Source organism: Papio anubis, chromosome Y, assembly GCF_008728515.1.
Source record: "Papio anubis isolate 15944 chromosome Y, Panubis1.0, whole genome shotgun sequence".
NCBI classification, from domain to species: domain Eukaryota; kingdom Metazoa; phylum Chordata; class Mammalia; order Primates; family Cercopithecidae; genus Papio; species Papio anubis.
This window is the reverse complement of record NC_044997.1, coordinates 951,114-1,005,601: the sequence shown is the minus strand read 5'-3', so window position 1 is coordinate 1,005,601 and position 54,488 is coordinate 951,114. Positions and strand designations below refer to the sequence as shown.

Sequence of the window (54,488 nt, the reverse complement as noted above, 5' to 3'; positions counted from 1 at the left end):
CGATTTTATGTCATTATATTTAATTCACCAGATTAATAGGTCAAAGTAGAAAACCATGCAGTCATCATGTTGCATCCCAAAAAAGCACTTGACTGAATTTCATACCCATTCCTGACAAATGTTCTTAAGAAAGGAATAGATACATTTTTTCATTATTTTATAGATGAAAACCTGTTGTAACCTTCACAAAAGTGTTAGAAGAATTTTTTTTTTCATGATTTTTTTTTTTTTTTAAGATGGACTCTTGCTCTGTCGCCAGGCTGGGGTGCAGTGGCGCGATCTCGGCTCACTGCAACCTCCGCCTCCCGAGTTCAAGCGATTCTCCTGCCTCAGCCTCCCGAGTAGCTGGGATTACAGGTGCATGCCACCATGCCCAGCTAATTTTTGTATTTTTAGTAGAGACGGGGTTTCATCATGTTGGCCAGGATGGTCTCAATCTCCTGACCTCTTCATCCACCCACCTCGGCCTCCCAAAGTGCTGGGATTACAAGTATGAGCCACTGCACCCGGCCTTTTTCATGATTTTATATATGAAAGCCTTTTGTATCCCCACAAAATTGTTAGAAGAATTTTTTTCATAATTTTATATATGAAAACCTGTTGTATCCCCACAAAGCGTTAGAAGAATAAATACATTTTTTCATTACTTTATGTATGAAAACTCGTTGTACCTCCACAAAGTGTTAGTAGATGCATTTTTTTCATGATTTATATATGAAAATCTGTTGTATCCCCACAAAATGTTAAGAGAATAGACACATTTTTTCATAATTTTATAGATGAAAGCCTGTTGTATCCATGACTGTATGTATGCCCGTATGAATCATGAATGAAGGAAGTTAGCATGGCACAGAATTAACATAAGTAGGTAGTTTAAATATATAAAATATGAAAGGTACAAATCAATATAAAAATGTGAAAACGCTGTGAAGAGATACAAAAGAAGTCAACTAAAAAAAGAGCTGTATCGGGCCGGGCACAGTGGCTCATGCCTGTAATCCCAGCACTTTGGGAGGTTGAGGCAGGGAGATCATGAGGTCAACGGATTGAGACCATCCTGGCCAACATGGTGAAACCCCGTTTCTACTAAAAATACACCAATTTGCTGGGCATGGTGGTGCACCTGTAGTCCAGCTACTTGGGAGGCTGAGGCAGGAGAATCGCTTGAACCCGGGAGGTGGAGGTTGCAGTGAGCCGAGATCACACCACTACACTCCAGCCTGGCGACTGAGTGAGACTCCATTTCAAAAAAAAAAAAAGAAAAAGAGAGAGAAAGATGTATTTTATTCTTAAACTCTAGACTACAAACATTCCTAAATTAATCTAAATTTAATGTAATTCTTATAAAAATATTAACAGGGTTTTTCTTAGAAAATGGGCAAGCTGATCCTAAAATACAAATGAAAAATTAAACAGCAAAAGACGGCCAAGAACATCCTGAAAAGATGAATGGGAAAGGCAGTGAGCCTTGTCATACATGAAAAACTATCATTCTCCAGCTACCGTCATTAACATCATGTGGCATTACCTCATTTGCAGAGTGATCAGTGAGAGACAGGAGAGGACAGAAAGTCTCCCCACCAACCCGTGGGACATACAGGGAGTTAGCGCGTGATGTAAACTGCATTTCAAATCAGTGGGGAAAACATGGATTATTCAGTAAACGGTTTGAGAATAATGAGATTACCCCATGGTGGGGGAAATACTAGATAGAGATGAATCTCTTCCTCTTTCCTATACAAAAAGTGCATCCCTGGGAGCCCAGATATTTTAATGTAACAGAGAAAAAAATTCCCACAGAAGTTTTAGAAGAATATGAGTGTTCTTTTTTTTTTTTTTTTTTTCAGTAATGTTGAGTATGGGCAAAGCTGTTCTAAATATTACAGGAAGACCAGAAACCATTCATTTAACCACATAAAAATAGTAAATACTAGAATGAAAAATAAAATGCCACTTAAAGATTCAAAAGGCTAAGGATAAAGTGAAAAGGCATACTTGCTGTCTACTTCACTAAGGGCACTATCTTTCATATGTAAAGAGTTCCTATAGATCAATAAGAAATGGACTGATAACACATAAAAATGAACAAAGTGCAGTTCAAGTTGTTTCTGGAAATGGCTTCTCAACACACAGACCCTCAACCTCAGTCAAGGTAAGAGAAATGCAATGTTAACAGAGTTGATTTGATATCATTTTTCAACTGAGAGATTGGCAGTGACCAGAAAGTTTGCAGGGCTCCTAGGAAACAGATCTGAAGCATCCTTCGAGTCCTGTGAATTTGCACAATGTCTGGGGGACTGATTTGACAGTGTCCATAAACAATTAAACATGCATTTTTTTTTAACCTAAGAAAGCTACCTTTGAGATTACAACAAATTCACTTACATGAGTTCACAATCATGTACTTCCTAAGATGTACAAGATGGACCACATTTTCCCAACACTGAAGACTTGACCACAGCTTTTAAGTGGTTTGGTTGAATACATTATGGCCCAGGTTGCAATGGATCTTCTGCCTTGTTAAAAAGAATGAATGTGGGCCGGGCGCGGTGGCTCAAGCCTGTAATCCCAGCACTTTGGGAGGCCGAGACGGGCAGATCACAAGGTCAGGAGATCGAGACCATCCTGGTTAACACGGTGAAACCCCGTCTCTACTAAAAAATACAAAAAACTAGCCGGGCGAGGTGGCAGGCGCCTGTAGTCCCAGCTACTCGGGAGGCTGAGCCAGGAGAATGGCGTAAACCCGGGAGGCGGAGCTTGCAGTGAGCTGAGATCCGGCCACTGCACTCCAGCCTGGGCGACAGAGCTAGACTCCGTCTCAAAAAAAAACAAAAAAAAAAAAAAAACAAAAAAAAAAAAAAAAAAGAATGAATGTGTCAAGGGTCTTTTTGTTTACGGACACTGCCCAGCATGTACTGAAGCTCAGTAAACAGTTGCACAATAAATCACAGAAAAGCCTCTCTCCTTAAGAAGTTAGAGATTGGCTCTCATACCAACAACTACCATACTATTCCAAACACTATTATTTCAAAAATTTATAAAGTATTTTATTCTATGTTCTATTAGTCCTTAAATATCATTTTTTTTTTCTTTTTTTTTTTTTTTCTTGAGACAAGAGTCTTGCTCTTTCACCCAGGCTGGAGTACAGTGGGGCGATCTTGGCTCACTGCAACCTCCGCCTCCTGGGTTCAAGTGATTCTCCTGCCTCAGCCTCCCAAGTAGCTGGGACTAAAGGTGTGCATCACCACACCTGGCTAATTTTTCTATTTTTAGTAGAGTCGGGATTTCACCATGTTGGCCAGGCTGGTCTCAAACTCCTGACCTCAAGTGATCTGCCTGCCAAGGCCTCCAAAAGTGCTGGGATTACAGATGTGAGCTGCCATGTCCAGCCCTTAAATAACTTTTTAATCATCATTCCCAAAATCATTGGACTTTCTTTACATAGAAGTTCCAAAATAATGAAACAAAGAGTTGTTTTACCCAGGTATTTAATGATCCAACAAGCCATATAATTTAAACTTTAGTTTTCAAATAACCCACTCTCAATAAAATCATGTTTATTTTTATGTCCATGAGAAATTAAAATGAATCATCTACAAAGATGGACATCCACCCTCCACAAAAAAATAAGTCTTGTTGACACATTTCTTGGAAGTATAGATTTATTTGTAAATAAGCCCTAATTTGACATATCCTAAAAAAAAAAAAACCCTTTTTTTTTTTTACTATTCTTATTATTCTGCTTCTTGTTTAATGAGCCATTTCTGTGGATAGTATGATTATAATACTTACAAAAATGTCAATGTTATTCATAGAATGACAACAGATTTAATGTATTTTTTCTTTTTATTATTCTAAAGTTAGTTGGTGTGAAGAATCTGACTTCGAAGACAATTCTTGATGATTCATTGGGGAAGACTAGAAACACCACCCTCTAACTTTATAACAAGTGATGGTCACTCCGCAAAGCGGCCAGGCATGCTTGTTAATCCAGCTTTCGGCCCTTGAAGATTCACCAGACTAAGGATTAAGTGAAAAATAATATGTACCACCTACTTCACTAAGGGCACTACCTTTCATATGTAAACAGTCCCCTATAGATCAATAAGAAAAGGACCCAACACCTGTATAAAAACAAAGGGCAATTTAAACGTTTTCCAGAAATGGAACGCAGATGATTTTATGAAGATAGTCCATTTGATATCATTTTTCAACTAAGAGATTGGCAATAATCAGAGAGTTTGTAGGGCTCTCAGGAAACAGATCTGAGACATCATTCAAGTCCCAGGCACTTGCGAAACTTCTATGGGGAATGGACTGACAGTATCCTTAAAAAATTAAACATTCACATCCGTGGTCGGCCCCCTCAAGGGTGGACAGGATGAGGCATTTGTGATGTGTCAATACATCCTGGAGAATCTAGAAGGTCATCTCCACACACCTGCACCACAGGTGGCATCCTATAGGTATTTGCTCAAGGAAGCAATGAAAGGGTAAGATAAATAACCAAGGGGTTCCTGCCACTGTATTCACCCGATTTCACACACTCCAAGTTACCACTAGTATCAAAATCAGAAGAAATAACTCCAATGCCAGAAAAAGCCAGCTGGCTGTGCCCATCAGTATCCTGAGAATGATGGGAGGTGAAAAGGTGCTGAATCCTCAACAGCAGGGAGACTGCTTGGATGACCCCCAACCAGAACTGAAATTGAAGGCAGAGTTTCTGAGCTTAGAAATGGGAAAGACCCAGCATTTATGACTGACTCCTTCATCCAACCTCTTCCCCCAAATCAGACGATTTTTGACACAGGTATGGTAACACCATACCTTTGCGTAGACAGATTCATGGGAAACCTAGCTTTTGTGACGTGCAGCAGTTTTTAACACCATCATCAGTGGCAAAATGAACATTCCCTTGCAATTGCATTTCTCTGCATGACTATTTTAACAACTTCACGTTAGCCTGCCTGTGCGACAGAGGACATACTGATGATATCCTCATTCTCCGGTGGAGGAAAGTTTATGAAGTCAATCCCATTCCGAATATCAGGACTTTAGATCTCTATGAGATTAGCACAAAATGCAAGTGGAGCCCTCTCCAAGCTTTCATAGAGACATGTATTTTGAAAGCCTTAATGGGGAAACAATTCTCAATGTGGAAAAGTTGTCATGTATTGTAGAGAAGAGAACAGGCTTTCGGTTAATCCCAACTTGTTAGAAAGGGTACGAGGGTTTTCTCAGCCACAAGGCTATGTTACCCCCACATTAAACCCAGCTTTCACATCGAAGTAGTTCCACACTGTGTAAACACTGGACAGACTGTTCGTAAATTTGTGATATTCAACCCATATGAAACTCAAGAGAACACGGGGAAGTATCTAGGTGCAGGTGAGTATCAGGATGCAGGAAGTACCTGGATGCAGGGAAGTATCTGGAAGCAGGGAGTATCTGGACTCAGAGGGTACCTGGATACAGGGGGTAGCTGGATACAGAGAATATCTGGATGCATGGAACATCTGGATGCAGGGAGTTCCTGGATACAAGGGAGTATCTGGATGGAGGAGAGTAACTGGATGGGAGGGAGTATCTGGATAGAAGGGAGTATCCAGATGGAGGAAAATATCTGGAAGGGGGTGTGTGGAAGGAAAAGCATACATGAATAGAAGAGAGTAACTGGATGGAAGAAAGTAGATGAAAGGGAGTATCTGGATGGAGGAGAGTATCTAGAAGGAAGGGAGTATGTGGGTACAGGAGAGTAACTGAATGGAAGGGAGTACCTGGATGGAGTATCTGGATGCAGGGGGCATCTGGATGCAGGGAGTACCTGGATACAAGGGAGTATCTGGATGAAGGAGAGTATCTGGAAGGGAGTATGTGGATAGACAAGAGTGGATGTGAGTATTTGGATGAAGGAGAGTATCTAGATGGAAGGGAGTAATTGGATGAAAGGGAGTATCTGGATGGAAGACAGTATTTGGATGAAAGGGAACATCTGGATGCAGGGAGTATCCAGATATAGGGAGTATCTCAATGGAGGAGAGTACCTGGATGTGAGGAGTATCTGGATGCAGTAAGTACCTAGATTCATAGAGTATCTGGATTCAGGGGAACAACTGGACGCAGGGAGTATGTGAACTCAGTGGGGGTACCAAAATGCAGGGAGTATCTGGATGCAGGAAGCACCTGGCTATGAACCAAAATCTGGAAGGAGGAGAGTATCTGGATGTAGGGAGTAGCTGGATTCAGCCGAGTATCTGAATATACAGGAGTATCTGGAAGCAGGGAGTATCTGGACTCGGGGCAGGGTACCTAGCTGCGGGAAGAGTGTCTGGAAACAAAGTATCTGGATGGAGAAGAGTATCTGGCTGGGAGTATCTGGGTGCAGAAGAGCACCCGTCCCAATGTGGCAGGACACGGGAAAGGAAAAGAGCCCAACAAGGACATTTTGGAAATAAAGAGCTAACACTTAGGCTGAAAATTTGCCTTAAAGCCCCAGAAAAAGAACTTGGAACCCATCCTGTAAATTACCACAGCCTTCTTTAACATGCACCCATGGCAAAACACTTAAGTTAAAAAAAAAAAAAAAAAAAAAGTACTTGGTTTCTAATTTCTTTTTATTAGTCTGACATGAAAAAGAAATATCCCTACAAATGAAAGAAATATTGAAGAAACAAATTGAAGGGCTTACCTTATTTTAATTAAAAAAAAAAAGTCAGGGCTACCAGGGAAGTTTCAGACGTGCTCAATGGACACGTGATTTGTAAACAGCCGAGATTCTGGGGGACAGGGGGTGCCTCGGTGGGGTTGACATTTGAGTTACGGGGACTTAATAATGGCCAGCCTTTCACATCCCATGGGAAACCCCTCTCCCCCGGGCCTTGGAGAATGGGGGTCCAAGTGCCTATCCCCCTTTGGATGTTTCATCATTAGTAAACATCATCCGCCCAGCAACAACAAGCAAAGCACATCGCAAGATTAAAACAAAGAATCCGCCGTGAACAGAAGGCCTCCGTCTCTGCTCTCACGCAAGTGTCCTTCGGGGAGGAGCCTCAGGCAGCTGTTCTAACCCTGCCGCCAAGCCTGGGCTGTTTCTGCCGACAATCTTCTATTTCTCTAAAAGAGTACGCTGAACTGTGAGAGAAAGAGAGAAGAGAAAGTCATTCCCAGTTCCCTGAGCACTCACGTGGACACAGTTCCTAAAACTTTCAGGAGCCGGTGGTTTTATTTCTGCATAAGAAAAATGGGCCCAAAACTCATCACGAAAAAGCAAAACCCTAACTCTCAATCAACTCAATCAATTTCATTGAATGATGCCATTCATATAAAAAAAAAAAAAAGGGTACTGCAGAAAAAGCAGAAGGAAAACGGCAGAAGGCAATTTCCACTAACGATGTCACAGAGACAGTAACAAATGCCTATAACTTACCAAATGGAAGAACAAATCTTCTAAATGAGAGTGTGCAGTTTTTATTGATTTGCAATTATGCCAGGCTGAGATTTTCTGGTCCATTCATTTAAGTTTTGGAAACTTTATTCTGCATGTCAGTCTTAAAATTATTTTGGAGGGAGAAGCCGGGATTTGGAAGAAGGAATTAAGAACAATGGTATTTTTCTTCCAAACAGGCTGGCAGAAAACACTGGAATGCCAAGCCCTTCAGGTAATGAGGGCCCCACACATATATACCAATGTACTGGCTACTGAAGCCAGACAACTTCATTAGTGGGCAGAAGAAATCTTCCTTTTCTCTTCAAGATATAGCTTGTTCTAAACATCTTTCCCTGACTCGAAAGAGCACTCAACAAGACACTAACTTTCTTTTATTATTATTATTATTTTTGAGACAGAGTTGTGCTCTTGTTGCCCAGGCTGGAGTGCAATGGCACGATCTTGGCTCACCACAACCTCCGCCTCCCGGGTTCAAGCGATTCTCCTGCCTCAGGCTTCCAAGTAGCTGGAATTACAGGCATGTGCCACCACGCGTGGCTAATTTTGTTTTTTTTTTTTTTTTTTTAAAGTAGAGACGGGGTTTCTCCATATTGGTCAGGCTGGTCTCGAACTCCCAACCTCAGGTGATCCGCCCGCCTCAGCCTCCCAAAGTGTTGGGATTACAGGCATGAGCCACCGCATCTGGGGAGACACTAACTTTCTAGAAGTCTCTATCTTTAAAACTGAATGCCAGGCACGGTGGCCCATGCCTGTAATCCCAGCACTTTGGGAGGCCAAGGTGGGCAGATCACTTGAGGTCAGGAGTTCGACACCAGTCTGGAAAACATGGTGAAAGCCCGGTCTCTATTGAAAATAGAAAGAAAATTAGTGGGGCACGACGGTAGGTGCCTGTGGTTCCAGCTACTCAGGAGGCTGAGGAAGGAGACTCACTTCAACCCGGGAGGCGGGGGCTGCAGTGAACAGAGGTCGCACCCCTGCACTCTGGCGACAGAGAGAGACTCCATCTCAAAAAGAAAAAAAATTAAAATACTTTAAATCATTTCACTAAAAATACATCTCAATTTGACAGCTCCTATTAAAAATAAACGTGGCATCTCTCAGGCAAATGAGAAGGTTCCAATGATGTACAAATGAAAGACAAAACACACGCACATATATACACACAGAAATGTCTTTCTTGCCATTTTCAAAAGTGCTTCTTTTTTTTTTTTTTTTGGAGACGGAATCTCGCTCTGTCGCCCAGACTGGAGTGCAGTGGCCCGATCTCAGCTCACTGCAAGCTCCGCCTCCCGGGTTCATGCCATTCTCCCGCCTCAGCCTCCCAAGTAGCTGAGACTACAGGCGCCCACCACCACGCACGGCTAGTTTTTTGTATTTTTAGTAGAGACGGGGTTTCACCATGTTAGCCAGGATAGTCTCGATCTCCTGACCTCGTGATCCACCCGCCTCGGCCTCCCAAAGTGCTGGGATTACAGGCTTGAGCCACCGTGCCCGGCCTTCAGGAGGACTTTTAATTCCCAGTGCACGCCAGCCAGCTGTGGACTTCCCGATGATGCAACAATCGTGTGCCACCTGGAACTTTTTTTTTTGAAACAGTCACACTGTGTCATCCAGGCTGGAGTGCAGTGGCACGATCTCGGTTCACTGCAACCTCTACCTCTGGGGTTCAAGTGATTCTTCTGCCTTAGTCTCCCAAGTAGGTGGGATTACAGGCGCCCACCACCACACCCAGCTAATTTTGTATTTTTAGTAGAGACGGGGTTTCACCATGTTGACCAGGCTGGTCTCGAACTCCTGGGAAATCTTCCTTAATATTTTGTTAAACAGAGATTTAGGCACATATAGGTCTTCTCTGAAGGCCCAGGCCCTAGGAAGTTTATACATTCATTGTCTCTTGAAAGTATCCCTCAAAAGCAACGAGACATAAAGGAAGACCTTCAAAGCCATGCAACCAAATTTGAGAATGTGAGCAGGATAGCAAGATGGGAGAGCATGGAGAAGATAAAATGGGAACACTGGCCACATGTGCGGACCGCTGTTCCCCGTCCTTCTTACCAGCTGGCTCTGCGTTGGCGTTCCGGTGGCTCTCCATGTCCACCTCCCCTTGTTCTGCTGAAAACAAGAAGAAAACACACAGAGAGGCTCAGTGCGACAGAGAACCCTCTCCTCAAAATACACACAAAATACTTGGGCTTTCCTGAGGTTGACGCTCCTATTGCTTGGATGAGAGCACTCAGTTCTGAACCCCAAGACCCACTGGGAATATGGAGTCTAACACTCCACTAAGTGAAGACTTTGCCAGTATTTTTTCCTTTTTCTTTTTGTATGAGACGGAGTCTTGCTCTGTCACCCAGGTTGGAGCGCAGTGGTGCGATCTCCGCTCACTGCAAGCTCCACCTCCCGGGTTCACGCTATTCTCCTGCCTCAGCCTCCCCAATAGCTGGGACTACAGGCACCCGCCACCACACCCAGCTAATTTTTTGTATTTTTAGTAGAGATGGGGTTTCACCATGTTAGCCAGGATGGTCTCAATCTCCTGACCTTGTGATCCATCCGCCTCGGCCTCCCAAAGTGCTGGGATTACAGGTATGAGCCATCGCGCCTGGCCGCGAGTATTTTTTCATGCATGGCACAGGCAGAGATAAACTTCAACAGGGTAATCCAAGCAGCTTTATTTTCCTCTATTTTAAGGGTTGCTTTCTTCTCCCTAAACACTGAGGAACACGCACATGGAAGCCCTTTCTATACATATATAAAAAAAAGTACATGCATCTATGAAAATAAGATTCTTAATAACTGCCCCCAAACTCATCAAACAAATGCAGATGGCTGGGCACGGTGGCTCACGCCTGTAATCCCAGCACTTTGGGAAGCTGAGGCAGGTGGATCACTTGAGGTCAGGAGTTCGAGACCAGCCTGGCCAACATGGTGAAACCCCGTCTCTACTAAAAAATACAAAATTTAGCTGGGTGTGGTGGCGTGCACCTGTACGCCCAGCTACTCGGGAGGTTTAGGCAGGAGGATCGTTTGAACCCAGGAGGTGGAGGTTGCAGTGAGCTGAGATCGCACTACTGCACTCCAGCCTGGGTGACAGGGCGAGACTGTCTTAAAATAAAAATAAATAAAAACAAATGCAGAGGCTGGGCACAGTGGCTCACACCTGTAATCCCAGCACTTTGGGAGGCCCAGGTGGGCAGATCACAAGGTCAAGAGATCAAAACCATCCTGGCCAACATGGTGAAACCCTGTCTCTATTAAAAATACAAAAATTAGCTGGGCGTGGTGGCGTGCACCTGTAGTCCCAGCTATTTGGGAGGCTGAGGCAGGAGAATCACTTGAACCCAAGAGGCGGAGGTTGCAGTGAGCCAAGATCATGGCACTGCACTCCAGCGTGGGTGACAGAGCGAGACTGTCCCAAAATAAAAATTAAAATAAATAAAAATAAATGCAGAGAATCTCAGCAGATTAGCATCTTTTCAGTACCTGGGGAAAGGGGACTTTCTTCCTTTATCTACCCCCCACTGATCATCCTTCTCAGGTTGAATCGGCTCTCCTACCCCGCCTTCTACCTCCCCCAGAATGCAGAGTGAGATAAGTGAGGACTCAGACCACTAAGAGCCGCCCCAGCCATCAAAGGACAAGAGAGCCAAGGGGTCTTGTGTACCCAGTTGTCTTCCTCCTCCAGCATTTTTCCCAGTCTTGTTTCTATTCCCAAATTTCCTTTTTTTAAAATTATTATTAGTATTTTTTTGAGACAGAGTTTCGCTCTGTCGCCCAGGCTGGAGTGCTGTGGCGCGATCTCAGCTCATTGCAACCTCCGCCTCCCGGGTTCAAGCGATTCTCCTGCCTCAGCCTCCAGAGTAGCTGGGATTACAGGCACGCACCACCATGCCCAGCTAATTTTTTGTATTTTTAATAGAGATGGGGTTTCACCGTTTTAGCCAGGATGGTCTCAATCTCCTGAACTCGTGATCCGCCCGCCTCAGCCTCCCAAAGTGCTGGGACTACAGGCCTAAGCCATGGCGCCCGGCCCTCTATTCCCAAATTTCTATTAAAAAATGTTTCAAACATGCCACAATGCAAACAGGGTCATCTCCCCAAATGTTGTCGGTGTCGCCTCTTTTCCGACGCACAGCATAAGCCAACAGAATTGGAAACGCGTAAGAGATGCACAGATCTATATATATTTATTTCTTTCCAGTGTTGGTGTGAAGAAACACCTACGTTTTCAACACAAAGAGAAGCGGCAGAAGCAGCTCATTGAATCTGTGGCCATGCGTTTCCCACTCACAAAGACTGTACTATTTGTAAAAGCGGCTATGTTGGGGTACTTCGTAAAGGGGAACGCGTTTGTATGGTGCAGCAATGTACTTTTTTTGGGGCGAGTGCAAATGCCGCGCTCGACGGAATGCGGTGGTGATGTAAACAACACGGCCTCGCCTCCGGTTTCTGGCGCCATTCTCCTGCCTCAGCCTCCATTAGCTAATTCTGGCAGCACCACTGCGTAATAATTCCCCTAATATTTTTAGTAAGTGAGGTTCTACGTCGTCCTCAGGATAGTCTCAATCTCTGTTCTCTCGTCTACTTTCCGCCTCAGCCTCCCAAAGTGCTGGGATTACAGGTGTGAACCACCGTGCCGAGCTAGCAGCAGAGGCAGCCTCGCCAGTTTATACTACACGAACTCATGGTTTCATCCATTCTTCCCTAACCACTAAATGACTCCCACATAAAGAGGCCAAAGTTCTATGATTTAAGAAAAAGAAAGAGAGGAAAAACCCCCAAAGAGGAGAACATTCGAAACGATCTGAAAATGTTCAGCACAAATGTGATTTGTTCTCTGCTGGTGGCAAGTTGTCAACACGGGCGCATTTTGCAGCCAACTGTCCTGGCTAGAAACTGAAAACGTGCATTCATTTCAGAGGACAAATAATTTCTCCTTCCCCCCTCATTGGTTAAAAAGCATAAAAGATATTCTTTTTATTCCTGTAATTTTATAAAACACTACATAAAAAGCTGGCAAGTTTTAAAGAGGGAAAAAGTCAATTGAAAAGAATAAAGTCTCACAAGGGCAAAGTCCATCTGGGGCAACAGTTCCAGTATCACGGACCTCTCAGGAGAACTGGTCTCATGAGATGCTCCGTACACCCCCACCCACATACCCTTCCTGTCAAAACTTAGACCAAGCACGCCACATCTGACAAGTCAACTTCAAACAATTCGTGGTGCTTTTCTTTCAGGTTAGAAATCATTTTTAGCTATTAGAACCATTAAGCAAAGTAATATGCCTTTAATGGGTCCCTATGCTTTGTGAATATATATTTATACACACACACACCATGCACTTGGGGCCAATCCTGAAACCATATACCTGCGGATCACTGTCTAGCAGTGGCTAATCTTTAAATGGTGTTAGGACAGACATTTTGGGAAACACACAGGACATTCTGGACTCAGTCCTGTGGTCACTGGGGGGCAGCTTTCATTGCGTCAGACTTGAGACACCTTGGGACACATCCTTCAAAGAGTGGGGGGCTGTAAAGGTGACCTCTGTGAGGTGACCAGACCCATGTGGGTCAGGGTTTTGTGCCCTCACACCATACAGTGCCCCAACACAGGAGGATCAAACCATCCGTGCTCAGCTAGAACTACCGCTAAACCATAAGGGAGGCTGTGCCTCATTTCCACAAGAGGGCAAATAAGAAAAGTAAAATAAGAAAAAAGCAAAAGGAATATGAAAAAAGAGGAAAATATGAAAAAAAAATCAGAAAAGTCAAAGAAATAAGAGGAAAAGAATGAAGAAAAATGGAGAATAAAAGTAAAAGAAAAATAAGTAAAATAAGTAAGATAAAAAAAGAAAAAGCAAAAAGGGAAACAAATAAGAAAAAAGAAATAAGAGAAAAAGAAAAAGAAATAAGAAACAAGAAACAAGAAAAGTAAAAGGAATAAGAAAAAAGAAAAAGGGCCAGGCACAGTGGCTCATGCCTGTAATCCCAGCACTTTGGGAGGCTGAGGCAGGCAGATCACCTGAGGTCAGAAGTTTCTGAGACCAGCCTGGCCAACATGGAGAAACCCTGTCTCTACTAAAAATACAAAAATTAGCTGGGTGTGGTGGTGTGTGCCTATAGTCCCAGCTACTCAGGAGGCTGAGGCAGGAGAATCGCTTGAACCCAGGAGGTGGAGGTTGCAGTGAGCCAAGACTGTACCACTGCACTGCAGCCTGGGCAACAGAGTGAGACTTCATCTCAAAAAATAAATAAAAGAAAAATGAAAAAAGAAGAAAAGTAAAAAAAGAAAAAGAAATAACATATAACAAAGAAGAAAAGTAAAATAAATAGAAGGAAAAGAAGTAAGAAAAAATGGAAAGAAAGAAAAAAAGAAATAAGTAAAAGAAAGAAAAAGTTAGAATCAATTACGCTGAAGAACAAGTTGGTGGACTTCGGAAACGGAAGGAAAATCCAGGTACAATCTGTGTGTTTCAGGCATATGGGAGAATCTGAAGAAGACGCCCGGGGAGGCTCTGTGCTCAGACATGTGAATAGGGACCTGACCACCCACCAATTCCCAACAGGCCTTAGAATGTGAAGATCAGGAGATGTTTGGGTGATTCCTCAACATATGAATTTTGTTTTTCTAGGAACCAAGATGTGCACCTGTTTGGAACACTCATCACAGAAAGAGTTAAGAACCGCCTCATAGGAAGTGCAGTGAGAAATGCAAGTCAAGGGCTGAAAAGGTTGAAGATTTAAAAATCCATGCATGACCTGGAAAGTCAAATCCTTAGGACGTGAGTGAGCTTAACCTAGGATACTGCAGGGAAGCGGGTGGCCACCCCGGGTCCCAGTTTGTTCCCTTGGCAGGGATAGACCTGGGGACAAAACTCATTAAAACATGGAAGTCACTGCCCTGTTACATTTACGTTTAAAAGAACATATCTGTACTTCATTTTCTGAAGCTCTTGTGCAGAAATATGATTTGCTATAATGAGCTTCTGTGCATCAAGAAAGGCAAAAGCATATGGAATTGAAGGCAGAGAATCTGTCACGTGAGTGAGAATCCCATTGTGGTGGGAATTTGCCAGCGGGGCGAGGGGAGTGGCAGATGGAAGGGTTTGCTTTAAGGCTGCCTCTTAGCAGATAAAACGATTACGGTCAGGATGCTCCGCAGGCCTGGGCTGGGTTCTCTGCTCACCCCTAGGTCTTCAGCTCATCTGAAATGGAAGGTTGAAAGAGACAAAAAAAAATAAAAATAAAAAAAGTAAACTGGTGCTAGGTCTGCTTTTGCTGTGCGCTGGGCCCCCAGCGGCAGGGAGGTGTTAGAAAGAGCTGCTCTGAGCAAGGAGGTAACGGGGTAAGAAGCTGAAAGTGTGAGAGTGGGAAGCGGAAACCAAAATTAAGGAGTGGAGGAAGGGAGAGACAGAGGAAGGCAGGGAGGGAGGCAGGGAACAGGGAGGGCAGGAGGGAGGAAGGAAGGAGGGATGGGGGAAAGGAAGGGAGGAAGGCAGAAAGAGAGGGAGGGAACAAGGAGGGAAGGAGGTTGGAAAAAAGGAAAGGGGGAGGTATGGAGAGAGGGAGGAAAGGAGGGAGGAAGAAGTGAAGCAGGGAGGAGGGAAATGAGGGAGGGAGGAAGGGAAGGAAGGAAGAAAAGGAGGGGGGAAGGAAGGAAAGGAAGGAGAGAGGAGGAAAGAGGCATGTAAGAAAAGGAGAGATGGATGAAGAGAGGAAGAATAGAGAGAAGAAGAAAGGAAGGAAGGAAAGGAGGAAGGCATGGAGGGAGAAAAAAGGAAGGATGGAGGGAGAAAAAGGAAAGGAGGGAGGGATGGAAGGAAAGAAAGAAAGGAAAGAGAAAAAAAGAAAGAGGTACATAAGAAGAAAAGTGAAGGAAGAAAGGAAGAGATAGAGAAAAGGAAGAGAGAAAAAGGAAAAAAGGAGGAAAAGAAGGAGGGATGGAAGGGAAGGAGGGATGGAAGGGAGGGAGGGGGGAAGAAAGAGGGAGAGTTCAAGAAAGAATGAAAAGAAGAATTGAGGGCAAAGGAAGAAAGAGAAAAGCAAGGAAGGAAGAGAGGAAAGAAGGAGGGAGGGGGAAAGAAAGGAGGAGGGAAGGAAGAAAGGCAGAGAAGAAGAGAAAGGACGAGGCAGGGAGAGCCAATAGCCCATCTTGCCAAAGCCTCAAGAAACCCACTGTGAGCCCAGGACCCTGGTAAACACAGCGTTAGGACCAGCCACCACACCCAAAGGACAGCGTCCTTAACACCCCGTGCCAACCACGGAAGCTGGGCTCTGTGAGAAGCGGTCAGGCTCCGTGCGGTTAGTGGTCTGAGCCAGGTCCTCCATGAAGCCAACACACCCAGATGCAAAGTCACAGACCCGAGCGCATGAGAGAAGCAGCTTAAACAGGCCCCTTCATATCATGTGGACAAAAACCAGGAGAAGCCCAAGCACCACAAACTCAAATCTGTAGGAAGGGAAGAAGGGAGGCTGGTGCAAAAGTAATTGTGGTTTTTGCCATTAAAAGTAATGGCAACATAGCAAGACTGTGTCTCTACAAAAAAAAAAAAGGTAAAAGATTAGCTGAGAGCCACCACACTCAGCTAATTTTTTTTTGTACATTTTTTGTAGACACGAGGTCTTGCTATGTTGCTATTACTTTTAATGGCATAAACCGCAGTTAGTTTTGCACCAACATACGACAGAGCTGTCTGATCCCACAAGGAGTTTCTAATCCGTGAGCCCCAAAACATAACACTGCAAAGCTTCTCGATAAATCTATATCAAGCTACAGGATTTGATGACGGCATCTCCTTGTTGAAAAGATGCGGAAGACTCACCTATGTCTACCCACTTGCCTGGGACTAATTTTAATGCAAATTTAACAAACACCGAAAATTTCAATGCCATGACACAGTCCTGGAAAATGAGTCTGTAACGGTATCCCCAAAACTGGGCATGGTTTCTTTTCTTTTCTTTTTCGGAGATAAAGTCTCGCTCTTGTCCCCAGGCTAGAGTGCAGTGGCTTGATCTTGGCTCACTGCAACCTCTGCCTCCCGGGTTCAAGCGATTCTCCTGCCTCAGTCTCCCAAGTACCTGGGATTACATGTGTGCGCCACCATGCCTGGCTAATTTTTGTATTTTTAGTAAAGCCAGGGTTTCACCATGTTGGTCAGGATGGCCTCGAACTCCTGACCTCAGGTGATCCGCCTGCCTCAGCCTCCCAAAGTGCTGGGATTACAGGCATGAGCCACTGCGACTGGCCCATGGTTTCTTGAAGGACCGGGGCATGCTATACTCACATCCTTCTTATGAAATCTCCAAGCTCCCCATAAACCTATGGGATTGCAAGATCTCAAAATCACCATCCCAGAAATCAAACCCATAAAGCAAAATCCTGCCACAGAGGCTGAGGGCTCTGACATCTTTTGTCTTCCGGATACCTCGATCCAACATCACAATTCCATGTCTACTAATAAAACTGTGTCACTGAGATAAACATTAAACTCATTTTATAATTCAGGTATAAAAACCAAGATGTGAGTGGATGCAGTTGGAAAAGTCCTCTTTTGAGGCAGTGTCTTGGCATTTATAGAATAGTGCCTTGTTTTCGTTTTCTCTTTTTTTTTTTTTTTTTTTGAGACAGAGTCTCGCTCTGTTGTCCAGGCTGGAGTACAGTGGTACAATCTTGGTTCACGGCAACCTTCGCCTCCCAGGTTCAAGCAATTCACTGCCTCAGCCTCCCAAGTAGCTGGGATTACAGGCACCCACAACCAGGCACAGCTAATTTTTGTATTTTTAGTAAAGATGGGGTTTCACCATCTCTTGCTTCTCTTACTATGCTTTATTTATTTTCTTTTTGGTCCTTTGATTTGTGCATTTACAAAAGGCCAAGAAAATCAATCCCTGGACAACTAGAAAGCAAACCAGGAATTGAAAGTTGGACCTTCTGTTAATTTGGCATCAGAATTAAAGACTTACGGAAAATATTAGAAGAAAATTACCCTAGCATCTCAGTAGTATAAAGTGAATCTTGGACTCCCCTGAGCCAATTCTTCAGAAAGGATGCTTTTTTAAAAAAAATTATTTTGGGGGCCGGGCGCAGTGGCTCACGCCTATAATCCCAGCACTTTGGGAGGCCAAGGCGGGCAGATCATGAGGTCAGGAGATCAAGACCATCCTGGCTAACACGGTGAAACCCTGTCTCTACTAAAAATATGAAAAATTAGCTGGGCGTGGTGGCACACGCCTGTAGTCCCAGGTGCTCGGGAGGCTGAGGCAGGAGAGTCGCTTGAACCCGGGAGGCAGAGGCTGCAGTGAGCCGAGATCGCGCCATTGCACTCCAGGCTGGGTGACACAGAGAGACTCCGTCTCAAAAAAAAAAAAAAAAAAAAAGTTATTTTTATTTTCATATCTAGAGACAGGGTCTCTGCCTGTCGTCCAGGCTAGAGTGCAGTGGTGCAATCATGGCTTACTGCAGCCTCCAATTCCTGGGCTCAAGCAATCCTCATGCCTCAGCCTCCAGAGTAGTTGGGACCACAGGCATATGCAAGCACGCCCAGCTAATTTTTTACATTTTTTGCAGAGATGAGGTTTTGCTATGCTGCCCAAGCTGATCTTGAACTCCTGGGCTCACGCGATCCTCTTTCCTCGGACTCCCAAAGTGCTGGGATTACAGGTGTGGGCCACCAGGCCGGGACACATTTGCTTTTGTTCTTGAAAAATCTAGGAAAATTGTTTCTACTCAGTGAGAGCTTTCATTGTTCATGCCTGCCCCAACTCCTGCAATAAATGAAGATAATGCTCCCACCCAAGACCAAGACCCAGGGGTGGGGGCGCGGATAAGGCAGAGGAAATATTGTTTTTCCTTTTCCCAACTCTATTTCCAAATTTTTGACAAAATCAAGCCTATTAAGCCTCCTGGGTGCCTTCCCAAGTTTGTGTGTCTTGGGATGTGGTATGGTGAGGCTCTGTGTCTCCACCCAAATCTCATCTTGATTGTAATTCCCATAATCCCCAGGTGTCAAGAGAGAGAGCAGGTGGGGGTCACTGAATCATGGCGGAGGTTCCCCCATGCTGTTCTCATGATAATGGGATGGTGCATTGCGTCCCCTTCTGCCATGATTGTAAGTTTCCTGAGGCCTCCCCGCCCACGCTGAACTGTGAATCAATTAAACCTCTTTCCTTCATGAATTACCCAGTCTCAGGCAGTTCTTCAGAGCAGTGTGAAAACAGACTAATACAGGATGTGAATACGAAATAGCATTACAAGATCCCAAAAGTTCCTAAGACCACATGCACAAGGTAATAAACATCCTTTGCAACTCATGAATCCAATTTGGGTTGACCCAAAGATTTTCAGAGAATCATCAATCAGAGATTTTGTAGTTTAATGCGAAAGTGTTCAACAATTATCTGGGATTCTAAAAAAGAGCTAGAGGCCGGGTGCTTTGACTCACGCCTATAATCCCAGCACTTTGGGAGGCCAAGGTGGGGGGATCACCTGAGGTCAGGAGTTCGAGACCAGTGCGTTCAACATGGTGAAACCCTGTCTCTACTAAAAACACAAAAATTAGCCGGGTGTGGTGATGCACACCTGTAATTCCAGCTACTTGGGAGGCTGAGGCAGGAGAATTGCTTGAACCCAGGAGGCAGAGGTTGCAGTGAGCCGAGATTGCGCCACTGCACTCCAACCTGGGTGACAGAGCGACACTCCGTCTCAAAAAAACAAAAAAAAACAACAACGAGAGTTTGAAATAAAACATCTAGAATATTACACATCCTGTCCTGGCAAACAAGCCTTCCATACCTCCTGGTTGAATATTACGCTGTGAGTTGAACAGTTTCAGAAAAGAAAAAGAAATGTCATTGAAAAGCAAACACAAATTCCCTTTCATTGTGTCCCTACTGTTTTAACCTCTCTGCTACTTCTAGAAGCAGCAAGAGGGGAGAAGAATGTTTTGCTGTTTGCTTTTTTCCAACGTGGTTCTAATTGTAGGTCTCTTATAGGCATCTCCTTGAAGGTGGTAATCTGTCCATTTGGGCCTCGCTCAACACTGCCATTCAATCAGCCAAACGCCAGCTGGGCACGGTGGCTTATGCCTGCAATCCCAGCACTTTGGGAGGTCATGGCGGGCGGATCACCCAAGGTCAGGAGTTCGAGACCAGCCTGACCAACATAATGAAACTCCACCTCTACTAAAAAAACAAAAATTAGCCGTGCGTGGTGGTGTGCACCTGTAATCCCAGCTACTTGGGAGGCTAAGGTGGGAGAACCCGGGAGGTGGAGGTTGCAGTGAGCTGAGATGGAGCCATTGCATTCCAGCCTGGGTGACAGACTGAGACTTCATCTCAATAAACAAACAAACAAACAACCAAACACCATTCCCACTAGTCCACCCAGCAGGTAGGAGGCAACTGTCTTCCACACACTGCCCAAAACCCCACAGCAAGAATGGCAATATAAACACCCGCAGCTCATTTAAAGTCTTGAGACCTGAAAGCTGTTTAGGACTCTCCATTTTACACTCTAAATAACGTCTGTGGATGTCAAATGCTGGAATGATGGGAGATTACGGGGAAACTCCACCCCTACGGTCTAACTTTGTCCATACCAGCATCTATTCAAATGTTCTAGGAATCTCCCTAAAATCTTCAGGAAGCAGCGCTTTGGGTGGATGACATCAGTGACCAAGAATGAGTCAGGACTTAAGATCTAAGTAGGGTGAGATGTTCAGACACCCAGAGGCGTGAAGGACCCCAGGGGCTCCTCCATAAAACAGTGGTTGTTGGCCGGGTGTGGTGCCTCACACCTGTAATCCCAGCACTTTGGAAGGCTGAGGCGGGTGGATCACTTGAGGTCCGGAGTTGGAGACCAGCCCGGCCAACATGGTGAGACCCGGTCTCTACTAAAAATACAAAAATTAGCCGGGCGTGGTGGCGGGCGCCTATAATCCCAGCTACTCAGGAGGCTGAGGCAGGAGAATTGCTTGAACCCGGGGGGCTGGAGGACGCAGTGAGCCGAGATTGCGCCACTGCACTCCGGCCTGTGCAACAAAGCAAAACTCTGCCTCAAGAAAAAAAATGAAAAATAAGAGTAGCTGTTCCCGGTCAATGAGATCCCTGCAAACCACACTGCTTGGTCATGCAAGAGGGAGGCCAGAGCTAAACATAACTGCCCAGTGATGCATGCACGTTAGCTGTGTTCCAAATAGCAGGGTTTACTTCCCAACTTCATGGCGGATCCTAAATGATTTAGGGACTTTTGAATACAAGATCCCAAAGAGCCTGCTGACTGGCCTAGGAGGACTGCAATGGTGAGTACGTGCTCCTCCTAATTCCCCTGTAAATTTTAGTCCCGACCCAAGAAACTTCCCAGGTCCTGGGTGCGTGTGGGTTTTCAGTACTAACAGAAAGGGAATCCGCAGTGCTGGTTTTTGTTTTGTTTTGTTTTTTGAGATGGAGTCTCGCTCTGTCGCCCAGTCTGGAGCGCAGTGGTGCAATCTCGGCTCACTGCAAGCTCTGCCTCCTGGGTTCATGCCATTCTCCTGTCTCAGCCTCCTGAGTAGCTGGGACTACAGGCGCCCGCCACCACGCCCGGCTACTTTTTTGTATTTTTAATAGAGATGGGGTTTCACCATGTTAGCCAGGATGGTCTTGATCTCCTGACTTCATGATCCACCTGTCTTGGCTTCCCAAAGTGCTGGGATTACAGCTGTGAGCCACTGTGTCCGGCCTTGTGCTGGGTTTTAACTCTCCTGGGTGAAGAAAGGACCGTGACAGCCCCCTCATCACGGCTCTCCTCCTAATGATGACATTGATTGTAAATAACAAGGCAGGAATCATCAGAGCTAAGTGTCTTCCACCTTTGCTCTCTGCAGGGAAACTTGTGGAGGCTTTCCTGCAGGACTGTCTCTAGCCTCCGCAACAATTCCTCGGCGTATGTACCAACCATTTCCCACTTTGTAGACGTAAAAAACCCAAGCACTGCAGCAGTGAGGAACTTGTAAACTTTCACACAACGAAACACAAGGCAGAACAGCCCTGGAATCAAAGCCAGAAGGTCTGATTCCAAAGTTTTAGTGGTTTCACAAACCACCAGTCATCGTGCACCTGTTTCGTGCCAGCCCGAGTTTGGTCTCTGCCTTTTAAAGAAAGCTCAGTTTTCCAATCAGCAAGGCATGAAGGGGCGGCACTGGCACAGCGAGCCTTACCGTTTTCTTTGAAGCACAGCTTCTTTTTCTGGTAAGCAATGAAGCTAGAGATGGCTCCGGCCACGGCGACCACGATGGCCCCCACAATCCCGGGGATCACACCTGGGGCGTCCGCTGCAGGAGGAAGCACACAGCATCATGACTGAGACACGCACGGTGCCGAGAAGATCCCAGGGCGCAGTGGCTGGCAGAGACAGTCAGTCTCAGAGCACCAAGATCCTCAGAATATCTCAGTCACCCGAGCTGACCGATTTGCAAAGGGAGCACGCCGAGAATGGTACACAGGAAGACAAAGCAAGGCACAGTCTCCCATCGCCAGCCATGCTGGGCAGACCTGGTCAGACCGTGGAGGGAGTGGAGCAGGGAGAAAAGAGACATGAAGAGAGGCCAGCGAGGTACAGGAAGAAGCTCAGCAGAACCAAGGCAGAGACAAAGACAGACAAAGACCTATGGAAAGAGAGAGCTGGGTCTGGGCACAATGGCTCACACCTGTAATCCCAGCACTTTGGGAGGCCAAGGCGGGTGGATCGCCTGAGGTCAGGAGTTCGAGACCAGCCTAGTCAACATGGTAAAACCTGTCTCTATGAAAAATATAAAACTTAGCTGGGAGTAGGGGCGGGCGCCTTTAACCCCAGCTACTCGGGAGGCTGAGTCTGGAGAATCGCTTGAACCCGGGAGGCGGAGGTTGCAGTGAGCCGAGATCGTGCCACTGCACTCCAGCCTGGGTGACAGAGCAATTCACCATCTCAAAACAAAACAAAACAAAAAAGAAAGAGAGAGCTGGACATAAAACCTGGAGAAAAGAGCCCAGATAGGGGCAGAAGATGAAGCAGCAGAGCCCTGCAATGCTTGCTGCTTTGCCACAGCATTCTGTATCGTTAGAATGTTCCTTTTTCACCCCCTGAAAACAGCTTTGGGTTTCAATGCAAATATTTTAAATCCATAGCTATTTAATTAATTATTATTATTGTTTATTATTTTGAGATGGGTTCTTACTCTGTCAAACAGGCTGCAGTGCAATGATGCAATCATAGCTCACCGCAATCTTCCTGGGCTCATGAGATCCTCCCACTTCAGCCTTCCGAGTAGCTGGGACTACAGGTGTGCACCACCATGTCTGGTTAGTTATTGTGGTTTTATAGAATTGGGGTCTTGCTATGTTGCCCAGTCTGATCTCGAACTCCCAGCCTAAAGCAACCTGCCTGCCTAGGCCTCCCAAAATGCTGGGATTACATGCATGAGCCACCACACCCAGCCTATTTTTTTTTAAAATGTCATTCCAGCAATAATTCTTTTTTGTTTTTGGGAGACAAGAGTCTTGCTGTATTGCCCAGGCTGGAGTGCAATGGTGCAGTCTCGGCTCACTGCAACCTCTGCGTCCCGGGTTCCAGCTAGTCTCCTGCCTCAGCCTCCCAAGTAGCTGGGATTACAGATATGTGCCACCACCACTGGCTAATTTTTTTTTTGAGGTGGAGTCTTGCTCTGTCGCGCCCAGGCTGGAGTGCAGTGGCGGATCTGGCTCACTGCAGCTCCACTGCCTCGGAGTTCCATGTTCTGTTTCCTCTCAGCCTCGGAGTAGCTGGGACTACAGGCGCCGCCACCCGCGCCCGGCTAGTTTTTGTATCTTTAGTAGAGGCGAGGGTTTCATCATGGTAGCCAGGATGGTCTCGATCTCTCTCCTGACCACCGTGATCCGCCCGTCGGCCTCCCAAAGTGCTGGGATTACAGGCAGGCCTTGTGGCCTTTTTTTTTTGAAATGCAGTCTTACTTTGTCACCCAGGCTGGAGTGCAGTGGCACGATTTCAGTTCACTGCAGCCTCTGCCTCCCGGGTTCAAGCAATTCTTGTGCCTCTCGAGTAGCTGGGACTATAGGTGCATGCTACACGCCCTACGAATTTTTGTATTTTTTGTAGAGATGGGGTTTCATCATGTTAACCAGGCTGGTCTCAAAACTCCTGACCTCAAGTGATCCACCCACCTTGGCCTCCCGAAGTGCTGGGATTACAGGCGTGAGCCACCACACCTGGCCTAATTTTTGTATTTTTTTGTAGAGAAGGGGTTTCACCATGTTGGCCAGGCTGATTTCGAACTCTTGGTCTCAAGCAATCCTCCTGCCTTAGCCTCCCAAAGTGCTGGGATGACAGGTGTGAGCCATGAAAGTGCTGGGAGGACAGGTGTGAGCCATGGCGCCCGGCCGATGAAGAGATTCTTAATTCCAAATGCCAGATGTGAGCTTTAGAGGACCCTTCTCCAGATAGAGTCTTCTCTGCCCTCCGTGACGGGGAAGGAGAACTGTCTGACTTTCAGCAAAAACACTGGCTCCAAACATGGCCTGTGGGTGGTGTGTTCACTCGGCCAGTCTTTAATATGTGCAAGACACAGTCATGTCATGAAAGTGGCATAGTAAACATGAACTCTCCGGAAGGCCAAGAGCGACGGCCTGCCATAAACATGCCAGACATGGCTTTTCTTAGCGATTTTTTTTTAAATGACCGTGTAGTCCCAGGTGAGGGCTACAGACAGATTACTACCTCTTCAAAGAAAGCCTAGAATTCAAGAACTGTATCCATAAAAATAATAACTACCTAAAACAAGGGTAGACTACCCACTTTTCTTTTTCCACAAACATTCGTTGCGTATTTTAAGAATTCACATTTTATCAGCGATTAAAATGGCAAACAGGTATTAAAATCTTTGGCCAAGTTAGTACCTCTTCTGCCAAAGAAGTTGCTTAAAACCAGGCATTTTGCTAGAAGCAAAGTCCCTGAGAATTTTAGAGATGTGAGATACTAAAATACGAAGCTATTGTCCTCGCCCCTCCCTCTCTTCTGTCTCTCCTCTCTCCTTCCCTCTTTCCTTCTTTTCCTTCTTTTCTTCTGTTTCCCTCTCTCCTTCCTTCCTTTCCTCCCTTCTTCTTCATTCCTTTCCTCCCTTCTCCTTCATTCCTTCCTTCCTTTCCTCCTCCCTTCTCCTGCTTTCCTTCCTTCTTTCCCTCCCTCCCTCCCTCCCCTCTTTCCCTTCCCTCCCTCCCTCCCTTCCTTCTTCCTCCTCCCTTCCTCTTTTCCCTCCCTCCGTCTTTCTTGTCCTTCCTTCCTCCCTCCCTCCCTCCCTCTTTTCCTTCCTTCCTTCCTCCCACCCTCCCTTCCTCCTCCCTTCCTTCCTCCCTTCCCTCTCTTCCTTCCTTCTTCCCTTCTTTCCTCCTTCCTTCCTTCTCTCTCTCCATCCCTCCTTCCTTCTTTCCTTCCCTTCTTCCTTCCTCCCTACTTTCTCTTTCTCTTACCTCATTTTTTTTTTCTTTACAGTTTTAAAAGGAATTCTTTCTGTTGTTATTTTCTTGTCCCATCTAAGGGAAAAGGTTATGAAAAAGGAGACAGGAGATACATCACCGGCACTTTCATGGAGAACACAATGCCTGTTACAGCCAGGGTGGGAGCAATCCACATTCCCACCTCCCACCTGGTCACTGACGTTCTCAAGGGCCAAGCGCAACCGAGGATGCTGCGTCACAAGCTTCTGATCGTTAGGGTGAGTGTGGGAGCTTTAGTAAACACAAGGACAAGGCTAAGCATGATGTAGGGATCAGATCGCCAGCCAGAACATCATGGGCAGGTGACCAAATGTAAAATCTGGGTCACGTGGGCACCTGGAGCAGGGCTGGTTTGCTGGGGGGACCTCTGTGGCTATACCGCTTGGGAGCACTGGGCACAGAACACCCGTGTCTCCTGCCAGTAGCTTCAGGAGGCCGATGCCAGTGTAGTCCGCCAGCTCTCAGACATTCTGCTTCCCCTTCTCAACACCACATGGGAGAGACAAGAAGAAAAATGGCAGAAGCCAGGTGCACCTACCCTCCTCCCCTTCTTTCCTGTGGCTTCCTCCACCATCACTGCCTCCTTTTCCTGCAACACAAAAGCAACATCTGCTGACAATCTGCATCTGGAAGATTCGGGATCAAGGAAAAATTCACAGCCAGGACCGTGAAGAGGCTGGGGTCCTGTTTCTTACACTCTACGGGGATACATGTTACCCAGCTACAGAGCTGGAGTCCTGCCTCTGCCTATTACACTGTGGGGGTGCATGTTACACAGCTACAGAGCTGGGGTGCTGCCTGTTACACTCTGTGGGGGTGCATGTTACCCAGCTACAGAGCTGGGGTGCTGCCTGTTACACTCCAGGGGTACTCTGAGAACCTGTACTCCTAGGCATTCTCTCTTTATTCTTAGGGCTTTAATATTCATGTTCCTTAAATTACAGAAAACAGCCCAATAAAACGAAGCTGAAACAACACTAGCTATTCGAAAGAATACACAGGTGAACGGATGGGTGAGGAGGTGGTGAGAAGGGCCCATTCAACAAGCCCTGTCCCTCAGAAAAGTGGGACAGCTGCCTGGGCCCTGAACTCTTCTCCCAGGACCGATCCTCTATGGGGCAGCCTTTACTTCCCACAACCTTGAAGCCTCAGCAAACGGGCAGTTCCCACAGAAATGACTGAACATTTCACTGTGAGTTCACAGAGGGCTGAGAGTTTAGACCCTGTAGTGATTCTGCAGAGCAGGTGGGCATCATGGGATGGAGAGAGAAAAGAGACAGAAAACAAGGTAACTGTACCTTCTCCACCTGAAACGCCATCCGCAAGGTCAGCATCTGAGAAGCTACCTAGGAAAGAAAATACAGCATCATCTGTCAACCTGGAACTCCTCCAAGGGTCTTCATGTCTTAGAATAAAGGAAAAACTCAGGAAAACCAGCCTGTTCATCAACATAGTGAAACCCCATCTCTACTAAGAATATAAAAATTAGCTGGGTGTGGTGACAGGCACATGTAATCCCAGCTACTTGGGAGGATGAGGCAGGAGAATCACTTGAACCCTGGAGGTGGAGGTTGCAGTGAGCCAAGATGGCACCACTGCACTCCAGCCTGGGCAACAAGAGCTAAACTCAGTCTCAAAACAAAACAAAACAAAAAATCATAAATAAAGTGGAAAACCGTGAGCATAATATTGCATGCTGGCAATATTTAATGTCTGTAAATAAATGAAGAAGGTTTATAAATCAATAATGTCATATCAGAATATAAGAATAAAAGGCAAAGCATACAATACACAAAATAAGAAGTACCCACGGCCAAGGGATGCAGGTTTTTTTTTTTTTTAATTTTAGAAGTAAAGTCATGAAACCAGGAGAAAGTTGACAGAATATTTCACACTATTTGCAAAGGTTTCCTAGGTGATAATATTGGAGACGGTGTGAAGACAGGGACATTTGCACACACCCCTGGCATCAAAATAAATTGCGAAAATTCTGCAGCAAATTAAAAACCAGGTCAAAAGCTATACAAGTACTCATACACATTGATCTAAACAACTTGAATGCTAGAAATTTCTTCGAAGGAATAAAAATAGTGCATGGAGTTGACTCAGATTTGCTTTGTTAATTCATAATTCTAAAATGCCAGAAGAAACACAACATTTTCAGAATTAAAGGAAGTATATAATTATATATGTAGTATGTAATAGTACATGATTATCGGTAAAAGTCATACGATAGAAATGATTATGTGACATGGAAAAATGTTCATGGAGTATCAGTAAGCAAAAAGTAATGTTACAATGCAGTATAAACAAAAGACTTGGAACTTTGCTTAAAATTTATTTCATTTAGATTAATATATAGGCTGGGTGAGGTGGCTCGTGCCTATAATCTCAAGAGATTTGGGACGCTGAGGCAAGAGGATTGCTTGAGGCCAGGAGTTTCAGACCAGCCTGGGCAACATACTGAGACCCCATCTCTACAAAAAATGACAAAACTAACTGATCACGGTGCTGTGTGCCTGTAGCCCCAGCTTCTTGAAAGACTGAGGCAGGGGGATCTCTCCAGCCCAGGAGTTGGAGGCTGTGGTATGCTCCTATGTTTAATATGATCACACCACTGTACTCTAGCCTGGACAACACAGTGAGACCCTGTCTCAAAAAAAAAAAAAAGATACATAAAATACTAGCACTAATCGCCATCAAAATGTCAACAAGATGTGGACATCATTAATATATTTCTGTGTTAAAAATTAAATATGTAAACAAAAAAACCCTAAGCATATAAACTTTCAACAATCATTCAGCTAAAAAAAAAAACTGGTGCTATTCAAATTACACTGAAAATGCTGTAATATGTCAGAAAATATTTTTTTCTTAAATATTTAAGGGCAAAAAGATTTAAAACACACTAGCTTCTCCATAAGGAATGTGTATGCCAATACTTTTCTCTTTATTAAGTCTATATTTAAATTCTTGTATTCAATTTTTTAGAAGTTCCATAAGATGGAACTTGGAAGTAAAAGCAGCAAACTAGGCCAGGCACAGTGGCTCATATCTGTAATCCCAGCACTTTCGGGAAGCCAAGGTGGGCGGATCACTTGAGGTCAGGAGTTCGAGACCAGCCTGGCCAACACAGCAAAACCCTGACTCTACTAAACATACAAAAATTAGCTGGGCATGGCAGTGTGTGCCTGTAATTCCAGCTACTCAGGAGGCTGATGCAGGAGAATCACTTGAACCCAGTAGGTGGAGGTTGCAGTGAGCCAAGATGGCACCACTGCACTCCAGCCTGGGTGACAGAGCGAGACTCCGTCTCAAAAAAAAAAAAAAAAAAAAAAGCAAACTAAAACTAAAATCCAAGCTGAATATCTATTTTTGAAAGGTACATTTTCCACTACATGAACACGGGCATTACACTGCACAGGCAGTCAACAGTAAGCACACACTCATCTGAAATCACCTCGTCTCGGCTGACATAAATATCACTGAATTCTGAACGACATGGAGACGGCTCACAGGGTCAAAGACTCTTACCAGAGGAACCAGCCTGGTTGGGGTTTGGATTTGGCTTCGGCTTGGGTGGGTTCGGTGGTGGTGGGTCATCTGTTTGTGAAAGATGAGAGTTGCAATGATAAGTGCCTTGCAGTAAAGAAAATGAAACATCAGTTTACATACAGAGGGTTCCCTCAGCAGAAACTGGACCTTGGCCTTTGTCCTGGTGGGGATACCCATACACACAGTCTCCTGCCAATTTCCTCCCATCAACTTTGAGCCACAGTTCTTAATTTCAAGTATGTTCAATAAAAATTAAAGCGGGTATCCACACCAGCTGCAGAATTTCTGGGGCCAAAATAAAAAGGTGGGACCCATTTTTCAAATTCTGTTAAGTATTCCAAGATGGCGGCACCAGAACAGTAAACCAGTATGGTGCCCATGTCAAACCAACATGCCATGGGGTCCCGTGCCACTGCACAGGTCACATGCTCGTGAGGCCAGCCCTGGCCAGGGTAGGCACATGTGTCTCATGTCCTTCCAAAGGCTGTAACAGTTTTAAAATAAAAGCACATGTACTGGTTGTAAAGAAAAACCCAACGACAACAGCAAGAACAAACCAACATACCTATTCCCTAGGTTTCCACTGTGAAAGCTGGCTCCCTTTATAATTTAAATGGGAGAATTCTCTCTGAAATGATCATAATTGGGTGATAATAAGCAGGCCAGGAGCAGAAGAGATTAAAGGATAATACTCACCATTTCCTCCATCAACAACAGCATCTCCTAAGTCAAAGTCATCCCCTAAAAGAGGGAAAAAAGCAGTTAATACCAAATTTCAGAGCGAAACAAGGAAGAATGATCATGAACAGATCGAAAAAACACCACAGCCCCACATTCCTGAATACTTTTCTGAATATCAGCTTGACCAGGATCTCATTAGAAAAAGTGAATTCCTGACCATTTTTACATCACTATTCTCTCAGACTAAAAGAGTAAAAAACAAAAAGAGACACAGAGAGACAAAGAGCTAGGAGAGAAGCTCTCAGAGGAGGGGCAGGGGAGAGAGAGACAGAAATAAAGTAATTTATAAATGAATTGTGTTGCCTGGACCAAGGTGAAATTCCAATTCCGCCTGCACATGATTTTCTCCTGTTGACTCCCCATCCCATCACCCTCTCCTCCCAGGTCCCTAACAACTTTTGAAAGGCAGACCCTAAGAGAAGAGGACAGATGACTGCGATCAGATTTAGGCTAGAGGGTGTCTAAAATGCGGCTCTGGCAACCCACATGTGCTCTGCAATGGACGTGACAATTCACCATGGCCTCAGAGCTTGTCTTCTAGTAGGAAGAATGATTTTGAATACCCAACTAAGATGGAGGAATGGTTGCTGGCATCCACCCAACAGCACGTACTGAGCCATCCTGAGTCACGTATGGGAATTTCCAGTCCCTTCCTCAAGGAGACTGTAATAGTACAAATCCAGACGTTCAACAGCTACTCATTGGGTGCTGTCTGCACAACTGCATCGTTCAAGGATCTGGGGACACGGGGTCCCTCTGCTCATGAGCTGACACTCTAGACAGCAAGTCCAGTAATGAAGTGGAGCTATTCGTGTTTTATATTAGAAAACTCAGAAGTGCTAAGACAAGACAGTGATGCCATAAGTTTGGGCATCATTTTTACTCTGTTTATCAACCAGTGGGGTTGACCCTTGGGCAATTCCATCATGTGGCCCTTGTTTCTGACTTTTGTTTCTGACTTTTGTATTTTGTAAAAATACAAAAAATTAGCCGGAAAAAAAAAGGGAGAAGAAAATCTAAAGACAGAGTAACTCAGATCCTTAGAATAAAAGCACCCGGAGATATTGTCCCAATGACCCCAAAACATTTCACATCAGCAACCATTCTCTCCTGGGATCACCAGATGCAATGTCCACATCCTAACACAATTCCAGCATGAACCAGACTCCGCCCAGAGCACTCCAATCACTTCTCTCTTCTTTCTAGTTGCCTAAGTCCCGTCCTGCTGTGACAGAAAATGATTTGTTCTTTTTCTTTGCATACTAGGAACAAGTCCTTCTCACCAGCACTGGGCTTCTTGGGGGTTGCAGTGGGTTTCTTGCCTTCTTTGTCTAAAGAGAGAAGACATTTTAGTCAGTCAAAGTTGCGGCTGGGAAAACAAGTGTCAACTCTTTTGTGGTGAAGGCTGTTTCATTTTCTTGGAAACAGCTGGAGAATGTTTTTAGCATTGTTTTTCCTCTCCAGCCCAAGTGGGCTGAGCTTCACAGGATGACTCTTGAGCCCAGAAGACAGGCACAGAGGCTGCTACCAGCCATGGTTTCCACAGAGACCAGGGGCCCCTTCTCCACTTTTTTTTTTTTTTTTTTTTTTTTTTTTTTGAGACCAAGTCTTGCTCTGTCACCCAGGCTGGAGTGCAATGGTGTGGTCTCCACTCACCACAACCTCTGCCTCCTGGGTTCAAGCAATTCTCCTGCCTCAGCCTCCCGAGTAGCTGGGTTTACAGGCGCATGCCATCACTTCCGGCTAATTTTTTGTATTTTTACTAGAGATGGGGTTTCACCATGTTGGCCAGGCTGGTCTCGAACTCCTGACCTCAGGTGATCCACCCACCTCAGCCTCCCAAAGTGCTGGGATGACAGGCGTGAGCCACCGCACGCCCAGCCCTTTTCCACTTCTTGACATTAAATGGGACTGTGACCGAGATGTAAGCCAGGAAGGCAGGAGAATGGCAAAGTTAGGAGAAAAACTGCCCTTTCAGAGCCCAAGATCTATGCATGAGAAGGAGACACTGGATTGATGGTTGAAAGGCTGTTCACATTTCTCATATGAAACACACTTTTGGCTCCGTCAGGCCTCTGCCTAGGCTGCCGCCTCTGGGAATGGAAGTCAATCAGGCAAATCAGGTGGAGGTTTTAAGACTAAGGGCACCTCCCACTGCAGTGAACACCTGTTCCCAAGGGCTAAGAAGGGGTAGGTGATCAGGAAAGAGATGATCCCCATTAGCACTGTTTCTCTCAAACCATCGGCATTGCACCATAGCACATAAAATTAAAAGCTGGCCACGTGCAGCGGCTCGCGTCTGCAATCCTCTCACACCTCAGCACTTTGGGAGGCTGAGGTGGGAGGACTGCTTGAGCTCACATGGTCAAGGTTGCAGTGAGCCAAGATCCCACCACGGCACTCCAACCTGAGCAATGTAGTGAGACCCCGTATTGCTTACTGTACCAGGTGAGGTGGCACATGCCTGTAGTCCCAGCTACTCAGGAGGCTGAGGTGGGAGAACTGCTTGAGCCCAGACGGTCAAGGCTGCCGTGAGCCAAGATCCCAACACTGTACTCCAACCTGAGCAACACAGTGAGACAGTGTCTCAAAAAAAAAAAAAAAGTAAAACACAAAAAAGTGAAGAGGGTGGCCAGGCTCAGTGGCTCATGCCTGTAATCCCAGCACTTTGGGAGGCAAAGGTGGGCAGATTACGAGGTCAGGAGTTCGAGACCAGCCTGACCAACGTGGTGAATCCCCATCTCTACTGAAAATACAAAAACTAGCCAGGCATGGTGGTGCATGCCTGTAATCCTAGCTACTTAGGAGGTGGAGGTAGGAGAATCACTTGAACCTGGGAGGTGGAGGTTGCAGTGAGCCAAGATCGCGCCACTGCGCTCTAGCCTGGGCGAGAGAGAGAGACTCCATCTCAAAAACAAACAAACAAAAAAGTGAAGAGGGCTGTCCTGGGTTGAAGAGCATTCCTCCAAAATCCACATCCACCCCAAACCTCAATAGGTGCTCTTATTTGGAAACAGGGTCTTTGCAGTTGTAATTACTTAAGATGAAGTTAGAACAGATTAGGATAGATCCTAATGACTGGTGCCCTTATAAGAAGGAAATTTGGATACATGGAGACACAGGGAAGAGACCAGTGTAGACAAAGGCAGAGCCTAGAGTGATGCGGCCACAAGCACAGGGACACCTGGAGCCCTCAAAAGCTGGGAGAGGCAGGAAGGATCCTCCCCTAGAGCCATCAAAAAGAACTGGATATAACTGCAGTGGATTGAGCAGTGGTTCCCCTAAAAGACACATCTACATCCTAAGCCTAGAACCTGGTATTGAGACTTTATTTGGAAATAGGGTCTTTGCAGATGTGCTTGAGAAGGATCTTGAGATGAGGTTATCCTGGAGTATGGTGGCCCTAAACCCAATCACAAGTGTCCTTGTAAAAGAAAGAAAAGGAGACAGAGACACAGAGGAGGAGGCCCCATGGAGAAGGAGGCAGAGACTGGAGTGATGCGGCCACAAGCCCAGGGACACCTGGAGTCCCCAGGAGCTGGGAGAGGCAGGAAGGATCCTCCCCTAGAGCTCCCTAGAGGGAGCATGGGTCTGTCTACACCTTGATCTCAGACTTCCGTTGTCCAGGTCTGGAAGATGGGAAATCCCTGTGGTTTAAGCCCCCAGTTGGTGGTACCTTTTTATGGCAGCCCCAGGAAACAAATACAAAGGGATGACAAGACCCAGAAGCAAATAGAGTGATAAGACGGATTCCTTCAATTCCTTTTCCCATGCCCTTCACCGAGGGCTCTGGGTGAGGAGCGGGGGACAGGAAGAGCTGCAGAAAAAGGAAGGAGTGGCCCCATGGAGAGAGTGGGTGCCGATTTTGAGAGGGAGGACGCCAGGACTGGATGCCCCTCTCTCCAGGGGGACCTCCATTTGCTCACCTCCTCTAGCCCCTTCCCCAAGCACCTGGCAAGTTTTCGCTCGGCCTTCGACCATCACAGGAATGTGAATTATTCCACCAGGGTGGTTCGTTTATCTTAACGAGGGCATCTTGCTTTTCCTTGTCATCTATGAATCTAGTTTTTATAATAAGGCAGGTGGACACATACAGGCAGACCTCCTTCACTGCACTTTGTCTTAAGGTGCTTTGCAAATACTATGTGTTTTACAAACAGAAGGTCTGCAGCACCTCTGCGCCAAGCCAGACTCTCGGCATCATTCTTTCCAACAGCATATGCCCCACTTCCTGTCTCTGTATCTGCATTTTTTAGCAGTAAGTTATTTTCAATTAGAGTATACTGTTTTTAGAAGTAATGCTATTGCATACTTAACAGACTACAGTCAAGAGTAAATATAACATTTATATGTACCGGGAAGCCAAAAATTGCTATGACTCCCGGTACTGCGGTGTTCTAGAACCGAGCCGGAAATGTCTGGGATATGCCTGTATTTACTATGTTAACATAAAATATTGACAGGATTTTAAAAATTGATGTTGTTACTCACCAGGAAGGGCATCAGATAAATCGAAACCATCATCTAAGAGGGAAAAAAAGAGTCAACTTAGAAACAAGAAAAATAAAAATAAATTTGAAAATTATAGAGATAAAAAATGATAGGTGATTTTGACTTTTGTGACATTTAAAACAGCAACTTAAAAAAATTTACAAGGTGCTGTGATTTCTCTTTTCATTCTAAATATTCACTTTCATGCCTAAAAGTAAGAATATGTTAGCCTAGGTTTTAAAGAAACAATGACCTTCCAGCTTAGTAGAAATTAAAATAGTGGGAAAACGTGATTATTTTGTGTATTATTCTTAAAAGGCAGTTCCTTTGAAACAGAGAAGTAACAATTTTGAATATGTACTGAAAAGAACATGGGGAACAAAATTCTCCATTTTTTATTGGCAACTGTCCTGTAATTACAAACCAAAATATAGCGGAAACACTAGACAATTTAAAAAAAAAAATCTCATAGAATCTCACAGAATGAGGAAACTGTCACGCTCAATTATTGATAGGCTATCCTGTTTCTACAGTTTTTAATTACAAGAATTTCAATGCTACTTCAACGTGGCCATCTCTGGCGCACTGAAGAAAAGCCAAATTCAGGAAAATTTGGAAAAGTCGACTTGGACTGTTTGGTTAACCGGAGGAAGAGTTAGGATAATCGTCACCATCCAGCGTCCCCACTCCTCAGCACCAAAGGCGTGCAACACCTCTCAACCGTCAGGAAACACCTGCAGTGGGTGCTGAGGAATAACCAAGAACAACCCGCGGGAGCCCTGTGAACAACAGAAATGTGTCCAGTTCCACAGCAGGTGCAAGCGACCGGGCCGCGCTCCTGTGTGTATAAATGAAGAGGGCATGCATATGTCACAGGGCTGTGTGTGTGCGTGTGCATGTATATTTGGGCATTTGCAGTGCAAAGGTATGTATTTGTGGGTTTTGTGTGCATGCATGGGGTGTGTAGGTGGGTTCTGTGTGTGTATATGTGTATGTATGTGTTGTGTGTGCATATATACAAGTGCATGTATGAGTGGGTTTGCATATGTGCATATGTGTGGGCGTGTTTTGTGTAACTGTGGAGGTGCATTTTGTGGGTTTGTGCCTGTGTGTGTGTGTACGCAGTGTGTCAGTGTTTTCTGTGTGCATATGTGTCAGCGCATGTTCGTGTAGGTTTGTGTGTGCATATGCAGGTGTGCGTAGTGTGTAGCTGCTTCTGTGTGCCTATGGATAGTTGCATGTATGTGTGGGTTCTGTGTGCAAATGTGTAGGTGTTATGTATGCATATGTGTAGGTGCATGTATATGTGGGTTTGTGTGTGTATGTGTAGGCGGATGTAGTGTGTATGTTTTTCATGTGCAGTTGCATGCATGTGTGTGTGCATGTGTCAATGTGTGTATATGTGTAGGTGCGTTTGTGTGTGCATGTGTAGGTGTGTGCATTTGTGGGTTTGTGCGTGCATGTGTAGGTGTGTGCATTTGTGGGTTTGTGCATGCGTGTGTAGGTGTGTGCATTTGTGGGTTTGTGCATGCGTGTGTAGGTGTGTGCATTTGTGGGTTTGTGCATGTGTGTGTGTGCATTTGTGGGTTTGTGTGTGCGTGTGTAGTGTGGTGTGTTTCCATGTGTGCATATGCGTAGGTGCATGTATGCGTGTAGTAATGCACACATGTAGTTATGTCTGCGATGTGCGTACATGGGTAGGTATTGCGTGTGAGTATGTACATACAGGTAGGTGTGTCTATGTCTGCTTGTATGTCTGTGTGTGTGTACCCATGGCTGCTTGTGTGTTTCTGTGTGTGTCAACAGTAAGTAGAAAGTAGACTAAATCCTCTGAACAGCTCTGTGGGCCCCATGCCAGCAACCAGAGTGGAGTTGTTTCCACAACCTCAGAGCCCTGAAATGGCTTTTTCTACAACAGGACGTTTGCCAGACATAACAGATGCAATTACAGCTCCTCCTGCAGCATGCGGCAGATCTTTAGATAGTAGCAAGGGAGGATCCTACTGATCTGGAATAAACCATAAGGCATGTACACACACACACACACATATATGCATTCGTGTTCATATGTTTCCATAGATATCTATAACTGTATTTTTTGAAGTTGTATTACTTTTTCTTTATTTACATCTTACCTCACGTATTTATTTGTGGTGCACACAGTTCAAAGCTACTGTCTTAGGCATTTTCAAGCATGCAATGCATTCTTGCTAACCACAGTCACCCTGAGTACAGAAGACCCCTGAATTTATCCCTTCCTATCTGACGGAAATGTTGTACCCTTTACCCATCATTTCCCCGTTTCCCCCACCCCTCACTCCCAAGCCCTTGGTCACGCCATTCCACTCTGCTTCTATGAGTTCAATGTTTTTAGATTCCACGTAAGTGTGTTTGGGTCAGACGGTATTTGTCTTTCTGTGCCCAGCTTACTGCACTTAACATCATGTCCTCCAGTTCCATCCATGTTGGTGCAAATGGCAGGACTTCCTTTTTTTTTTTTTTTTTTTTTTTTTTTTAGACAGAGTCTCACTCTGTTGCCCAAGCTGGAGTGCAATGGTGCAATCTTGGCTCACTGCAACCTCCGCCTCCCAGGTTCAAGCAATTCTCCTGCCTCAGCCTCCTGAGTAGCTGGGATTACAGGTACCCGCCACCACACCCAGCTAATTTTTTGTATTTTTTGTAGAGACGGGGTTTCACCATGTTGGCCAGGCTTTGTGTGTGTGCATGTGTAGGTGTGTGCATTTGTGGGTTTGTGTGTGCATGTGTAGGTGTGGGACACAGAGTCCCACCCTCACCATTTTCTCCTCGGGTGACTAACACTTAAGACAGCTTCCCCAACACCACCCCACAGAGAGTAGGGAGGCAAGGGGGGTGACCAGCTCTTGATTTCATACAAAGGTGGGCCCTCTGAATCACCCATGATCAAGCGTTCACTTCCTGATAAAATCTGGTACTGCAGACACCTCTGAGGCTAATTTTCCAGGTGTGTGAGGGAGGCAGTCTCCCAGGTGTGTGAGGGACGCAGTCCCCCAGGTGTGTGAGGGACGCAGTCCCCCAGGTGTGTGAGGGACGCAGTCCCCAGGTGTGTGAGGACGAGTCCCCAGGTGTTCTCACTCTGACGAGTCCCCCAGGTGTGTGAGGGACAAAAGAGTCCCCAGGTGTTTTAGGGATCTAGTCTCTCAGGGTGGGAGGGGACGCAGTCCCCTAGGTAATTTAGGGAGGCAGTTCCCCAGGTGTTTTAGGGAGGTCTCTTAGGTGGAATGGATGGAAGGGGAAGGGATGGACAGGGACAGTTCCCAGGTGTTCTTAGGAGGTAGTCTTAGGTGGACGGAAGCCCCAGGAAGGGATGGAATGTGGAGTGGATGGTGGACCATGGACCAAGGGAGGAATGGAATGGACGGAGTTCATGGACGAGTCCCCCAGGTGTTTCACGGACTTAGTCCCCAGGGACGTGGTCCCCAGGGACGAGTCCCTGGTGGACGTAGCCCCTAGGGAGGAAGTCCCTTAGGGAAACTTGTGGATGGAATGGAAGGGACAGGGGTCTTAGGGGGGGGACAGGGAGGATCCAGGTGTGTGGTGGACCCAGTCCCCCAGGTGTGTGAGGACGAGTCTCCCAGGTGTGAGGGACTCCAGTCCCCCAGGTGTTTCAGGGAGGCAGTCTCCCAGGTGTGTGTGAAGGGATGCAGTCCCCCAGGTGTGTGAGGGACGCAGTCCCCCAGGTGTGTGTGAAGTGATGCAGTCCCCCAGGTGTGTGGAGGGACGAGTCTCCCAGGTGTGTGAGGACGAGTCCCCAGGGTGTGTGTGTGTGAGGGACGCAGTCCCCCCAGGTGTGTGAGGGACGCAGTCTCCCAGGTGTGTGAGGGACGCAGTCCCCCAGGTGTGTGAGGGATGCAGTCCCCCAGGTGTATACAAATGCACATGCTACTGGTTTGAAGCCTCACGGGGAAGCAAACCCAATCAATGATCATGAGGCAGTAAAGGAACCTCTGTAAATGAAGCTGTCGTCTCCTAACTCAGTCCACTGGTCTCTTTATTTCCTAGGACTCATCTCCCAATTCATCACATTCCCTGAGCTTTCAGGTGGTAGGCAGGAAATTGTGGGCTCACAGCAGACACCCCCACTTTCTTTTTTGCTCCTGAAAATGACCTCCGGGGCTGCAAATGTGAAGAAAACACCATCAAAACCCACCCAGCAGGAGCGGCAACCATGCCCTTAGAGAAGGAGCCTGGTGGAGAACTCAGGTGCCCATGTTGAATGTTCACGGTGTTCAGCTTCTCTGCAAAATTGCAAAGAGACCACACCCTCGGCAGAACCCCCTACTGCCACTGCGGTTTCCACCCGGCCCTCTCAAAGCTCCAGATGTTTTGGGGACAGGGCAATGACTCATCAGGACAAGGCGGAATGGACCACAGATGGCATGAGTCAGTCTGACAAGACACTTTCTACTGATTCAAACCGTGTTTTCTTTTTCACATCAGCCAGGCAACTCGAAAAACAGGATGAACCTAGAGTGAAGTCCCTGAGGCCACATGGGGTGTGTGAGTTCCTCCGAAATGTGACCAGGGCTTGCACTAGGTAGGAATGCGCTCAACCGTGGCAAACTCGGGAGGAGAGCCGGTACCTGGGTTCTCTTTTTTCTTTTTCTTTCTTTTTTTTTTTTTTTTGAGGCAGAATCTTGCTCTGTTGCCCAGGCTGGCAGTGGCACGATCTCAACTCACTGCAACTTCCACCTCCTGGGTTCAAGTGATTCTCCTTCCTCAGCCTCCCAAGTAGCTGGGATTACGGGCATGTGCCACCACTTCCAGCTAATTCTTCTGTTTTTAATAGAGACGGGGTTTCACCATGTAGGCCAGGCTGGTCTCAAACTCCTGGCCTCAAGTGATCTGCTTGCCTTGGCCTCCCAAAGTGCAGGGATTACAGGTGTGAGCCACTGCACCCGGACACTTGGGATATCTTAAACCCCATCATCACACCATTCAGGTGTTTCACATAAAATTAAAAGTTATCTGGGCGTGGTGGCACACGCCCGTAGTCCCAGTTACTTGGGAGGCTGAGGGAGGAGAAATGCTTGAACTCGGGAGGTGGAGGGTGCAGTGAACCAAGATCACACCACTGCACTCCAGCCTGAGTGACAGAGTGAGACTCTATCTCAAAATAAATTAATTAATTAAAAATAAAAATTAGGCAGTTCCAAGATTCTTATAACTTTCAGATTTTCATAAGAATAACACAATCACTACATAGTAACAGCAGCAGACAGGGATGTCATTGATGCAGTGCTGTGTGTGTGCCTGCAGCGTTCTCAATAATACTGTTAATCTTCATTAAGGGTGGGAGGATGAAGACCCCGCCACTGGCCTGGGTGTGCCTGCTGGAAAATGTCCGATTCACTCAGCCCCACCATCACCCCGGGGTGCTCACACCTGCTGATGGCCACTCCAGTACTCATCTGCTTCTGCTGCTTTTCCATGCCTTTTCCAAAGCCCTCTAAACACAAACTTTGAGGACATTGTAGAAAAGGAGGGGGAGGAGGTGCAGAGGGCACATGTGTGCTCTTTACTCATTGCTGAGTCTTTTTTTTTTTTTTTTTTGAGACGGAGTCTCTCTCTGTCACCCAGGCTGGAGTGCAGTGGCGCGATCTCGACTCACTGCAAGCTCCACCTCCCGGGTTCACGTCATTCTCCTGCCTCAGCCTCCCGAGTAGCTGGGACTATAGGCGCCCGCTACCACGCCTGGCTAATTTTTTGTATTTTTAGTAGAGACGGGGTTCATCATGTTAGCCAAGGTGGCTCCTGACCTCGTGATCCGCCTGCCTCGGCCTCCCAAAGTGTTGGGATGACAGGCGAGAGCCACTGTGCCCGGCTCTTTTTTTCATTTTTTTGGAGGTCGGGTGGAACCAGTCACATGGTCTGCCCCTAAAAACTTTCATTCTAGGTTTGAGGGGCCTCAGGAAGGGTCCCCAACCTAGAGATAACTGCAGTACAAAGAAAGCTCAGAACGGTGCAAGAGAAAATGCCTCCACATTGCAGCGAGTACCAGAAGTCCTCCTGTGTGGAAACAGCAGGAGGCAGCTGATACATTTCATTTTACCGTTTTATTCAGATGGTCCAAACACCCTTATTTTTCTGTTGCTTAAAACCAAATTGCTCTGGAAGTATTGTTCTCTTTTTCAAGATGTATCATTTAACACAGGGGAGATGATTGGTCACAGGATACAAAGTCTCCATGAGACAGGAGAAATAAGTTGAGGAAAGCTCAGCGACACCATGGCGACTGCAATTAGAAACAATGGCTTGAATATTCGAAAACGACTAAAGGAGCCCATTCTTAAGTGTTCTCACCACACAAAAAAGTGCTGGGAAGTCTGTGAGGTTATGCATATTTAAATCCATTTCACCATGGACACATACATCAAGACACCACGTGCAACCGCATAAATAGATACAATGGGTATTCGTCAATTAAAAGAAATTAACACATCATTTTAAAAAATCTAGCTCCGAGGTCTTACCAAACATACTGTAAAATTACAGAAAAGAGCTTAATAGTGTCATAAATTGTTTCAGGAATACACTGGAGTGTCATAGTCTCAGAAACACTCCAGTGCTGGGTCCAGGATGTGTGCCAGTGACTGAATATCTGAGTACAGAAAACACAAGTGCAAGGAATTATGGACAAGTGCAAGGAACTCCAAGCTCACCGAACACCCTATACTTTCGGTTGAACCGCTGAGTCCAGCACAATCTGTTCCCCTCATGGAAAGCTATGAACGCAGTGGGTGACAGTGGCCACTGTGCCTGGAAACATTCTCTGCTGGTGAACTATGGAAAGGAAAGGGATTCGTGTTTCTAGCAATAAACTCGTCTGTCTTCTTAGCTTGAAAATTATATATAGGTGGCCGGGTGCAGTGGCTCACACCTATAATCCCAACACTTTGGGAGGCCAAGGTGGGAGGATCGCTTGAGCCCAGGAGTTCAACAGCAGCCTGGGCAACATGATGAAACCCCGTCTCTACAAAAAATGCAAAAATTAGACAGGTGAAGTGGTACACACCCGTGGTCCCAGCTACTTGGGAGGCTGAGGTGGGAGGATGGCCTGTGCCTGGGGGGGAGGTTGAGATTGCAGGGAGCTGAGACTGCACCATGGCACTGCAGCCTGGGCAACAGAGAGACACCCTGCCTCAAAAAAATAGGCAGGGCGTGGTGGCTCACTCCCGTAATCCCAACACTTTGGGAGGTCGAGGCAGGCAGATCATTGAGGTCAGGGGTTCGAGACCAGTCTGGCCAACATGGCAAAACCCATGTCTACTAAATTAGCTGGGCGTGGTAGCATGCACCTGTAGTCCCAGCTACTTGGGAGGCTGAGGCACAAGAAAGAATCTCTTGAACTCGGCAGGTGGAGGTTGCGGTGAGCTGAGATTGCACCACTGCGCTCTAGCCTGGGTGACAGAACGAGACTGTGTCTCAAAAAAAAAAAAAAAGAAAGGAAGAAAGAAAAAAGAAAAAAAAATGATATGCAGGTGGTTAAACTGCATTATATGCAGGTGGTTAAGCTGCACACGCTTCCTTGTCTGGGGTGGCCTAAGGTACAAGGTATCATCTCGGCTTCATCCTAACTGGGACAACAGCACGAGGGTGTAGACGTGATGGAACAAGCTCTTTTCTATAATTTTACAATATGTCTGGTAAGAAGTGGGAAACTTTCTTTTGTTCTTGTGCCATAATTCTGGGAATGTCCCCTGAGCTATGCCAAGTTTCACAAGAGGCCAAAGAATGGTGTGAATGTTTGGGCTGGGCTGAGCACACCTCACACCGGCAGTTCTCAGAATCACCCTGCCAGGGACCTGGGGAGATGTGGAACCCCAGGTCTCACCCCCAGACATTTTCATTCTGTGGTGTGAGGTGAGGCTCATGAGCCTGCATCTTTAACAAACTCCAGGGTGATGCTGAAGGACCCTGCCTTCAGGAGTTCCGGGGCTCAGAGGACAGCAAGGCAGGGCTGCTCGGGGTTCCCTGCTCTCTGTCCCAGTCACCCCTTCCGCAGGCAGATGCTAGCCCAGATCCCATTCCTACAGGAAACTGAGTCATTACCCCCCAGCGCTAACGTGGAAACACCGGAAACTGACTTAGCGGCCTCAGCACTTTTTCCAACTTCATGCCAGTCACTCCCCGACTGCTGGTCTCCTTTCAAAGTGGTCTCTGCCCTGCAGTTTTGGGCTTGCTCGAAATAAACCCTCCGCCGGTCCCAACTATTAGCAGTTCACGGAGCCCTGTGTGTCTCTGTAAAATGACGCAAGGCCAACACACACACACACACACACACACACACGCACACACACACACATTTAACAGGTCAGTTTGTTGACTACAGCTTTGTTATTCAAAGTAGTTACATTTTATAAAGTCTCAGTGAACACTGAATTAGTGAATAACTATTGCTCCTAGGTAAAGCCAGGATTGCGTTCCCAGAGGTCATCAACCAATCACTACCTAAGTGCGTTTTATGTGGGTTTCTGTTTAAAGACAACATAGTGAATAGACATTGTGGAGTCACTCATATTGATCTCGAAGCCAACTTCACTATAACTCGTGCCTAAATGACGCTCATCAAATGTGTATTTTCCCCATGAGACTGTGCCACTTTCCTGTACTTAGGGACGCTAGGTAGCATGTCAGCACTGACTTGGGGATACTTGAAAGCGCAAAATCACTGACAAAAAGCACGAAAACACACAACACAGGACACCGAATAGACCTGAAAAGAACCCTGTTGACAGTATGTGCTGGCCTGAGAAGGCAGTGTCTGGCTTTGCTGAACCTCAACTGAGAACATGAGCTACTGAGAACCTCAATTCTGGCCGGGCGCGGTGGTTCACGCCTGTAATCCCAGCACTTCAGGAAGCCAAGGTGGGTGGGTCACTTGAGGCCAGGAGTTCAAGACCAGCCTGGACAACACGGTGAAACCCTGTCTCTACTAGAAACATAAAAATTAGCCAGGCATGGTAGTGCATGCCTGTAATCCCAGCTACTTGGGAGGCTGAAGCAGGAAAATCACTTGAACACAGGAGGCAGAGGTTACAGTGAACCAAGATCACGCCACTGCACTCCAGCCTTGGTTACAGAGGGAGACTCCATCTCAAAAAAAATAAAAAAGAAAAAAGAAGTTCAATTTTTTTGCTGTTCTGTGCATGAACAAAATCGCCAAGGATAAGGAGAGGAATATAAAAGGTAACTATTGGGTCCTGGGCTAAATACTGCAGTGATGAAATAATCTGTACAACAAACCCTCATGACATGTGTTTACCTAAGTTACAAGCTTTCACATGTATCCCCGAACCTAAAATGAAAGTTAAAAAATAAATAAATAAAATTTTTAAAAAGACCGAGTGCAGTGGCTCATGCCTGTAATCCCAGCACTTTGGGAGGCTGGGGCGGGTGGATGACAAGGTCAGGAGATAAAGCCCATCTTGGCCAACATGGTAAAACCCCATCTCTACTATAATACAAAAAATTAGCCGGGCATGATGGCGCGTGCCTGTAATCCCAGCTACTTGCGAGGCTGAGGCAGGGAAATCACTTGAACCCGGGAGGCGGAGGTTGCAGTGAGCCGAGATCATGCCACTGCACTCCAGCCTGGCAAGAGAGTGAGACTCTGTCTCAAAAAAATAAATAAAAATAAAAATTTAAATGCCGGGAATGTTGATGTGGGGATGACAAATACATTTTAGCAAGTAGGCAAGTTCACAAAATACAGAATCCTTGAATGATGAAGATTGCATGTACATAGGTTAAAACAAGTTAATAACAGTATTTCTCATGGTGTCCAAAATATATCATTGTCTTTCTCAGAAAATTTAAAATCCCTTCCCCTCTGCAGCATCTTGTGAATTAGGTTGTTACACCATGGGACTGATACAGGGGTATCCTGGGGGTGCAGTGGGGGGGGGGTCACAGAATTTGGGCCCCTCATCTGCCTCACTGGATCCTCTACCTGGCCATGAAAGCCTATTCCTTCTTTCCGAACCCGGAAAACTTCTATTCACCCCTCAAGGCCCTAGGAGAATGTCACCTTCTCCAGGAAGCCCTCCATGATCCTCTCCCTGGCCAACCTGAAGCACTTTCTCACAAGCATTACCAGAGGCGATTTGTAAGCATATTACAGTTTAAGGAGCACAGCTCCAGACCCCAGTTCCTAACTCCAGTAGCAAATTACACTATCTGTGGGGTTTTCCTAAGTCCTCATGCCCAGGCTAATTAAATCAGAAACTTTCCAAGGTGAGATGCAGGTGTCTATATTTTAAAGCCTACCCACGTGATGCAAACGTGTGGTCAACTCTGCAGGCAGGGACCTGTTACGGATCTTAACTTCCTTAATATCTCTTAAAATAGCTTGTCTCTTTTCTTCTATCTCCGCTGACTTATCCAGGCTCTGCCAAAAATAGCCCCAGCCCCTCCCACCTGTTCATGCTGTTATCCAAAGAGGGGCCTTCAGCAAGTTAAGTGTCCCTGCACAGTTGTCCGCGTCAAACCCTTCAGGGGGGCCTAAATCTGCACTCCTCAGCAATGGCAACAGAGGCTGCCCACCATCTGGCCCCTGCAGCTCCTCTAGCCTGAGATGAACTGCAGCTGCCCCATCATCACTCTTACTGCTTTGCTACCAGGCTGAGACACCCTTCCTCTTCCTTACATCTGGCTTGCTCTGCTCATTCTTGGAAGCTCAGTGTCCAGGGAGGGCCCCTCATGGGAGAACTCTCTCTGACCCCCTGAGCAAGTATGGTCCCTGCTCTGTGCCTCCACACATCCAGGCCTTCCATCCACAAAGAACAAAAAACAGGGACCAGGTATGTCTTCTCTGGGCCCACAGCAAATAGCACCAAGAGCACATTTAACTTCAACCTATGTTGGCTGAAGGAATGCATGAGAAAGCCATGGACTGGGAGGGTGGATGGACGGGCAGGTAAGTGGATGGATGGGTGGGTGGGTGGATGGATGGATGGATGGATGGATGGATGGATGGATGGATGGATGCATGCATGGATGAATGGATGAATGGGTAAATGAATGGGAGGATGGGTTGATGGATGGATGGATAAATGGAGGATGCATGGATGGATGGATGCATAGATACATAAATGGATGGGTAAATGGATGAAAGGACACATGAATACCTAGAACACGGAGACCCCGAGGAGCTGGAGAGGCCTCAGTGACTGGTCTGAGACAAGTTCGCCATCAGGATTCAAGGGAGTTCTCTTCCATATCAAAATGCCCATCACTGGACATTCTCCTCCCCTTCAAGTCACACTAGTGGTGAAGGCAGGCATCCCTCAAGGTCCACAAGGCCGTGCCTGGGGAGCTCTGTTCAGCTCACACACGCAGCCACCAAGTCCCAGGCCCAGCAGCCCCTGTGCCCAGGTCTCGCCACCGACAGAGCTCATGTCCACATGCATTTTTCCCCATGCTGACCACGTGGTCAGCAGCAAGCTCCTGAACTCTCTGACCCCAGTGTCTTTATCTACCAAAGACCCATGAGAAATATCTCAAGGGCTCACTGAAGATGAAATAACAAACTGAATGCTCTTTGAAAAATGTAATCCATGGCACAGACGTTCACATCCGAGAAGCAGTCGTGGGAAATCTCATGTAGGAGGGAAAAAACAGAATATCCAACAAAATAACAATGATTCTTGACAACTCAGTCACACATGAAGACCCTCCAAGGGGCTTTTAAAAAATTCCTAATAGCGGGATGCAGTGGCTCCTGCCTGTAAACCCAAGACTTTGCCAGGCCAAGGCAGGTGGATGGCTTGAACCCAGGAGTTCAGGACTAGCAACATAGGGAGACCCTGTCTCTACAAAAAATGAAAAATTTGGCTGGGCGTGCCGGCTCACGCCTGAGGGAGGCTGAGGCAGGAGAGTCACTTGAACCTGGGAAGCAAAGGTTGCAGTGAGCCAAAATTGCGCCACTGCACTCCAGCCTGATGACAAAGCAAGACTCTGTCTCAAAAATAAAAAATAAAAAAAAAATAGGCTGGGCAGGGTGGCTCACGCCTGTGATCCCAGCACTTTGGGAAGCCGAGGCGGGCAGACTACGAGGTCAGGAGTTCGAGACCATCTTGGCCAACATGGTGAAACCCCGTCTCTACTAAAAATACAAAAATTAGCCGGGCGTGGTGGTGCGTGCCTGTAGTCCCAGCTACTCAGGAGGCTAAGGCAAGAGAATCGCTTGAACCAGGGAGGCGGAGGTTGCAGTGAGCCATGATTGCACCAGTGTACTCCAGCCTGGGCAACAGAGCAAGACTCTGTCAAGACTCTGTCAAGATGAGGAGGATGAGGAGGAGAGAAGAGGAGGGGAGGGGAAGGGAGGGGAGGGGAAGGAAAAGGAAGGGATAAGGAAGGGAAAAGGAAGGGACGGGACAGGAAAAGAAAAGAGAAAGGAAAAGAAAAGATTAGCCAGGTATGGTGAGGCGTGCCTGTGGTCCCAGCTACTTTCGAGGCTGAGGTGGGAGGACTACTTGAACCTAGGAAGTTGAGGCTGCAGTGAGCTATGATTGTACCACTGTACTCCAGCCTGGGTGACAGAGCAAAATCTTTTCTCAAAAATATTTTTTAAAAAATTAAAACGCCTAACATGTCTATAAACCAGACTACCCAGGTAACCCTGGGCAAGAGTGACGTTTCCAAGCTTCCTGCAATGGAGTCAAAGCTGAGAACCTCGGATCTAGATCAGCAAGAGCCACTGGAGGGTGGTCAAGCAGGTCTGTGTCTCAAACCGTCACTCAGAAATCAGGAATGCAGGAGGGATGGGCATCACAGTTACTGGTGTGTTTTTAGCCTGGACTCTGTAGGATTAAAATATGTCCACCAGCCTGGACAACAGAACGAAACTCTGTATCTACAAAAAAGATAAAAATTAATTGAGTGTGGTGGCACGTGCCTGTAGTCCCAACTACACAGAAGGCTAAGGTGGGCAAATCACCTGAGCCTGGGGGTTCGAGGCTGCAGTGAGCTGAGATCACACCACTTCAGCCTGGGCGACAGAGTGAGAGCCTGCCTCAAAAAAAAAAAAAAAAAAAAAGATTGCAGGCTGAGCATGGTGGCTCACACCTGTAACCCCAGCACTTTGGGAAGCTGAGGCAGGAGGTTTGCTTGAGCCCAGGAGTTCAAGACCAGCCTGGGCAACATAGTGAGACCCTGACTCTACAAAAAGATTTTTAAAATGAGCTGAGGGTGGCACATGCCTGTGGTCCAGCTCCTCGGAAGGCTGAGGTGAGAGATGCACCTGCACCCAGGAGGTCAAGGCTACAGTGAGCTACAATCGTGCCACTGCACTCCGGCCTGGGCAAGTCTAAAAAAGAAAGAAAAGAAAAAAGATTGCAAGCCACTGCCCAGTGATATGTTTATGATATGATGCGTGTCTAGGGGCTTGTAGTTTAAGAGTAGAAACGGCTTCCCATAGGTGGCTATAGCTGTCCATCTTGTCTGTCTATTGGATGCTATGTTAGCACCAAAGGACCACAGCCTCTTGAGTAAAGATATCAACATAGAGGGCCTCTACCTTCATGGCCACCTCGGCAGGGTCTCGAAAGACAGGTGTTCATACCCATCTCCTGCTTGCCCAGATCCAAACCCTTCCCTGTCCTGCTATTCTATTAAATGCCTAACACTTCTCTCTGAGTGTGTCCCTTCAATTGCTGAGAATATTTTGTGCTGAATTCATCGAAGACAGCCCTATGTGAATTCATATGTAGAACCCACCCCATTTCCCCCAGAAGAAGACAGCGAGCAACAGCAGCGGAAGACGCCGACTGGCAATATTTGGCTTCTGGCGGTAGTTATAACATCTGTATGCCTCCAAGCCCATTGGCCCTAAAAGACAATGCAGTGTGTTTATTCTTGTCATCATTCCAGTCCATCGTGTTCCTGCAGAAACGAAAGCTCCTTCTGCTCAGCATCCCCTCGTGGATTAATGCTTGCCAGGGTGCACTGGGACAATAATTTTGCAGGGTCAGGCAAAGCAGAAACAAACAAGAGTCAGGCTATCCAGGCTCCGGTGTCTCTGATGAGTAATGCCTGCAGAACCCCTGGAATGCAACAGCTCTGGCCAGTCTGCTGCCTCCTCAAGAAGGGCTGTTAGTTCAACCAAATACATTATTGTCAGCTTTTAAAGAGCGCTCTTGGAGCAACGGCTTTGCTCCCCGAAAAGCTGCAGAAAATCAGAGTCTTTCAAGTGCTTCTCAAAAACAGGGGACCCACCCCAGCCCATGACACCACTCAGTTGAGAAATCAAAGCGAATTAAAGGGGTTTGCAATCGCTTTCAGACCCATCCAACTGCCGTCCACAATGACGAACATGTATTATATGTCAGCCCAGCCCAGTCCACCAGGGCAGAGGGAGCGGAACAAAAGCTTTGCCCATGTGGCTTCTTTAGCAAGGCTTTCCATGCACCCTGTGGGCGTTTTATCCTCTCCTCTGTTGAATTTTCTTCTCTGTCAGGCGGGTGGCTGCATGCTACTTTCACAGCCCACTTGAGAAACACTGGTTTGAATCTGACTCTGGGGGAGAAGAAAGGAAGTTTCTGGTTTCCTGCTCAGGGGAAATTTTAATACTATGACTAGGAGACCGTACAAGGCGTGGTGGCAACCCTGAGTCATACTAAAACAAAGCTGAAAAACACACCCATGCACCATCTCCTCAAAACTCACCAAGGAACCAAGCCAAGAAAGAATACTGAACAGCAAATTCACGAAGAGAATACTGAACAGCAAACTGAAAGAATACTGAACAGCAAATTCACGAAGAGACCAGAAGTCCTTCTGGTCTCTAGAGATGTGAAAAGATACTATCAGCTGGACAAACGGGAGTAGAAATTTTGGTGAGCTACCGTGTTTCAGACAAGAGACTGGGATAAATCAAAAAAGAACACACTTTGGCAGGCCGAGGTGGGTGGATCACCTGAGGTCAGGAGTTCGAGACCAGCCTGGCCAAGATGGTGAAACCCCGTCTCTACTAAAAATACAAAAATTAGCCAGGCACAGGTGGTGGGCACCTGTCATCCCAGCTACTCAGGAGGCTGAGGCAGGAGAATTGCTCAAACCCAGGGCTTGAGAAGGTTGCAGTGAGCCAAAGATCGCACATTGCACTCCAGCCTGGGGACAAGAGACTTACTTCATCTCAAAAGTATCAGCAAATCCTCAAGCCCTGGACAGCCTGAAGCCTGAAGCTACACCAGCAATGATGAGACCACATTCACAAGCAATCTGAACCCCACCTGCCCAACTGGGAGGACAGAGGTGAACCACGGAAGACAGCGGAAAATCCTCATAGGCCTGGACTCGGAACCACAGGATTCGGAAGGAACAAGCTTCATCAACCAGCCCTTCTCTGCTATTTAGTTGCTGCCCCTGAAGACTCAAAGTCTTTTGTCTTTCTCTGCCAGTTCTCTAAAAATGGACTGTTCTTTGTTGAGGATGCTAGAGCAGCTAGAATCCAAGCCACCTCCTTGAAAACTACCCATTTCTAGGTATCTCCCATGTATCAATGAAAAATGCATGTTAATAAAGTTTGGTTTGTTTTTCCCGTCTTTGGTTACAGGAGTCCCTTCCAAGTAAGAGCGCAGGACAGTTGATTTTTTAAATGATTTTTCAGGTGGCTCACGCCTGTAATCCCAGCACTTTGGGAGGCCAAGGTGGGCAGATCACTTGAGGCCAGGAGTTTGAGGCCAGCCTGGCCAACATGGTGAAACCCTGTCTCTACTAAAAGTACAAAAAATAGCCAGGTATGGTGACATGTGCCTGTACTCCCAGCTATTCAGGTGGTTGACACAGGAGAATTGCCTGAGCACAGGAGGCAGAGGTTGCAGTGAGCCGAGATCCTGCCATTGTACTCCCATACCAGGGTGACAGAACAGACTCATGTCTCAAAAAAAAAAAAAATTTCAGTCTGGGCAACATAGCAAGACCCTGTCTCTACAAAAAAATTTAAAAGTGGTCAGGCACAGTGGTATGTGCCTGCAGTCCCAGCTACTGCAGAGGCTGAGGTGGAAAGATTGCTTGAGCCCAGGAGGTAGAGGCTGCAGTGAGCCCTGATTGCACCCCCGTACTCCAGTCTGGACAACAGAATGAGACCCCACCTCAAAAAAATACTTTTCAGCCTGGTCAACATAGCAAAACCCCATCTCTACTAAATATACAAAAATTAGCCAGACATGGTGGCGCATACCTATAGTCTCAGCTAACTGGGAGGCTGAGACAGGAGAATCACTTGAACCTGAGATGGAGAGGGTGCCATGAGCTGAGATCGTGCCACTGTACTCCAGCCTGGGCAACAGAGGAAAATTCCATCTCAAAAAAAAAAAAAAAAAGACTTTTCCTCCTTCACACCCCTAAAGACACATGGGTCTTATTTCTTACTGTGTCTATAAATCACAAAGGACATGTAATTCTTTTCCCCTAAAGTAACAAGAGTAATTAGAAAATTTTCAGCAGGACTGAACACCAGCACAAGACCCATGTGGCTACTGAGACGTCTATCTCTCTGGGGGAAGATATCTAAGTCTGAAAACATTCCAGACAGACAGTATCCATGAAATCCCGCCATGATTCCTAAATGCTGAATTGGGAGAAGTATTGTATGAGCTGCATTTTTTTCTCAATGACAGCAGGTACCCACCACACAACCTTCAGGAAGAAAAGTGATTTCCAGACAAACAATCATTTACTTGAATATCTCCAAAGTGTAAAGACATGCATTTGTATTTGAACAGTGTCTCATACACAGAAGAAAGGAGAAAGAGCTAAAGCAGGAAGTTTTCTTTGTTTTTTTCTTTAAGACTGAGTCTCTGTCACCGAGGCTGTCGTGCAGCGACAAGATTTCAGCTCACGTGACGGCAACCTCCGCTTCCTGGGCTGAAGTGATTTTCCTGCCTCAGCCTCCTGAGTAGCTGGGATTCTAGGAGCTCACCACCACGCCCAGGTAATTTTTGTATTTTTAATAGAGTCGGGGTATTGCCATGTTGGTCAGGCTGGTCTCGAACTCTTAGCTTCATGTGATCCACAGGCCTTGGCCTCCCACAGTGCTGGGATTACAGGCCTGAATCACCATGCCCGGCCTTTAGTAGGGAGTTAAATGCAAAGCAATCAACTTTTATCAGAGCCAAACATGCTGGTGGAAAATCAAGGCAAACTCGCGGGATGATAAAACCCACTTCCGTGCTCGCTTCGGCAGCACATATACTAAAAACCCACTTCCTCTGCCCAGAAACATTCTCCTAATAACTTCCACACACACCCACACGGGCAGGAGACAAGAGCTCTGGAGAGTAAAAAAACGAAGCCCACGCTTGCTCCACTGGGGTGAAGGCATCCCGAAGAGGCCTGGTATTGTTCAAGAGATGTCGGTTCCGAAGTAGTTTGGAGTTTTTCAAACTGCACAGGCCGCTGTGCCTTTGCCCGGGGGCGGAAATCAGCCTTTGCTGGAGAGCACGGACGCATTGGATGTGCGCTGCTCTACCGTCTGGGACGGGGCAGCCCTGAATCAGCGCATACGTACAACTCCCAAGCCCTCCTCAAGGTTTTCCACCTTCAACACTATTGGCATTTGGGACTAGATGAATTCTTTGTGCTGGGGGCCGTTCTGGCCCTTGAAAGATTCTGAGCAGCTTCCCTAAGCTGCCCCACCCATTGCAGGATAGTAGGAGGTCCCACCCCAGGGTGGCAACCAAAAATGTCTGCAACCATCACAAAGTGTCTCCTCCGGGCCAGCGTCGCCCTGTGGGGACGTCCTGCTCTCTACAAAGCTGAAGCCTCCTCTTTTCCTCTATACACTTCCCTCTGTCCATCCATCCCTCACCACATCCCACCTGTACCCCTGAGAATTTATGAAGACACCAAGGAACACAGGGTCCCCAACCCTCTGAGATCAGGCCAGGGCTATCAGCACCAGTGTGAGAACCTACTCCAGGCTCAACGGGGTTGTGCACCTGATGCATATCGCTCGATAGGAAAGTGTGTTCTGAGCATCACCAACTCAGAAGTCAACTTTCCTAATGAAACAACATGTGTATTAGTATTACTGGGACAGGCTGTTTCTGTCTCCATCTCTAGCAGGGTCAGACTGGAAAGACGAGGTGAGAAGGGTCCCTCAGGGAGATCCATCAGTGCCGACGGCCAGGCCTTCCTCTGCAATTGAAGGACAGATTGGCCCCTGTTATCCCCCTGTCCCACTGCCCTTCCCTACCCACCCACCCCATAGACAGCTACGCTTCCCTTTACTCAAACATCAGCAGCTTGGAGTTCCTAAGCCCAGTATGCTTCCAAAATCAGGAGTTCCAGATGAACACTGCCATGGGTTTAAAAACTGTGCAACGCAGTGAGCCGACATCGCGCCACTGCACTCCAGCCTGGCGACAGAGACTCCGTCTCAAAAAACAAAACAAAACAAAAACAAACAAAAAAACTGTGCAACGACTTGTTTGGGGCTCAGAGAATATAAGGCTTTCCACCCACTCTCCTCCAAAGACCTGAAATGCCAGACCAGCCGGCAAAACTGTCCCCAGGGCTTCAAAACGTAGCCCAGCCCCTCACCAAGACTGACCACTGGGAACCCCGGAGTTATTTCGTGATGGAACTATAATGGTGCCTGTCGCCCTGTCTCCCATCTGCCTGTTCAGATGCCTCTGGTCTCCAGGAAACTGAATTCTTAGGCCACCAGAACTCCCTTGGATACATTTTTCCCTGACCCCAAGCACACAGTAGATGCAAAGGAAGGAAGGAACGCATGAAGGATGAAGAAATGCATTCGCAGAGAGACAAGAAAAAACCCTTTCATCTAAAGGGTGCCTTGGGAATCAATGCAGCTGATAAAACCCTACAGAGCCATCCCGTTGGTGGTGGCAGCTTGCCGGCAAGAAGGAAGGAAGGCAGGCCATTAGGAAGCAAAGGGAGAAACAGGAAGCTCTGCTTGGAACCTCCCCCGCAGGCTGGAAAATCCTCCCAGTTTTCCTCTGCAGAGCAGGCTTCATTATCTCTAACCTCTACCGAGTGAAAGCGCAATTTCCAGGATACCCGGGACCCCTTTAAACAGGGTGTAAATCCATTAGCAACTCCTCCCTGAAAATACAGACCCGGTCTAGTCACCACAGCTCCAGGCTGAGCTAGATCCCCTCAACACAAACCGGGCCGCCTCTGTCCTCCCCAGGGCTGGGCGTTCCCGCCTCTCCTTCCTAAATATGTCCAACCCTGATAAGGCCGGTCCTGAAGTCTACACCACCTGCAAGCCGGTCTACTTAAAATAGCCTGCCTACTTAAAAGCAAAAATGCACTGGCCACTGGAAAAAAGAATTGATAACACACCACATCCAGCAGGGTCCCGTTTCCCTTTCAAAGGGAGGGAGACAGAAAAACATGATTAGAGTAACAATTAGAAATAGGCCCGGTTTAGGCCGTGCGTGGGAGGGTGACCGTGGCTCGCTCCTCCCTGGATACTTTTTGTTTTCCGAATTCTCCACCGCTACAGATGGACAGTTTGGTAAGCACGCGTTTCTTTCGGCGCCCCGTGTTGCCTGGCGCACACACGCTGAAATGCCCAGAGCCTGCATCCACAGTATTTTGGAACATATTCAGGGCTCAAAGTGTTTTTCTAACTTTTCCTTCCCTTCCCCCCACCACCCGGGTCTCAGGCTCCCAGCGATTCCAAATTTAGGCCCGGGACGCAGGGCGTGGCTCTGACAGGCAACTCCAGGGAGGCTTCCGCGCGCGGCCTAAAGACGCAGGTCCCCAAACCCTGCGGGGAGATAACGGGGTGGGGTGAGGGGCTTATCCAAAGGGGCAGAGATCCGTAAGAAAGTCCCCTAGATTGGGAAGAATCGTATGCCACCTCTCCCAAGGCCCCCCCAAATTTAAGAGTTTACAACTCCGACAACAAACGCTGACTTTTCTCTGTGAAATGGCTCCAGGAAAAGCGTTGGGGAGCAAGTGGGGGCCTCCTCCGGGCCTGGGCCCCCGCGGGCACAGCACGTCCCGCTAGGCAGGGAGGAGGGTGCGGGTGTCCCCGCAACCCCGCATCCCAAGCGGATCCCCAGGCCCGGTCCGCGCCCTCTGCGTCCCGCCACCCGGATCCCTCCGCTCGCTCACCCGGGGCGGCGACCAGAGCACCCAGCAGGCCGAAGAGCAGCAGCGCCAGCGCAGCCCCGCGGGCCATGGTGCGCCCAGAGCGCGCAGGGACTGTCCCCGAATGCAGCGCGTGGGCGAAGGCGGCGGGACGGATACTCCCCCACGGGCCGGGTGGTGCGAAGCCCGAGGAGTACTCGAAGGGGGCGGGTGAGGGGAGCGGCCCTGCAAGCTCAGCCCCGGCTGCGCCCGCCCCGCCCCGCCCCGGCCTCCACGCGCGCACAGAAGGGGCGGGAACGCCGGGCCTGGGGAGGGGACAGAACGGGGAGGCGGGAGGGGATGGCCCCAGGCAGCACCGAGGGGAGCACGGGACACCCCCCTCCCTTTTCAAGAAGCTGCTCACGCCCCGTCACCCACCCACAAGGCCGTAGCCAGGGCGGCGCCGACCCGGAGCAAAGTGGACTACAACATTCTCGGGAAAGTGCGGGTCCCTCCCAGATTACAGCCCCCTGAATGCACGCCCCAGGGCGGCTCTTAACTGTAGTGGCATAAAACTGCCGCCCTTCTTGGAAACACAGAGCTCCCCCTTCCCCGCTCGCCCGTGCAGCCACTTCCCTTTCCCTTTAACAAGGACCCCCTCA

At 47.0% G+C, this 54,488-nt stretch overlaps 1 protein-coding gene across 5 annotated transcripts; it reads right to left on the bottom strand.

Moving 5' to 3' along the window:
• Positions 1–6,596: 6,596 nt before the first annotated feature.
• Positions 6,597–54,225, bottom strand: LOC101026205 (CD99 molecule (Xg blood group)). Of its 5 annotated transcripts, none has more exons than XR_002519424.2 (11): positions 53,872–54,225; positions 33,739–33,771; positions 30,531–30,578; positions 29,203–29,247; positions 28,486–28,554; positions 26,250–26,297; positions 25,490–25,540; positions 21,645–21,758; positions 14,636–14,654; positions 9,503–9,559; positions 6,597–7,131 (listed from the first exon to the last, which is right to left on the bottom strand). XR_002519424.2 is itself a non-coding variant. In XM_003917355.4 (10 exons), exons 1-10 carry the CDS (start codon positions 53,936–53,938, stop codon positions 7,106–7,108), a joined length of 558 nt encoding a protein of 185 aa, XP_003917404.1. In that variant the 5' UTR covers positions 53,939–54,225; the 3' UTR covers positions 6,597–7,105. The 5 variants fall into 5 exon arrangements, 3 of the variants coding, with proteins under 3 accessions (XP_003917404.1, XP_009195385.1, XP_009195387.1); XR_001898601.2 differs by having other exon boundaries at positions 9,503–9,556; XM_003917355.4 differs by lacking the exon at positions 14,636–14,654.
• Positions 54,226–54,488: the final 263 nt, after the last annotated feature.

Excerpts from the sequence above, each read along its gene's own strand:
- LOC101026205 (XM_003917355.4), bottom strand. The coding sequence starts at position 53,938 with ATGGCCCGCGGGGCTGCGCTGGCGCTGCTGCTCTTCGGCCTGCTGGGT. Across the intron at positions 26,298-28,485 it reads CAACCAGGCTGGTTCCTCTG|GTAGCTTCTCAGATGCTGAC; the intron begins GTAAGAGTCTTT and ends TTTCTTTCCTAG. Across the intron at positions 7,132-9,502 it reads CGCCAACGCAGAGCCAGCTG|TTCAGCGTACTCTTTTAGAG; the intron begins GTAAGAAGGACG and ends TTTCTCTCACAG.